We start from the raw sequence: 72,089 nt of genomic DNA on the forward strand, positions 1-72,089 counted from the left end.
TGCTTTCGGGGCCGAGCCCCCGATTCTGGAGGAGGGAGAGGCGCTTCCAAGGACCGAGGGAGGGGCGAGAGATCCGCTCGAGGCGTTGGAGCTTGTGAGTCTGCTCTCCTCGTCTCCCTTCTTGCCAGGTCCATTTTGCTGACCCGCGCTCATGATTCTTCTTCTTTTGCCAGATGAGAGGCTTGGTTGAGGCCGTGGGCACTCTTCCCGCCCTCAAGGCTCAGGTTGGGGCGCTTTCGGCGGCCTTGAATGCCGAGACCTCGAAGGCTACCCTTGCCTTGAGTGAGCAGGCTTTGGAGAGGGTGCGGCAGAAGGCCGTTGAGGCTGAGCTTTCTCGGGTGTCGGCGGAGCTTGCGGCCATGGAGGCGAGGGCTCGTCTTGCCGAGGAGGGCCAGGAGGATGCGATCGCGAAGACCCGTCGTGCCGAGGAGGACTTGGTGGTGGCCAGCCTCAACATGGAGCACGCCCGAGCGGAGGTCGCTTCTCTCAAGGCGGAGTCGGAGGATGCCGGGTTCGGACCAGTGTTCGCTCCTCGTGCACGCGCCCCTTCGGATAGCCGCCCGGAGGTGGTCTCGCTCCTGCTTGCCCAGGCTTCGGAGATTCGAGAGATGGTACTCTGCTTGAAGGGCTCCCCTCAGCCGGATCTTCCCCCGTGTCATACGATGGATGAGGCGAGTAGGGTGCTCACTTCACAGGTGGAGCTTCTTGAGCCCGCCGTGAAGAGGTGCCTTCTGAGTACGGGTGCTCAACTTGTTTCGTCGGCAGTTGCTACTGTCCTGGACGGCAGTGCCGGGACGAGTGGTCTTGAGGGTGAGATGACTCACGGGGCGAAGAAGTTTCTTGTGGACCAGGGAGCTCCTCTTCGCGCTCTGGCTCGACGCTTCGTGCGTTGCCTTGAGCCTGCTCTTCGGGAGAGCGATGGTGGGGCTTGAGTCTTGTTGCCCTTCGAGGCGACGAGGTACCCCAGCTGCTTACTTATGCGATGTTGCATATCCACTTATGACATAGCCTCATGACTTGCATGTTCTAGGCTTAGACATAGAGGTTGTAAGGCAGCTTTTTTGATGTGCTTTATGCTTTCCTATGTAGTCAACATTGTCGAGAATGTCAACTTAGCTCGGCATGTATTTTCTTATGTTTTTGCCATGTGGTCAACATTATCGGAAATGTTAACTTGGCTCAACATGTGTTCTTTGGAGTACTCTATTTCCTTCTTCGCGAACTACTTTATTTCCTTAGTTTATACAGCTCGCGATCGTTCGCTATGATCACACTTTTGCGTGATCAATTGCTGTCGCCTTTGGGATACGACTTGGCTTCGGCGCCTTAGGCCATGGTTACGAGCCATGAATCCTAGTACCCTGGTGGGGGTCGCTAACGATATGCCGGTAGTGATCCGGACACTTCGACCTGCTGTTCGGGGAAATTCATGCAGAATTCCTCCTCTTCGGACTTCAGGAAGCTATGCTTTCCCGTGATTATTATGAAGCCTTAACTCGGTTACTATCATGTAGGCCCGTGTGCGACGTCTCGCACGGGGGTAGCACGGTTCTCCGAGGTAAGTAAGCTCATGCATAATTCGCTTATTTACGATTCTCCTTAAATGCGTTTTAAGGAGCTTCCGGCCCTCGCGGGACTTGGTTCTACTTGGCGGATAGCTTCGAGGCACGCTAGGATCCACCAAGGAATGGGTCGCTGGTGGCGACTTATGTCCGGAGACATTTTTGGGTGATGCTTGAGCCAACGTAGGCCCTTCGGCGTCCCTCGGCGAGCAGCACTGGGGCAGCAACTCGGTTTTGGGGATCGTCCCTTCATGACATTACTGTTCGACGGGGTTCCCTTTACGACGGTGGGTCATACGAGTGTCTCGTGTCACTCTTTATGAAGGACCTGTTTTATTGATCCCCCGCTTGCTTGTTTTAAGGTATGGCCCGATGGGCACTTACAAGCGTTAAATAGACGTGGCCTCATTGGCGCTTATGATCCCTCGAAGTTTCGCAGGGAAGTGGCCGGTTGGGCGCTGATAGTCTTCCTTTGGGAGTGGCGAGGGTCATCCTTGAGATTCCTCCTTAGGCGTAGAAACGCCGGAGTTTGTCGCCGTTCCAGGCATGGTGATACGGGTGCGGGTGGCCCGATCTTTCGATGAGATTGATAGCTCTCAATTTGGGTAGGAGGTGACGTTGACGATCCGACTACGGCCTAGCAGGCAGCGCCTTAGCAATCGATACACCAACTCCAGAGAGTTATTGATCACGCGGGGGCACGATCAACCTGACCACGAAGGTCTTTGTTCCTGCAAGCAATCGAAGAACAAGCAAGAACAAGATAAATAGCGGATGCAATCTAAAATTGCGAATATACTATATCAAACCAATGTCTCAACGAGACGATAAGTTGGGGTTCCGAAAACGGTAAAACAGGTGGTCTAACCGACACACGCGATTACACGAAGTAGTAGCAATGGCTAACTTTTAACTAAACAAAACCCAAGGCGCCTTAGGGGGGCTCATGGGGTATATAAAGGAGGAGGGAGAGATATTTTCGTCCACCTTGAATAAGGAGTCCGAAATCCAACTCTATCTCTAACTTTCCTAACAAACTACAACTCTTTAGGAAACAGAAAAGCAGATCCGTCAGCTTGTTTTGTCCGCCACGGTCAGCACGAGTCGAATCTCTTGATGGGGCCAGATCCTTTGGAAAGGTCTTGTAATTACCTTTCCAACAAGTACTTGTTTGCTTGATTTGGACTCCGGATGCGGCCTGGGTGATTAAAACAAATTCGGGTCTCCTGACAGCTCGGACCCGAATCAGATTCAACTTTAATTCGTGATATCTTTCTCTAGCAAGCTCTGAATCATGTGCCGTTTGATTTGTTGGAAAGTAGACTTGATAGGCTTCACTTTGAATCTCCCTTTGCAGGCTATCACACTTCATCTTCACTTTGGACTTGTAAAGTTCAATAAGATGCCTACATAATAAGATTACACAAGATAGTAGCTCCGCCTCTTTGCAAGTAACATATTGAAAACATTTTGTAATTGAATTCACCTGATTATAATTGTTATTAGATACACCAACAATTAGGGTTCTAATGGTTGTATCCATGGTTAGCATGTCCATATCATCCTCCCTTTCTTGAAAGGAAACCGTCCTCGGCGTCGTTTGTGCTGAAAAGAGACTGACAAAATAGACAAAGTGTGTGCATGGTATATGTATATGTCATCAATTTTAACTCCACTCCCATGCTGCACATTCGATGTTTCACATAAATAAAACTCATAATAGTTCAAAAGATTAATAGTCATATTCCAACGGCAAGTATCACATTTTAATTTGTAATTCTCATCATTAAACCATCCTAATGGAGGTGAACAATAATTCAAAATTACCAAATGGCGAGTTACAATATGCGTCAATGTGCAATCATGCCACAAGTTATTTGTCATACAACTATCACCAATATTAGAGGTCATATCAAAATGATTGAGCATATGCCAAATATTGTTGTCTCTCAAATCAAGAAAGTTATCACAAGCAATGCAAATCTGATGCACCAAAAATTTATTGTTGACATCATGTTCTCCAATTAATTGAATAGCGTATCCATGGGCATTAGCAAAAGATTTTGAAATTGTTAACTCAGAAACTTTATCCATTGCATGTGACAAATATATAGGTGCATCAAGTTTAATAAAACACAAAGAATTATTAGGTGGATCGTTCTCAATCACTCCATGTGTAATTAACTCGACACAACCTAAACCAAATTTATCTACATCACATGCTTCTCCCAAAACATTAGCTATTTCCTCACAATATTCATTCTCATCAATATCAAAATTAATATGTGCACTCAAATCATTAGAAGAATTAATTTCAGCAGTAGGTGCACTCAAATCAGCATGTAAATCAACAATTTCACATGGTGCAGAAAATTCAACATGTATCTCATTTATTTCGTCACATGTCATATTTAGTTCAGGAACACAATCATCTTTATCTTTACCTTGTGGGCTCGACTCATTTGTAGTAGACCCTCGCTGTAATTTCCTCTCAACTTTACGAGCAAGATTAAGCAAACACAAAAGAGAGTCGTATTTTCCATATTCAATCATGTAAGAAATATCAAAGTTAAGCCCACAATAAAACCTATCCATTTTTCTTTGTTCGGTTTCATCTAAACCAGATCGCAAGGTTATAATTTGGAACTCATTGTAGTAATCATCAACAGTTTTATCATCTTGTGCCAAACGTCGTAATTTTGAACGCAACTTAAAAGCATAACTAAAAGGGACATATTTTTCTCTCATGATTTTCTTCATATCAACGCAAGTGTGGGGAATTTTCTTTTCTCTAACTATCTCATTCCACCAAGATAAAGCAGCAAAAGTAAATTTACTACTAGCAATTTGAACCTTGCGACTATCAAGTACATGGAAGCATGTGAATTGTGCAGTTAAAGCTAGCTCCCAATCTATATACATTTCAGCATCATTTTTCCCCTCAAAGAAAGGTACACACAATTTAATTGTATTAGAAGGATTGTTTTGTACCGTTGCCATGGCATTATCAACAAGAGACGTGGAGGATGGCCGTGGTGAAAAGCACTCATCGCGGTCGCGGGATAGCATCGGTCTAGTTGCCATGCTTCGTGTAAGTCCTGTCATGGTTAGTAAAAAACAAGAAACAAATCACAGTAATATGTTCCTATCAACTACTAGGATGTGGCTACAAGTCGCTCAACTCTCAAGCTAAAAATCAAGTTCTTACAAGTTCTTACCATGCAAAACAGGAAGGTGATGGCCAGCGGTGTGACCAAGCCGTCCGAATATTAAATGTATCGATGCCTCGGTAACAAACCAACCTAGGTGTAGAATCTGTGGAGCTTGGAGGCTTTTGTGAGTAGCAAGGAATAGCAAATAATCAAATCAGCAATGCAAAGTTGAAAATATGCTCAATAATGCTAGTCCTAGCTGCTGGAGTCGATAAGAACGAATTACAGAAATAATCTAAGCCTAGATACTGAAGAAGGTAGGATAGAAAGATCAAAAGATGGCACAACAAGTAAATCCCTGGGATTTTTTTTCTTTTTTTTTCTTTTTGTGGCCTTCTGTTTGGCTTCTTATTCTTTTCTTCTTCTTCTTTTTTCTTTTTTTTTAACCCCAGAAACTCACGCAAAAGAAGGACCGGAAAACTGTACGTCGGTCTGTCGAAGAACAGCAAAGGCTGCAGTAAGAAAAATTCAGAAAAATATGGAAAAATATGGGTTAGAAGCATATCGACACAAGCTTTGTAGCAAGGGCAAGATCACTCAAAACGGATGTCGGACAGTGGAGAAAACTAAGAAACACCGGGCTGCAGCGACGCCGCAAAACGGATGCAGAAACTTGGAAGCTCCGAAAGTCCACCTTACAAACCAAATTTGAGGGTCAAAGTGCAGGGAAAACCCTGGATCATTCCTGATGCGCCTCGTCGTGAGCTTTCCAAAAAGTCCAAGAACGTCCAAATCCGAGTTAGTACGCAAAAGATACGCCCGTTTTACTGAACACGGGTCAAACCCACCCGAAACTAAAATTCTACTCGGACTCGGGTCCGAAACTGACTCGAACTCTTTCTCTTTTTTTTTTCGTTTTCTTTTTCTTTCTTTCCTTTTTTTTTTCTTTCCTTTCTTTTTTTTTGACAACTTTCCGAACAACTTGATCTCTAAACAAAATTCGATCTATTATGAAAACTTTCCAAAAGCACTCTTGATTGGACTCGGACTCGAACTTGCGGCTGAAAACTATAACTTGCCGACTCAATGTAGAACTCGATGTAGGACACGGTGTAGGACTCGACGAGGGACTCGGTGTAGGACTCGATGAGGGACTCGGTGTAGGACTCAAAGAGGGACTCGGTGTAGGACTCGAAGAGAGACTCGGTGAAAGATATGGTGGCGGCGGGAGATTATGGCGGTGGTGTGGCAGGAACTTTGGCGGCGGAAGATTGATGAAGGAAACCTGCGTCACACGAAGAACAAGAAAACCAAAAGCAAGTTCGATCTAGTAGAAAAAATCTGAAAAACGATCCAATCTAATCCAGCAACTCGACACGATTAATGCAGCAAAGATTCAACAATGCAAATACTAAAGTGAAAATTGCAAGGCTCAGATTGGTTCTAGGACAAGATAACTAATTCTAATTTTTGTTTGGCTTTTTCTGGACGATAGGTAAAAACAGATCTAAACTAGGGATAAACTGGAAAAATCTCACTGAGCAACCTTAAGCTCTGATACCACGTGATACGGGTGTGGGTGGCCCGATCTTTCGATGAGATTGATAGCTCTCGATTTGGGTAGGAGGTGACGTTGACGATCCGACTACGGCCTAGCAGGCAGCGCCTTAGCAATCGATACACCAACTCCAGAGGGTTATTGATCACGCGGGGGCACAATCAACCTGACCACGAAGGTCTTTGTTCCTGCAAGCAATCGAAGAACAAGCAAGAACAAGATAAATAGCGGATGCAATCTAAAATTGCGAATATACTATATCAAACCAATGTCTCAACGAGACGATAAGTTGGGGTTCCGAAAGCGGTAAAACAGGTGGTCTAACCGACACACGCGATTACATGAAGTAGTAGCAATGGCTAACTTTTAACTAAACAAAACCCAAGGTTCCTTAGGGGGGCTCATGGGGTATATAAAGGAGGAGGGAGAGATATTTTCGTCCACCTTGAATAAGGAGTCCGAAATCCAACTCTATCTCTAACTTTCCTAACAAACTACAACTCTTTAGGAAACAGAAAAACAGATCTGTCAGCTTGTTTTGTCCGCCACGGTCAGCACGAGTCGAATCTCTTGATGGGGCCAGATCCGTTGGAAAGGTCTTGTAATTACCTTTCCAACAAGTACTTGTTTGCTTGATTTGGACTCCGGATGCGGCCTGGGTATTAAAACAAATTCGGGTCTCCTGACAGCTCGGACCCGAATCGGATTCAACTTTAATTCGTGATATCTTTCTCTAGCAAGCTCCGAATCATGTGCCACTTGATTTGTTGGAAAGTAGACTTGATAGGCTTCACTTTGAATCTCCCTTTGCAGGCTATCACACTTCATCTTCACTTTGGACTTGTAAAGTTCAATAAGATGCCTACATAATAAGATTACACAAGATAGTAGCTCCGCCTCTTTGCAAGTAACATATTGAAAACATTTTGTAATTGAATTCACCTGATTATAATTGTTATTAGATACACCAACAATTAGGGTTCTAATGGTTGTATCCATGGTTAGCATGTCCATATCACATGGACGAGGTTTTTCCCTTCCATGTTCTCAAGGTGGTATGCACCGTTGCCCAACACCGCGGCGATGCGGTATGGTCCTTCCCATTTAGGGTCGAGTTTGCGCTGGAGTTTTGGGTCAACGTTCTTTTTCAGCACGAGGTCTCCTTGGGAGAAAGCTCGATCCCGCACCCTCGTGTTGTAGAAGCGTGCGGCGCTCTGCTCGTAGACGGCGTGCCTCATGAGGGCTTTGTCACGAGCTTCTTCCACAAGATCGACGGCCGTCTTGTGATGCTCTTCATTTTCGATGAAGGCGAGTGGAGTAGCTTCTGGGATTCTTTCGCCCCAAGGTGAGCGGAACTCTACTTCAGCGGGAAGAACTGCTTCAGCGCCATACACAAAAGAGAATGGTGTTCGGCCCGTGGAACGGATTACGGAGGTGCGTAGGCCCCAAACCACGCTGGCGAGTTCGTCCCCCCATGCTCCTCTTGCCTTGCTGGCCGTGTGTTCTACCCTTCGGTGGAGTCCTTGGAGGATTAGTCCATTCGCTCTCTCGCATGCGCCGTTGCTCTTGGGGTAGGCCATGGATGCGAAGTGCAGCTTGATCTCGAGGCATTCGCAGAATTTAATGAATTCCGCGGAGTCAAACTGTTTGCCGTTGTCCACGCTTAGTTCTCGTGGGACGCCATATCGACATATGATGTTTTCCCAGAAAAAATTCTGGATGGCCTGTGACGTGATCTTGCCAAGTGGCGCAGCTTCTATCCATTTGGAGAAGTAATCAATCGTCACCACGAGGTACTTGCAGCCCCCGATGCATGCGGGGAAAGGCCCGAGAAGGTCCATTCCCCAGCGTGCAAATGGCCAAGTTATTGGAATATTCTTCAGAGTCGTCACCGGCGCGTGGATGGACTTAGCCATTTTCTGGCAAGCTTCGCATCTTCGCAATATCATGATTGCGTCTTGCACCATGGTGGGCCAATAAAATCCCTGTCGTAAAGCCTTCACCGCGGTGGCTCTTGGCGCAAGATGATGGCCGCACACTCCGGAGTAGATCTCCTGGATGAGCTCAGCCCCCTTGTCGAGGGTTATGCACTTGAGTAGTGCGGCTGCACCCTTCTTGTAAAGGATGCCATCGAGGAGGACGTACATTTTTGCTTTTGCAAGCAAAGTTTTGGTGCTCGAGCCTTCTGCCTCCTCGTCCACCTCTCTTTTCAGGGTGCGGATAATTGGCGTCATCCAAGAGGGTGGATTGTTGATGACCATGCTAGCCTTCAAAGTTTCGTCAGGGTCATCGGCTTCTTCTCCTATGGAAGGGACGCGGATCACCTCGAAGAATGCGCCGGGTGGCAAAGGTTCCTTGGAACCGGCCATTCGGGCCAATCTGTCGGCGAGGTGGTTTTCTCCTCGTGGGATGCGTCGCGCCTCCATGCCTAGGAAGTACCGTTCCATCTTGCGAACTTCTTCAATGTACTTCTTCATCCTTTCATCAAGGCATTGATATGACTTGTCCACTTGGTTTATCACCAGTTGGGAGTCACCTTGGATGAGGAGGCGTCGAACACCCATGGCCTTAGCCAACCGGAGTCCGAGTAGGAGCGCTTCGTACTCCGCCATGTTGTTGGTTGCATTGAAGTCGAGGTGGGCGGCGTACTCCAGGATCTTCCCTTCCGGGCTGATGAGTACGACTCCAGCCTCGACACCGTTGAGGCGCTTGGAGCCGTCAAACCTCACTATCCAGTGCGGTTCGGGGGGCTCGGCCTTGGGCGACGTTTCTTTGGGTGGGGCTTGCGGCGCATGCCACTCGGCCACGAAGTCGGCGAGGACCTAGGATTTTATAGCCGTTCTCGCGGTAAGCTCCAGCGAGAAGGGAGCCAGTTCCATTGCCCATTTGGCGATTCTCCCGGTGGCTTCCTTGTTGCCGAAGACTTCTTTGAGGGGGAATGTCGTCGGCACCATAATGGTGTGGCCCATGAAGTAATGACGGAGCTTTCGAGAGGCCATGAGGAGGGCATACGCAATCTTCTCGATCTGCGTGTATCGACTCTTTCCTCCTCCCAAAGCTTCGCTCACGTAATACACCGGGCGCTGCGACCCATCTTCTTCCTTCACGAGGGCAGCACTCACGGCGACTGGAGTCGCGGCGAGGTACAGGAGCAAATGCTCTCCCTGCTTCGGGCTTGTGAGGAGTGGAGGAGTCGACAAATAGGCGTTGAGTTCCTCAAACGCCCTTTGAGCTTCGTCGGTCCACTCAAAGTTGTTGAGGCCCTTTAGGACTTTGAAAAAGGGAAGACCCTTCTCGGCTGATCGGGTGACGAATCGTCCTAATGCCGCCATCCTCTCTGCTAGGCACTGTACATCTTTGACGGAGCGAGGGGGCTCCATCTCTAGGATGGCCCGGATTTTTTCCGGGTTGGCCTCGATTCCTCGTTGGGAGACGAGGAAACCCAAGAGCTTTCCTCCTCGGACTCCGAATGCGCATTTCTCGGGATTGAGCTTCACGCCGTATTTGCGGAGGTTGTTGAAGGTTTCCTGCAGGTCTTCGGGATGGGTACTCGCCGCTTGACTTTTGATGACGGCGTCATCAACATAGAGTTCAGCGTTTCTCCCCAATTGCTCTTTGAGGATAAGGCTGACGAGGCGTTGGAAAGTCGCACCGGCGTTCCTCAACCCAAAAGGCATTCTGCGATACCAGAAGGTGCCAATGGGAGTGATGAAGCTGGTCTTCTCTTCGTCTTCCTTCGCCATGTGGACTTGGTGATACCCTGAATAGGCGTCCAAGAAGCTTAACCTCTCGCATCCCGCCGTGAAGTCGACTAGCTGGTCGATTCGTGGGAGAGGGTAGTCGTCCTTGGGGCATGCCTTGTTCAGGTCGGTGAAGTCGACACACATTCGCCATTTGCCGTTGGCTTTTTTCACCAAGACCGGATTGGCCAACCACTCGGGGTGCCAAACTTCTCGGATGAGTCCAGCCTTTGAGAGCTTTGCAATTTCTTGCTTGATGACCTCGCTTCGCTCCGCGGAGAGTTTCTGGAGTTTCTGCTTCACGGGCGCCTTGTCGGGCCTTACGGCGAGTCGATGCTCCATGACATCACGCGAGACTCCTCCCATGTCGGAGAGGGACCAAGCGAAAAGGTCGGAGTTTTCCCGGAGCAGGTCGATGAGCTTCTTCTCAAGTTCGATCGAGAGGTCGGCTCCGATCTTCACGATGCGCGTGGCGTCGTTGTCGGAGACGCGTATCTCCTTAAGCTCTCCCTTAGGAAGAGGCTTAGGGATGTAGCATTCCGGGTGATCGGACTTGGACTCCCCTGCTCCCGAGAGCATGTGGACGCTTTTGGACGCTTCTCCCTTCTCGGCGCACTTAGTCTCGTGGCGATATAGTGTCTTCCTATCGGAGGATTGTTCACCACGGATCGTGATCACGCCTTTGGGCCCAGGATCTTCATGCATAGGAAGTTGTGGTGGACGGCAGCGCAGAGGCGGTTCAGGGTCGTCCTGCCGAGGATGGCGTTGAAGGAGGCCTCCATGTCCACCACATCGAAGCGTACGAGCTCGGTCCGATGATTAGTGGCATCCCCGAAGGTTGTGAGTAGCTCAATTTGGCCGAGCGGCTGGATGGACTTGCCGGGGACGAAGCCGGTTAGGGGGTAAAGTGACGGTTGCAAGGAACCGTTCTTGTATCCTCCTTGCGGCTCCATCAGCCTTTTCAGTGTGCTCAGGTACAAGATGTTGGCAGAGCTTTCGCCGTCCACGAGTATTTTCTTGAGCTCGCAATTTGAGACGATGGCCGTCACAAAGAGGGCGTCGTCGTGTGGGAAGCGTATCCCCTTAGCGTCTTCTTCGGTGAAGGAAATGGGTACACTCGCCCACTTGGGTGGTGGTGTTGAAGTGAAGGTTCCGACGACGTTGACTTCGCGCGCATACTCCTTGCGCTGTCTTTTTGATCCTTGGCCTGTGGCGGAGCCCCCGAGTATCACCCCGACATGGTGAGCGGGTTCTTGAAATGGGAGGTTCTCTTCCTTGGGCGCAGGGTCGGCAAGGATGACGTTGGCGGGCCTCGAGTGCCTTCTCGTCCTTGCGTCGGGCCTGCATTCATGCTTGGAACTCTTCGCGAGCTGCGATGAGGCTATTGCACTCTACGGTGTTGTGGTTTGCCGAGTTATGGATGAGGCATCTTCCGGCGCCTCCCTCGGCGGGGCGAGGAGGCTTCTTGGGCTGCCAAGTCTTTGGGGACGAGTTTTGCCCATGACTAACATCTTTCGAGCTTGGTTGCTGAGCACCTTCTTCCCCCGCCTCCTCTTCCTCTTGGAGGGTGGTGCGGACGCCTGGGGCTGATCCAACAAGGGAGTTCCTTCGGGCGCGCCGCACGGCGCGTCCTTCTTGGTGATGTCTCCATCTTCGCCCCGAGCGTATTCTTGCAAGACTCGGTAGAGCTCTTCGGTCGTCTTCGGAGGATTGCGACTTAGAGCGCGGTTTACTTCTCCCTGGAGAAGGCCTTGCATGCAAGCGTCGATCACGGTTGTCGACGGTGGGTTGGCGATTTGGCTTCGGACCTTCGCAAAGCGATGGAAGAAGCTTCGGAGGGACTCTCCCGGCCTTTGTTTCACGGCGTAAAGCTCGTGAGCTTGCACGGGTTCCTTGAAATTTCCCTGGAAGTTGGCAATGAAGACCTCCTGGAGGCGCTCCTACGAATGCACGGAATTCTTCCGCAGGTTATAAAACCAAGTTTGCGCCATCCCGGTGAGCGCGAGCGGAAAAAGGTTGCACATCTCGGTGGGGCCTCCACCTACCGCCCGTATGGTGGTGGAGTAGACGTCCAGGAATTGAAGAGGGTTGGATTCTCCGTCGTATGGCCGTATTGTCGGCGGCTTGAACCTTGGTGGGAACGCTGCGTCTTGGATTTCCCGCGCGAGCGGGTTACAAGATGGTCGGCCCTTCTGGTTACGCGATCCTTCTTCGTCGGGGTCGCTTTCGTCGCTAGAGGGGTCACTCGGAGAGGGATCTCGGCGTCTTCTTGGGGGTTGGAGCGTCGGCGAGGATTTCTTTCACCGCTGGCGAGGGCTCCGGACTCCGCCACCTACTCGTTTCCGTGTACGCTGGGATCCCGATCCCCACAGGGCGCACCTTGAGGCGGAGCTTGGTTGCCACCTTGTTCGGCCCCGGCGGGGGGAACAAGGGGCGCTTGTTGGGCACTCGCAAAGCGAGGTTGGTTCAGAGCGTGTGCGACTTGGAGAGCGCCATGCAGCGGAAGCCCCCAATACGGATGGTACCAAGGAGCTCCATTGGCGATTGTGGCGAGCGCTAATGGAGGTAGTCCTGGGATGGAGGGATCGTAAGCCGAGACTCCTTGGTTTTCCGACACGGATCCTCCTGAGGCCACATTGTTTCCTCTTGTAGGTTCCGACGGCAAGGTGACCACCGGTCGCAGGGGAGGTGGCGCGAAGCCCATTGAACGAGGCATACCAAGTTCTGTGTCTCTTGCGGGGGCGGTAACCACAGGTAGCTCGCCGATCCTTGCCACCACGTCGGTGAGGGTCGAAGGACCGCCCACGCCGGGAGCGGGGGTGAGGCCACGACCTCCGTCGTGGTGCCCATGCTTGCGGCGGCGTCCGGATTGGTGAGAATTTCTCCTTCCTCGGGAGCCCCCGAGGTGCTTGCTTTCTTTGTTTGTAACTGTCTAGATTTCGCAGCAAGTTGGACACCCGATGAAGTAGGCTTCGTCGGTGCCATCAAATCTTCAATTGTGGCGAGGGTTCCCCACGGTCAGCGCCACTGTTGTTGTTCTAGAAAACAACAGGAGTACGGGGTGCCAATGCACGATGGCACAAATGCGAGAATAGTATGTAGGGGGTGTACGCCGGCCTTATAGCGAAGGTTGCCGTACACTTGGGCAAGTTGACATGTCGATATTTTTTAAATAGGTTCGGTCGAGCCTGTGGGTACGACTTAGTCCTATGTTAGGAGAGGCTTCGAGGGGGTCGTTAGCCAAGCGCTTGGGCCGAACTCGTCTTCCCAAGTCGCCTATAGCGAGAGATCTCTAGGGGCCGCCTCGGACCTGGGCTGAACTCGTCTTCCCAGGTAGCGAGGTTGGGATACCCTCGAGACTCTAAGCCGATCCCTCTACTTCGAGTCGAGGTCGTACTAGACGGCCCGGAACCTCGAAACTAGGCTTCTCAAGTCGCGTCCCCGAGGTCGAGTCGAGACTAGGCTCGACCCCAGCACTCGAGAGCGGGCTCCTTGAGTTGCTCTAGCCCTCTCCCCTTTGATCTTATTCCAATGAAGAGTCAATGATACATGCCCCCATGGGGGGCTATTTATAGCCTAGGGGTCCATGACAAAAGACCATGGCTACCCTTGAGGGAGAGGGAAAGTGAGGGTAAGGTGGTAAATTTGCTCCTAGAGCTTTCTTGGCCCTTACTCTAGCTCCTTTGACCATGGCTTGGAGGGCTTGACCCTTTGACTCCTTTGACCGGCGCCTAGTTGGCATGGCTATGCCTTGTTGGCGATTTGACCGGTCTCCGGGGTTCGTTGACTTGGTCGTCGCCACGTAGGATCGCGGCCCGGCTCATGAAAGAATTTTATTATATTACAACAACAACCTTGAGTCCGGTCATCACTACACATGATATGGACATGCTAACCATGGATACGACCATTAGAACCCTAATTGTTGGTGTCTCTAATAATTATAATCAGGTGAATTCAATTACAAAATGTTTTCAATATGTTACTTGCAAAGAGGCGGAGCTACTATCTTGTGTAATCTTATTATGTAGGCATCTTATTGAACTTTACAAGTCCAAAGTGAAGATGAAGTGTTATAGCCTGCAAAGGGAGATTCAAAGTGAAGCCTATCAAGTCTACTTTCCAACAAATCAAACGGCACATGATTCGGAGCTTGCTAGAGAAAGATATCACGAATTAAAGTTGAATCTGATTCGGGTCCGAGCTGTCAGGAGACCCGAATTTGTTTTAATCACCCAGGCCGCATCCGGAGTCCAAATCAAGCAAACAAGTACTTGTTGGAAAGGTAATTACAAGATCTTTCCAACGGATCTGGCCCCATCAAGAGATTCGACTCGTGCTGACCGTGGCGGACAAAATAAGCTGACAGATCTGTTTTTCTGTTTCCTAAAGAGTTGTAGTTTGTTAGGAAAGTTAGAGATAGAGTTGGATTTCGGACTCCATACTCAAGGTGGACGAAAATATCTCTCCCTCCTCCTTTATATACCCCATGAGCTCCCCTAAGGAGCCTTGGGTTTTGTTTAGTTAAAAGTTAGCCATCGCTACTACTTCGTGTAATCGCGTGTGTCGGTTAGACCACCTGTTTTACCGCTTTCGGAACCCCAACTTATCGTCTCGTTGAGACATTGGTTTGATATAGTATATTCGCAATTTTAGATTGCATCCGCTATTTATCTTGTTCTTGCGTGTTCTTCGATTGCTTGCAGGAACAAAGACCTTCGTGGTCAGGTTGATCGTGCCCCCGCGTGATCAATAACCCTCTGGAGTTGGTGTATCGATTGCTAAGGCGCTGCCTCCTAGGCCGTAGTCGGATCGTCAACGTCACCTCCTACCCAAATCGAGAGTTATCAATCTCATCGAAAGATCGGGCCACCCGCACCCGTATCAACACAGAATCGCAACCGAACTCGGGGGCTACTCCCACCAGGAGCGCTGACCGCGCACCCGGTAGAATATTATTTACAAAAAAGGACTACATGACTATCTACTACGAGGTATGGTCTCCTCCACGGCTGCTTCCCACTGTCGAATCATCTGCAGTGCCGCCGCCTGCCCAGCCTACAGGAACGACTTTATACCATGGGTAAGAGTAGCTAGCACTGTAGCAACTCGCCAGAAATCCAACTCCGGGCAGTTGACTCGCACAAATGCGAGGGCAATCTGGGCACCCTTCACCAGTTGGAGTCGAACCAATTCCTTCATCTTCTCCTTGCCGTGAAGCTTCACCATCAGGCTGCCCAGTTTGGGAGGCACCTTCTCCCGTGGCCATAAGGCCCAATGAGTCGAAGCTAGCATGTCACGGCAGGAGGTGAAGTACCTTTTGACCTGTTTGATCTACTCGATCAACAGCATCAAGTCGTAGCTCCTTGACTGATACATCCAGAAGGGTGAGCATTCAGTCTGGCCTTTTCATCATCAGGGTCAAAGCGAACAGCTGCACAGAAGACGACAAGATTACTTTGCAAACCGACATGAAAGGCAAAGTCTTGCGATCCTATACCTTGGATTTGACCACTCAGGTTACGAAGCTCTCTAAAGACAAACTCCTCCTGGTTGGTTGCAGTTTTCAGGCTAGACTTGCTACTCTGAGAGTCACCCAACGTGTCACGCTTCAGCTTAGCGAGCCGAGCCTCAACCTCTTGCAACTGCTTTGGGGATAGAGTAGTCTCAGCCTGACCCTTTTCGCTAGGGTTGGCTGGAGCATCGTTGCGAGAGGCTGCCTCTGCAGCTGGAACAGAGTGACTTGATTGACCTTTTTCCCTCTGCGCGAAAAAAGACTCAAGTTCCTTAGCATTTGTCCTAAAAAACTCCTTCAGGAGTGGAAATGAAGATCTTGGATTTCTTTCCAAAAAAGGCTCAGCTAGAGTAGTTCTTTATAAAGCTAAAGATCAGAAGAAGAAGATTCACAAAGGAGAAAGAGAATCAAATATATCTAGTGAAAGATCGCCCACCTCTGGGCCACCGGATGAAGCTAGGTTTATCTCCTCGATTGATCTATGAGGTTGCCGCAACGAGACCTCAGCCAGCTCTTTGCCTTTTCCCATAAAGGGCCCTAGGCTGACCGTGTCGCCTGCTCTTGATCGAGTCGATTGAGAGGCTACTCGACGGAGAGTGTCTTCCTCAACGCCATGCACAAGAGCAAGCGTGAAGAATAATTCAGCGTCGGTCGTCGACCGATGCTGGCAGTACTCCTCTACCGGGTCTTGACTTGCAGCAAAGAAGTCGATGAGCCCATTCAGCGACTCTGGCATTGACCCATCAGGAGACATCCTCCTGATTACGCTGGTCAGAATCTTCGTCACCTGCCAGAGCTTGCCCTTGGCTTCGGCGTTGATAACTTTGACATTTTCTATAGCCTTGAAGCTCTGGCTTTTCTCATTGAATTGAACCTCAGCAGAGGCATCAAGGACTCCTGCAAAAAGATAGAGCAACGGTCAAACTTTCCACTAGAAGGTAAGGCCACTTGGGTGACAGACTCAAACGCCCACCAACAACAGATCGAGTAGCACTTTCGAGTCGCTCGATCCAAATCTTTTCCCGCTCTTTCTCCGCGGAGATACAGGAGTCTATACGTTGCTGGAGTCGACTCTTTTTGATGGCTGCTTCCTTCAGCTCTTGACGACACTGATCCAGCTCTGCTCGAAGTCGCTCCCGCTCTGCCTTCGTCTCCTCAAACTCTTCAATAAGAGTTGTCATGGAGCTGATGATCGGCTAAAAACAAATAGCAGTCTCGAGTTATTTCTTGAGCATCACTCCCACGGGAGGCAAAAATAACAGCAAAAGACAAATTTGCTCACGTGCTGACTCGGTGCAGGTGTCGTTGCTTGAGGAGTGGTCGACTCATTTGGTCGACTCCTTCTGCTCGTTTCGGAAGGATTTGCCGCTGAGGCTCCTTCGGCATGAGATGCCTTTTCCTTAGTTGGCTGGTCCGACCCTTTCGAGTCCTGACCAGTCGATCGAGTCTCGGGAGCCTTTTTGCCCTCGACTGAGCCACCAGTATGGCTGAGCAAGAATTTTTTAGAGGTTTAATAAAATCTCTACAATGCTGAAATAAGATCGCCAAAGTATTCACTTGGCACGGTCGAATCGAGCAAGATGGCCAAAACGACAAGCCACAACTGGCCTGTCGGACTTGGTTCTCTTGAACGCGGGTACAGACACCGACGGTTCGACATTCGGGTCCCTCGAGCCTATTGGTCGGGTCTGCACCGGCGGGTTATCATCCTCTCTGCCGCGCTTCTTTGCCGGTGGAGAAACGTTGCTCGTCTCATTGTCGGGGCCCTGAAATCAAAGCTATAATCAAAAATAATTCATGTCAAAAACGGCAAGGTTTGTCAGAAGCTTCAATGATCACCTTTTCCCATGCCTGTCGTGTCCATAGGGAGCCACTGGAGGGTCAATCTCGCATGGCTCTAACTCACCCAAGTCAGTGAGCCACCAAACTCGTCGCCACACTTCAGTCGAACGAAATTCCACGATACTAATCCGGGTCGGGTCACGAACCCCCTGATATGCCCACATGGGATGAGCACGAGCTTGCATAGGGTGGATTCTTCTCCGGATAAAAGCAGCAATGAGGTGAATTCCAGTCACCTTCAGCTGAGGAGTCTCCATGAGAGACAGGACTTCTTCCATGAGGAGTCTCCATGAGAGCCAACAGAGTCTCGGCCTCTTCGCCCTCTGTTCCTCCCAACTTATGACTCAAGGCCGTCATCTTCTTCACTGAAGCTGTCGCGGAGAATTCGGGGAGACTGAACCCACGCCATTCGGCCGGCACATCCATGACATAAAACCACCTCGATTTCCATCGAGAAGATGATTCCCTCGCTCGGAGGTTGAAGAATTTGGCATCCGCCTGAGTTTTGATATCCACACAACCAATCGCGTCCTTGCCCTATCGCTGGATCATGAACATTCTCTTCCAGAGACCCAGGCGTGGATTTATTCCAAGAAAGCATTCACACAGCGTCACAAAGCACGCGATGTGGAGGTAGGAGTTTGAGAAAGATTATGAAGTTGGAGCCTGTAGGCCAAAAGCAAGCTACGAAGGAAATGATGGACTGGGAATGATAAACCGCGAGTGATGAAGTCGTAATGCACAACTCGCTCTCCATGCATGGGGCGAGGGATTATCTCCTCGCTGGGAAAACACACATGCCCCGGCCGCAGGGACAGCAACCTTTCCTGATATGGACATGCTAACCATGGATACAACCATTAGAACCCTAATTGTTGGTGTATCTAATAACAATTATAATCAGGTGAATTCAATTACAAAATGTTTTCAATATGTTACTTGCAAAGAGGCGGAGCTACTATCTTGTGTAATCTTATTATGTAGGCATCTTATTGAACTTTACAAGTCTAAAGTGAAGATGAAGTGTGATAGCCTGCAAAGGGAGATTCAAAGTGAAGCCTATCAAGTCTACTTTCCAACAAATCAAACGGCACATGATTCGGAGCTTGCTAGAGAAAGATATCACGAATTAAAGTTGAATCCGATTCGGGTCCAAGCTGTCAGGAGACCCGAATTTGTTTTAATCACCCAGGCCGCATCCGGAGTCCAAATCAAGCAAACAAGTACTTGTTGGAAAGGTAATTACAAGACCTTTCCAACGGATCTGGCCCCATCAAGAGATTGGACTCGTGCTGACCGTGACGGACAAAACAAGCTGACGGATCTGTTTTTCTGTTTCCTAAAGAGTTGTAGTTTGTTAGGAAAGTTAGAGATAGAGTTGGATTTCGGCCTCCTTACTCAAGGTGGACGAAAATATCTCTCCCTCCTCCTATTTATACCCCATGAGCCCCCCTATGGAGCCTTGGGTTTTGTTTAGTTAAAAGTTAGCCATCGCTACTACTTCGTGTAATCGCGTGTGTCGGTTAGACCACCTGTTTTACCGCTTTCGGAACCCCAACTTATCGAGACATTGGTTTGATATAGTATATTCGCAATTTTAGATTGCATCCGCTATTTATCTTGTTCTTGCCTGTTCTTTGATTGCTTGCAGGAACAAAGACCTTCGTGGTCAGGTTGATCGTGCCCCCGCGTGATCAATAACCCTCTGGAGTTGGTGTATCGATTGCTAAGGCGCTGCCTCCTAGGCCGTAGTCGGATCGTCAACGTCACCTCCTACACAAATCGAGAGTTATCAATCTCATCGAAAGATCGGGCCACCCGCACCCGCATCACGTGGTATTAGGGCTTAAGGTTGCTCGGTGAGATTTTTCCAGTTTATCCCTAGTTTAGATCTGTTTTTACCTATCGTCCAAAAAAAAAGCCAAACAAAAATTAGAATTAGTTACCTTGTCGTAGAACCAATCTGAGCCTTGCAATTTTCACTTTAGTATTTGCATTGTTGAATCTTTGCTGCATTAATCGTGTCGAGTTGCTGGATTAGATTGGATCGTTTTTCAGATTTTTTCTACTAGATCGAACTTGCTTTTGGTTTTCTTGTTCTTCGTGTGACGCAGGTTTCCTTCATCAATCTTCCGCCGCCAAACTTCCTGCCACACCACCGCCATAATCTCCCGCCGCCACCATATCTTCCACCGAGTCCCTCTTTGAGTCCTACACCGAGTCCCTCTTGGAGTCCTACACCGAGTCCCTCATCGAGTCCTACACCGAGTCCCTCTTCGAGTCCTACACCGAGTCCCTCGTCGAGTCCTACATCGAGTCGGCAAGTTATAGTTTTCAGCCGCGAATCCGAGTCCGAGTCCAATAAGGAGTGCTTTTGGAAAGTGTTTCATCATATATCGAATTTTGTTTAGAGATCAAGTTGTTTGGAAATTTGAAAAAAAAAAAAGGAAAGAAAAAAAAAAGGAAAGAAAGAAAAAAAAAACGAAAAAAAAAAGAGTTCGAGTCAGTTTCGGACCCGAGTCCGAGTAGAATTTTAGTTTCGGGTGGGTTTGAGCCGTGTTCAGTAAAACGGGCGTATCTTTTGCGTACCAACTCGGATTTGGACGTTCTTGGACTTTTTGGAAAGCTCAGGACGAGGCGCATCAGGAAATATCCAGGGCATTGCCCTGCACTTTGACCCCCAAATTCGGTTTGTAAGGTGGACTTTCTGAGCTTCCAAGTTTTTGCATCCGTTTTCCGACGTCGCTGTAGCCCGGTGTTTCTCAGTTTTCTCCACCGTCCGATATCCGTTTTGAGTGATCTTGCCCTTGCTGGAAAGCTTGTGTCGATACCCTTCTAACCCATATTTTCTCATATTTTTCTGAATTTTTCTTACTGCAGCCTTTGCTGTTCTTCGACAGACCGACATACAGTTTTCCGGTCCTTCTTTTGCGCGAGTTTCTGGGGTTAAAAAAAAGAAAAAAAAAAGAAGAAGAAAAGAATAAGAAGCCAAACAGAAGGCCACAAAAAGAAAAAAAAAGAAAAAAATCCCAGGGATTTACTTGTTGTGCCATCTTTTGTTTTTTCTATCCTACCTTCTTCAGTATCTAGGCTTAGATTATTTCTGTAATTCGTTCTTATCGACTCCAGCAGCTAGGACTAGCATTATTGAGCATATTTTCAACTTTGCATTGCTGATTTGATTATTTGCTATTCCTTGCTACTCACAAAAGCCTCCAAGCTCCACAGATTCTACACCTAGGTTGGTTTGTTACCGAGGCATCGATACATTTAATATTCGGAGGGCTTGGTCACGCCGCTGGCCATCACCTTCCTGTTTTGCATGGTAAGAACTTGTAAGAACTTGATTTTTAGCTTGAGAGTTGAGCGACTTGTAACCACATCCTAGTAGTTGATAGGAACATATTACTGTGATTTGTTTCTTGTTTTCTACTAACCATGACAGGACTTACACGAAGCATGGCAACTAGACCGATGCTATCCCGCGACCGCGATGAGTGCTTTTCACCACGGCCATCCTCCACGTCTCTTGTTGATAATGCCATGGCAACGGTACAAAACAATCCTTCTAATACAATTAAATTGTGTGTACCTTTCTTTGAGGGGAAAAATGATGCTGAAACGTATATAGATTGGGAGCTAGCTTTAACTGCACAATTCACATGCTTCCATGTACTTGATAGTCGCAAGGTTCAAATTGCTAGTAGTAAATTTACTTTTGCTGCTTTATCTTGGTGGAATGAGATAGTTAGAGAAAAGAAAATTCCCCACACTTGGGTTGATATGAAGAAAATCATGAGAGAAAAATATGTCGCTTTTAGTTATGCTTTTAACTTGCGTTCAAAATTACGACATTTGGCACAAGATGATAAAACTGTTGATGATTACTACAATGAGTTCCAAATTATAACCTTGCGATCTGGTTTAGATGAAACCGAACAAAGAAAAATGGATAGGTTTTATTGTGGGCTTAACTTTGATATTTCTTACATGATTGAATATGGAAAATACGACTCTCTTTTGTGTTTGCTTAATCTTGCTCGTAAAGTTGAGAGGAAATTACAGCGAGGGTCTACTACAAATGAGTCGAGCCCACAAGGTAAAGATAAAGATGATTGTGTTCCTGAACTAAATATGACATGTGACGAAATAAATGAGATACATGTTGAATTTTCTGCACCATGTGAAATTGTTGATTTACATGCTGATTTGAGTGCACCTACTGCTGAAATTAATTCTTCTAATGATTTGAGTGCACATATTAATTTTGATATTGATGAGAATGAATATTGTGAGGAAATAGCTAATGTTTTGGGAGAAGCATGTGATGTAGATAAATTTGGTTTAGGTTGTGTCGAGTTAATTACACATGGAGTGATTGAGAACGATCCACCTAATAATTCTTTGTGTTTTATTAAACTTGATGCACCTATATATTTGTCACATGCAATGGATAAAGTTTCTGAGTTAACAATTTCAAAATCTTTTGCTAATGCCCATGGATACACTATTCAATTAATTGGAGAACATGATGTCAACAATAAATTTTGGGTGCATCAGATTTGCATTGCTTGTGATAACTTTCTTGATTTGAGAGACAACAATATTTGGCATATGCTCAATCATTTTGATATGACCTCTAATATTGGTGATAGTTGTATGACAAATAACTTGTGGCATGATTGCACATTGACACATATTGTAACTCGCCATTTGGTAATTTTGAATTATTGTTCACCTCCATTAGGATGGTTTAATGATGAGAATTACAAATTAAAATGTGATACTTGCCGTTGGAATATGACTATTAATCTTTTGAACTATTATGAGTTTTATTTATGTGAAACATCGAATGTGCAGCATGGGAGTGGAGTTAAAATTGATGACATATACATATACCATGCACACACTTTGTCTATTTTGTCAGTCTCTTTTCAGCACAAACGACGCCGAGGACGGCTTTCCTTTCAAGAAAGGGAGGATGATATGGACATGCTAACCATGGATACAACCATTAGAACCCTAATTGTTGGTGTATCTAATAACAATTATAATCAGGTGAATTCAATTACAAAATGTTTTCAATATGTTACTTGCAAAGAGGCGGAGCTACTATCTTGTGTAATCTTATTATGTAGGCATCTTATTGAACTTTACAAGTCTAAAGTGAAGATGAAGTGTGATAGCTTGCAAAGGGAGATTCAAAGTGAAGCCTATCAAGTCTACTTTCCAACAAATCAAACGGCACATGATTCGGAGCTTGCTAGAGAAAGATATCACGAATTAAAGTTGAATCCGATTCGGGTCCGAGCTGTCAGGAGACCCGAATTTGTTTTAATCACCCAGGCCGCATCCGGAGTCCAAATCAAGCAAACAAGTACTTGTTGGAAAGGTAATTACAAGACCTTTCCAACGGATCTGGCCCCATCAAGAGATTGGACTCGTGCTGACCGTGACGGACAAAACAAGCTGACGGATCTGTTTTTCTGTTTCCTAAAGAGTTGTAGTTTGTTAGGAAAGTTAGAGATAGAGTTGGATTTCGGCCTCCTTACTCAAGGTGGACGAAAATATCTCTCCCTCCTCCTATTTATACCCCATGAGCCCCCCTATGGAGCCTTGGGTTTTGTTTAGTTAAAAGTTAGCCATCGCTACTACTTCGTGTAATCGCGTGTGTCGGTTAGACCACCTGTTTTACCGCTTTCGGAACCCCAACTTATCGTCTCGTTGAGACATTGGTTTGATATAGTATATTCGCAATTTTAGATTGCATCCGCTATTTATCTTGTTCTTGCTTGTTCTTCGATTGCTTGCAGGAACAAAGACCTTCGTGGTCAGGTTGATCGTGCCCCCGCGTGATCAATAACCCTCTGGAGTTGGTGTATCGATTGCTAAGGCGCTGCCTCCTAGGCCGTAGTCGGATCGTCAACGTCACCTCCTACACAAATCGAGAGTTATCAATCTCATCGAAAGATCGGGCCACCCGCACCCGTATCATTTCCTCTTGCATGCCGGCCACCCTCTCACGATCCATAGAGGACAGCGGCCAAGCTTCAGCGCTCTTCTTGCTTTTCCCCATCTCACTGGGTCGAAAGACGTTCTTGTCAGGGAACACAAAGTGTTTTGGCTATGGAAGCTAAAAGTCTTGGGCGCCTGAGCTCGGGGTGCGAGGAGGAAGAAGGGTTAAAACTAATTTACCCCACCTCCGCTTTTATCCTTACCTTGGCAAAAAATCCGGGACTCACGATCTCGTTCGTGGCCACGTGTTCCGCGTCAACCGGAATACGAAACGGCAAGGGTGAAAATAACTGCTTACTTCATGGGCGCAAGAACCAATGAGATCATCATCGTGTCTTGTTTACTGCGCGAAGTGTGATTTTTTTCCACTGACGCACGCCTATAGTGTGCCTAGATGTCAGGCTAGACTGTACATCCAGTCACATCGGCTGACCAAAACGGCTCTTCACCTCTAGCAGGTACGTCGTCAATGACGAAGTCTGACTCAAATATCAAGACTCGAAATTATCTTTCATATAGGATGATGGAGTTTATCTTGAATGTTGAAACTCGTCTTGAGTCTCGACTGTGAATACTAAGACTCTCATTTGAGTCGCAAACTAACCAGCTGTTGCTTTATACTAAAGACTTCATACAATCAGCTATTGTTTATTCTTTACTTACAACAGTAAAAACAGGGTAATGACCCTGACACAAAACAGTCGATTTCATATAGTCAACTCAATTGAGTCGCACCAGCTGCGTCACCTCAGTTGTTTATGCTCATTCGCATAACAGTAAGCCTCTTGAATTTCGTCCAAAGAGCCTGGAGCCGCACCAGCTGCGCTGCTCTAGTAAACCCCATGCCCATTGCATGAAGATAGGCCTCATGGATCATGCCATCGAGCCTGAAATCGTACCAGCTGCGTATTTCAGTAAATCCATGCTCATTGCATGAAGATAAGACCCGAAAGTTCTCTTACGGGCCTGGAGTGGTACCAGCTACGTTATTTCCAGTCGAATCCATACTCATTGTATGAAGGTAAGTCCTAAAATTTAGGCCTGGATATGCATCGACTGCATCCCTCTAGTAATAATTATCACTTCAGGGTCACTCCCTACAACCATGTTCATTACATGAAGATAAGACCCGTAGGCTTCCTATAGGGCATGGAAACGTACCAGCTGCGTATTTCCAGTACAAGCGATCTTGACGAACGAGTCGAGTACATAAAAACTGGAATTTGACTCTATAAGCCCCCGCAGGCCAAGTAAAAATTCGCTAGTCGCTAGGTTCGAGCCCGGGGACTCGAATGCTGATGAAAGCTTGTGTTGTATTCGCTCTAGAGCGATTAACTGGACTTGACTTGTCGAGTATCTGGGCGCATTAAGCATATATCCCTATGACTCTTACTCACTGCATTGATCCACTATCAAACCATATTGTGAAACTGTCACTTAACAGTCAAGCACTAAAGCATCGGCTCAGACACTCTCTGAGTCAAAAATACTTCTCATTTGAAGTACAAATCGATGAAACTCCAAGTCTGCAGCATTATGCAACTGGCTCAACAGCAGAATAAACTCATTCTTTACGGGAAAAGTCCCTAGTCGAGTCTTCGACTCAACCAGGCACTTGGGGGCTACTGACGTGGTTATGACTAACCACGTACTCGACTCGAGTATACCCAGTACAGCCCAGCTGGGGGCCCACACAAGGTAAGGAAGATTAATTAGAGTATATTCCCTCATTGTAACCGACTTGGACTCTACCTTAGACCTGGGTTCCTGCATATATAAAGGACCAGGAGGGGGAGCCAAGGAGACACCCCCAACTTAGATTCAAGTCGCCTAGACGCACTCATCCACTCTGTGCATCTGGACTCTATGACACCCAATTATAATCGACTCAGCAATACAGATCCGACAAGCAGGACGTAGGGGTATTACCTCATCGAGGGCCCTGAACCTGGGTAAATCGTGTCCCCTATGTCCTTGTTAGTCAACGAGTTCGCCAACACACACTCGAAATCTTTCCTTGATACAAGTCCATCAATATGGACATTGTCGAAGTCACATCTTCGTTAATTGGACCTTTTGACATCAAGCTTGGTGTGTTTCTTTTATGGTTCAATTATTGCTGAAGTGGAGAATTGTGATGTGCAGCTCTTTATTTAACTATTTGAGATCCATTTTGGCTTGTTAATCATGTAAAACAATGCTGATACATGTGGTAGGCTGAAGTAGGAGTTGTTTGCACATGTTAAAAAGCTGGGGGGCCTGAATGCAAAGCTTTCTATTAGGCCTCTCCCCTGGTCGAAAATATACAGAGAGTTGAGTCTTCTGTGTTCTTGAGAGCTCTAGGGTTAAGGTGAGAGGAGAGGCATTTGATCTACCAAAATCTACCTAAATTTGTGACAGATTGTTGTGGAATTGGAGCCTCCCCATCCTTGTTGGCTTTCACCTTGTACTCTTCATCTCCATAGTGAAGTCCGTGCTCGCCGCCGCCCGTGGTTTTTCCCCCCAAGGGGTTTCCACGTAAATATCTGTGTCTCCCCTTGATTTGGTGATTCCCTTGCTATATGTGGTGCTGTTCATCATCTATAATTGCTATTGGCATCTATTGCTCAAGTTTGGTGCTATTTGGTTGAGTTGACACTTGAGGCAAGACATACTTGTGTTCTTTGATATATGGATGATTCTATGGGGGTAATGATGTTCTATTAAGCTATCCTTGCAGCTGTTAATCTTGTGTGCATGTTTGAGAACTCGGTGCTTGCAGATTTGATATACCGGTTCAGGTTTGTTTTATGCACACAAGGTGTTTGTTGAAATGCTTGTGAGGAGCAGCTTGCTGTTTTGAAGGTCTTCCGCTGCCCCTGTATGCTCACAATAAAAATTACCCAAACTTCACCCGTTGCATTCCTAGAAAACGAGGCCACATGAAAATTTTATGAAAGATCTGTGGAAATTAGTTAAGAAAATATTCTGCATCCACCTCAAGATATACACTTGAAAACAAATAGTTAGATAGATAGAACTCACAGACTCTAATTGTCATCTATGCAAAAGTACCACATCACTTCCTCTATGAAGACCAATCAGATTGGGTAGGTCTTGGAAGTTGTACCTTTCTTTTGGCCTCCACGTCCGTGGGTGGCGACGGCTGCCACGGTGCACCTAGTGTTCAAACTGGGTTGTTCGTTCCTGGGCAGATCAACTCCTTTCCCGAGCCACGCCAGCAAAAAGGCAGCCGGCGGGAGGGGCAGGCGCAACCGTCTCTCAGCTTCACCATCGCCTCAATGAATCACCCCATCTGCTCTGCTTATAGCCACGGATTCGATGTCCTCTTTTTCCGGCAACAAGGCGGCGGGTCACAGGGAGGAGGCGGTTGCTGCTCCAGGCGCTGCGGCAAGAGAAGGGGTATCACGAGGAGGTTAGGGAGTAGGGCAACGTACGGGGAGGTGGGGAAGAGAGATGGTTCGCTAGGACAACGGGGAGGCAGCGAGAAGATGGCTCGCGCGACCAGCGGCGACGCGGCGGGCATTGGGGAAGGCAGGAGAGGGGCTGTGACGAGGGGGAATGTGAGAAGGCAGCCAGGCAGAGGAGGCGGCGCGTGGGAGGCGTTTTCTTTTTTTTGTTTGCTTCACCTGCGTGGACTGGGAGATGGACATCTCGTCCGATCGGCCCAGTTTGCCTAGGCAGCCCGATTAACGTGCGACCTTCGATTATTTTTCAAGAGCAGCTGCTCATAGGATGAAAGCCCATGGAAGGATGGCCGGATTTCGCCCAGGTGCCTGATCGGACGGCCGAGAAGACTGATGGCATGAGAGAACTCCTAGGTTTTTTTTTAGGGCAGGAGAGACCTCCCAAGTGCCCAGTTTTACTATCCTAAATAAGTAAAAATGTTAAAATCGATTTATTTTGTGGGCTATTTGAGACTGATGGCATGAGAGACCTCCCAAGTGGCCGTTAGTTGGGCCTAACTTACAAATGTACGGGCTAACATCTTGCTTCCGGGCTTTTGGAAAAAGCAGAAGGGATCAATGGGTTCAGCCCCTTCCACTCAACCCCCTCAAAAAAAAAAAAGCCCCTCCGTCAAAAAAAGAAGGGTTCACCCCCTTGTTTATAACCCTAGCGCCTACCCTCCCCCATCCATCTTCCTGCTCGCCACCGCCGCCGCCCTCAAAATTGGCCTAAGTGCCGCCGGAAGGCGGAAGGAGAGGATGAATCGCGTGCGGTCGGAAGATCTTGCAGTCGATAGTAATATCTTCAGATCCTCTTTTCTTTTCTCAAGATAATTGATTAATTACTTCTTTTTCCTGTTTTGCTAAATATTACTGTCTGCAAAATTTAGGAGCGATCGATCGGTACGGAATTCATGAGGTTAGAGGGCCTCTGCTAGTCGGTGGGGTTGATTTGCTCAACACACGAACTGGCCTCTTCTGTGATAACGGGTTGCGCCACATCCTCACCGATGAGCAGCGCTTTCGAGCTTATTTGGAATTCCGCGAGCAGGCGTTCCAAATCGCCGTGACTGAACTGATGTCTGGAGCGGAATCAACTGTAGATATCTTATGTCTGTTTACGTCGGTTTAACTTTCTTTTCATTAGTAATAAGAAGCAATGATTTTGTTCTTCTTTTCTGCCTCCAATTATTGCAGGTTGATATGTTTCTATCAATTGCCGCGGATAGAGAGCAATTCGGTAGCCATCTTGTTGAGTACATGTTGCCCTGCACGAGGCATGATGGGATTTCCTCCATCTTCCTGCAATCCGCCATTGACCGTGATGGACCTAATGGATCTGAGGTTGGCAACATCTCAATAATGCATTACTTGCCTAAGGATCGAATCAGACAAATTTGTGTTGTGACACAATTAAGTGTTTAGCCTACTCTTCTTTTGGCAAATTGATTTATTCTCTTTAAAAGTATGACAGCATGTCATTAATGTCAACCCAGAACATAGTTTAGTGACATGGAATGAGTGCTGGGCATTCGGTTATAACGGAACATTAGGTTCGGTTATTTTGGTGTTTTCCAATTTTAGTTTTCCCAAAATGATAATCGATTTATAACCTTTTAAATTCTGTTAACCTACGGTCTAGTTGACCGAAATTTTGGTTTTGGTTCTCGGTTAGACCGAAAGAGACTGAAGTTACACAGAAATCAAAGAAGAAAATCACATCAACAAAATCACCACATCAATGGCGCTGGAGTAGGAAGAACCCTTCCTGTCATGCTGGATTGGTGACCAAAGAGGAGATTGAAAGGTTGATCTGTCCTCCACTAGCCGTCGCGAGCTCGATTCGTATTCTCCGCGCCGACCTGAACTCGCTTGATCTGCTTTCAATTTGCTGCTACTATCAGTTACGTGGGTGGGCGAGCGGCGGCTTGTTCTGTGGCTGGATCAAGTAGCGGATGTATCGATGGGAATGGGGATTCAAGAAAACAGAACTGGACTAGGGTTGCAGTATGTCCACAGAGAAGTCAAGTTGCAACAATTGGCCCTTAGGAGTTAGGGTACTACTGGACCGTCATAGGGAAGGGACTGCGCCCTAGTGGGATAAAAGAGAAGACAACGTGAACTTTGGTTTTTCGGTCTGTTCGGTTAACCCAGCTTCAAAACCGTGAACACGGAAGTACATTCAGGTTCTTACTTCTGACAACCGCACAGGCAACCGATGACCGAGATTTTGGTTTAATCGGTTTCGGCTTCGGTTTTTCAGACTTTTCGCCCAGCCCTACATGGTACTGACCGAGGATAGTTTTCTGTTGATCCAACGGCTTTGAAATTAGATTTTCCAGTCAGCTTATGGATCGTCAATTCCATAAAAAAATTATTGCAGGCAAAAACCATAGCCAAAAGAAGAAAAAGTGTACTTTGTTTCTTACATTAGCAATGGCCTATGCGTGATAGTGAAATCATATCTTGCATACTTCATTTTTCCATGAATCATCTAATCATTGGATGATATCCGTTATTGCTGTTGCCGTGCATCTCTGCCAGTTTTACAATGTTTACCTAAGTGAGAGAGTTTGGTGATATTTCCAAGTAATGCTTATTTTGATCACTTATTACCTACATAGTCATATGAAGTTCAGATCTTATTCCATTTGTGTACCATCGAAATGTTTTGTTTATTGTAGTCATCATATGTGCAAAGTAATATAACTATTGCTGAACCTAGAAGCCTCGCCATAGTTTCTAATATGTCGACATATCGTTGCCATAATGACACTACGACGTTGTGGTGTCCCTCCAGGCCATCGTGTTTAGCCTCGTGATAGAATCAGTTCTGTGGCATCTCTAAGTTGCCGTCTCTTCGAATTGAGGTCCGCCACTTTAAAAATGTGACGCCAAAGCACAGCAGAGCGACGCAAGGCACAGGTGGGAGGAAAAGGCAAGGCACGCGCAGGAAGGAAAAAGCAGCAGGTGCGGAAGGGAAACGCGGGGATGCTGGCCCCCCACTACCAGATATCCCCCTCTCTCTGTTCTGGAAAGGCATAGGATGATACTTTACAGTGAGGAAGAGTTCACGGGCTGTGCTTTCCAGCATCCTATTTCTTTCATTTACTTTTGTATTCTCTTTTACATTTTGTGTGAGGCTGTAATTTTCTGTGGCTATTTTTTATGTATGTGCACAGGGTTATACACTCACTAAGTTGTGTGTTGTGACTTAATTTGGTAGTGGATGTGTACTGTGATTTAATATGCCATCATACTAAGTTGGTATTGTGATTTAATTTGCCTGCCATACTAAGTTAATTTGTGTCTATGAAGTTGTCTCGCCACGTGCCACAAGCGTTATAATATTGTGAAGGGGGTCGGTCGTCACAGCTCGCCATAACGTTTCAAAAACCATGATCCTCCTCTTTCCTCTCACGGTTTGACTACCCAATAATTTTTCATATTTCAGGCTGAAAAGTTGCTTCGCCGACGATTGTATGCTCTTCAGAGATATTTTGCACTCCGAAGACTTCTTGTGAAGCTTGACTTTATTCAGGTACATGCGATTGACACCATTTATGCTCCACTATTCTAGACTTGTGCAAATACTCAGTTTCGTACCTACGGCAGTTGAGTAGTGATCCTGAAGATGTTATAAAAAGGCTTAAATCTTCAATTAGATGCCCAGAGCTGCAAGAAGACGAGCTAAGCTATTCTTTAAAGGTTTCTGTTGTCATATGTTTTATGCAACAAATGCACAACTATGTCATGTAATATAGCCTTTACCTTTCATTTCAGAGTCATATGAACTTTCTGAAGAAATATGTGGAGAAGAAAATGGACCCTGCATACAGCATATCTGAGGTTAGAGTTGCCAACCTTTGTTGGCGGTGATATTGGATTTGTTATGTTAGGATTTATAGCTTGATGCAATGTGAAAGCAGAAATGTTGCTCTTCTTCTTTCTTGCGGTTTGAACTATATATATCTTTTTATGATGCAAAAAAGTTAAGAAAAACCAAGACACTTGAACAAGATTACATAAGGTTCTGCAATCCATTGACACTAAATAATTTGACTGTTCTCTAGATATGATTATTCTCCTGAAAAACGAACATGTGCAGGAGGTTAAATGAAATTTTATCAGTATGTTAGAAAGGAATAACACATCCATTCATAAAAGGAACTCATGATAATGGAATCTCATATCTGAACAGTGGAGTTTTAGCTTCTTGAATCTGCAACTCTACAATAAATAGTGGTTGGATAAAAAAGCATCATCATGGGGACAAGCACATGTTTTGTGGAGACGGCGTTGATAAGTGTACTCCGAAAATAACTATTAGAAGCTTCTTTGCCCATTGCAATCTTCCTTTTTACTACGAGAGTGCCTATGTGTTGCAAAGAATGGTAGACCTAATTTGACGCTAGGGCATGTGTTGCTACAGATCTTTATAAGGCATATTGTCACTAGTTATTTTCAGCATGGTTTTTAAGGCGGTAAGGAAAGGCGAGGCGCCCTGACCCCTTTTGAACTTTTAAGCGCTTAAAGCGTAAGGCAAGGCGACGCCTTAGACTTATTATAGCAGCAAAATAGAATAGCCATCATCGAACTAGGGAACAGGCAATCAATCGTACGGACAACCACTAATCAAGCATTAGACTAATCAAGTACAGCAAGTAATCAACTAACATCATGTACTACTGTCTGTAACACTATAATAAAGCCATCCGCTAACAGCCAAACAAAGTAGCAAAGGACTATAAATAACAGAGGAGATAGGAGTACGGGAGTAACAGGACAAATGGACAGAGACAGAGTCAAGAGAGAGGAGTGGAAGAAGAACATGGTAGGGCGGGAAGTATAAGGGAGGGATGACGGGGGAAGAAGAGAGGGGAGAAAGCTGGCAGATACACATCTGCGCCAAAGCAGAAGCCCTGCCCGGAGGAGAAAGTTGGCACCCTTCTTCACCTTTGCCAGAGGAGAAAACTTGCGCTGTGGATCTCAGTCCCGTCGCTGGTCGCAACTAGAGAGAGAGGAGCTCTCCTCGATTAATTTATGGACTTGGAACTTGTACTTGCGACCACTCTTTTGTAACATCCCAATTTTTCAAAACTCTTCATATGCATTGCATATCATGAGCATCATGTCACTTTACATTTAATTACTTTGAAAAACCTTGAAATTTGCCTAGAAAACCCTTTTGCAAAAATGCTTTTATTTGATTCTGGGATTTGAGTATTTGCATTTTAACCCATGAGGGTATTGGTTTAAAAAGGGATTTAATGCATATATAAAGCTATCCCATAAGTTGGCTTTTGAAAGTATTTTCAAAGATAATTTATTTCGATAGCCTAAGGGCCCTAGAAGCCATTTTATAGGCACATGTATTTTTAAATATTTTATTTTGAGGAAATTCTTGTTCCAAAAGTTAGATCATGTGAAAATATGATTTTACAAATTTTGTTGCATTTTATTTGGAGTGATTTGGAGCTTCGAATCAATTTTGAGGTTCAAGAACAGAAAATAGATAAAAGAAAAGGAAAAACCGAAGAAAACCGGTCAAACCGGACCGAACCGGCCCGAACCGCCCGGTCCCTCTCACTGACCGGTGGACCCCGCGCGTCATCTTCTCCAACTGCTGCCTCCGGAGTCCACGCAGAGCACGCCTCGCGAACTGCCCACGATTCCTTCCCGATTTCTTCGCGCACGAGCCTCCCAACTCCAAATCCCTGCGCGTCACCCCGAAGCACTCGCGTTTCTCCTCCAATTCCCCCAAACCGCTCGCCCAATTTCGCTTCGGTTAGAGGTTAATTTCTCGCCGAAGTTTGACGCGGACATCGCCGTTCTTCGTGTTTCGTCGTCGTTCCGGTGAGCCTCCGCCCGCGCCGAACCCCTTCCCTATCTCCTCTCTCCCGCGCGCACACAGTGACGCGTTCGGTTTCAAATTTGGACGCCGTTCCGCGCCGCCGGCCGTCGCGCCGGCCGTCTTCCCCAGCGCCGGCCGCCGCTCGCGCGCCGTCCGGAGCCGCCGCCTGCGCCGCCCCGCGCCGCTCCGCCGACGCAGCCCGCGCCCCCGCCCTGCGCCGCCCGGTGCGCCGCCGCTCCGCCTTCGGCCGAGCCGCCCCGTGCATGTGCGCGCCAACTAGCGCCCGAACCGCCCCGCCGCTCCGCCCCGCGCCGTCCGGCGAGCTCGCGCCGCCCAGGGGAAACCCTAGGTCCCGGCCAATCCCGGCATGCCACGTGGCGAAGCTTTTTCTTTTTCTTTTTATTTTATTTTCAGCCGAATTAATATTGCACATTTTGCAGAAAAGACCCTACAATTTCAAAGCCTCATATCTTTCAAACCGTTTGTCCAAAAATTGTGTTCTGCACCTTTCTGGAATCGTCACAACTTGTAGAATATTTTGGCACGGTCTAATTTCAATTTTGAACAACTTAGTCAGAAGCATTTTACAGATTGGCTGAATAGGGTTTAAACTTCAAATGAATTGTTTCAAAATAGTTTTGGGCATGTTAGCTTGCAGTAAAATTATTTAAGCTTGTTCTCTGTCCATTAGGACCAGAAGAGAAATTATTTTGTGAATAATAATGGCATACAAGTTTAAATCTTGCTCTATGTTGCAAAAACCACACAATCTTTTAAGTTAAACCCTATCCTTATTTCATGCATATTAATTACCTCTTTGTTAATGTGTAATATGCCCAAACCATTTGAAAAACTTTTCAAAGCAGAAACAAAACTTGTTACATTAAAAGTAACCAAGTGTGCATTAACATAGCATATGCATCATGGCATGATTTTTGCATTGAATGTTGTGTTTGTTGTGTGCATGTTTCTTTTATTTTAGATTGTGTGGAGTGTTTTCCTTGTTGTTGCGAAGAGTGCGAGAACTATCACAACCTTGGACAAGGCAAGTTCACTTTGATCATATCCCATTATTATTGTTGTTTTAAAATACTTATGCATTAGTGTTGTTGGTAAAGATGCATTGATAGGACTATTACTCGTACCGTTATGCTAGTTATAAATCCTAGGTAGTATAGTTTACCCTCGCCATTACCTTGCTACCAAATTGCCATCGATTGTAGTTGAATGCTAAGCTGTGGTAGTATCGTGGGGAAAATAACTACATTATGATATTGTTATGCCGTTGGCTATATGAAATGTTTTTGTTAGATGTAAGGCAAAACAACTAATTCAATGAACCATCCTGAGTGGGTTGTTTTGAGGATTTTGAGGATTAGCGGCGTCAGGTCTATTTCTATGGGTCCCTCTGAGTCGAGTTCCTATGGATTCAGGAATGGATCGTCCATGGACGTCTCTCTCGTGGATTCGGGGAGCACCTACGTTGCAAATGTGGAATGCCACATGGGGTAACCGAGACTGGACTAGTTTCCTATTTAGAAGCTTCCAGTACAACCACAATGCTATATGGGCTCTGGCGAGACAAGAGTAAGTTGTATGATCCTAGACCCGAGGAATTGTACTGAGGTAGAATGTGTAGGGAGATTCTCTCGTGGTTTAGGGAATTACCTCTGAAAATCTCGTAATCGATGCCGTTGCTACTACCCTGAGGACAGCAAAGGATTAACACGTCGGTTTCTTGTGGGGAATGTGTACAAACTCTCGAGAGCGTCAAAACTAAGTACTTAGTCGTGTCCCCGGTAACGTACAATTTGAGCAACTAGATGTGGAGCTGTAAGGAAAGTCTCACTCATTCCAATTTCTTAAATAAAATGAATGGTTTGAACAGGGTAGGGGCTCTAGGTTAATAGGAAGATGGGTGTGTCTACCCCATGTCCAATAGTTATCATTATTATAACATTTCTTTGTAGTATGGTAAATTATGTTCTGCTTCCACGCAAATAGCCTTGAACCTCACTTTGCCACATTATGCATATACTTGGTAGGCTCTGATATAACTCCTAGTGAATCTTGCCAATACATTCAATGTATTGACCCTAGTGGCTGCATTGTTTAATGATGCAGGAAGCTCCGACGACGAGTAAGATGTACGTTCTGCATGTTTGGGTTACGGGCTTACATTCCAACACGCTCTCACCGTGATGTTGATGTGCCCTTGTATCTTTCGCTTTCCGCTGCTAAACAGTTGTTTTATTTCCAACTAACTTGTGAGGTTATGTGAGTTGTAAGTAGCTTTTAAATTCTGGATGATACGTTGTAATATTGAGACCTTTGTTCTATGATATTACATCTTGAAACTGTGTGTGTTAGTGAGTCGATCCAGGGACTAGCACAAAAGCACGGAGATTGAACCCGTATACGGGGGCGGTCGCTTCATCTTTCCCCATACTTCTACCAATTTTCCCTCCCGTCTCCTATTTCCCCTCCCAGATTTCCCACCCGCATCCTATTTCCCTTCCCAGATTTCCTGCACAGGAGGCTCCTGCCCTTGCATATCGTGTCCAAATTGGACATGGCAATGACCTATGGCGCCTAATTGACGCCCTGGACGATTAAAAGGGCTAAGGTGGATGCCTAACGTGGCCCTCTAAGGCGAGACAGATGCTTCGCGCGCGAGTGCGCTCTGACGCTTAGGCGACGCTTTTAAAACCAGGATTTTCAGTACCTTGGTTGGTAGGCCTCTAAGGATTGCCGCTTGGGAAAACGGCTCCAAGGAGCAAAGGGTTGGCCGGCCTGGACGCAAGGAATGAGAGGGAGAGAATGTTGGAGACTAGGATTAGATCTTTACTACCCCCTCCGTCCCATAATTCTTGTCGCTGTTTTAGTACAAATTTGATTGTACTAAAACAGCGACAAGAATTATGGGACGGAGGGAGTAGTTTATTCTCATGGCCCTATAATTCATATGGTGTACAAGGTGCCCCTTTTATAGGGAAGATTCGGACTTGATTTCTAAGAATAAAATCTTGACTCATAACAATCTAAGGTTTATCTTCATAACTAAATTGATATCTTTACTAACTAGATAGATATTCATACTCGCTAAATAATATAGTATGCTTATTTCCATAATAAAGTGACCAAGCCACTGTTCATGTTGGTGCTGTTCACGTTCATAGTAGTTCTTGCATGTGACGGACTCCTGGCTTGGCACTGCCATGGTCCATAGGCCCTTCACCCAACACACATGACACATACCATGTCCGCAAAGAAGAAAACATAACTTCTTCTAGGAATGTGAGTGTTGCCACTGATCATAAATAGGCATGACATGACTGCAGAAGCAAGCTGCTATATGGAATCCCAAAACGACAGTGTACTACGCACACCTCATGAGCTCTCCATCCGCATCCGCTGCTAGTATGAAATTCAGTTGACATCGCTGTCCTCTTCATGATTTTTTCATCTTCAATAGAGAGCATAACTGCAGAAAGACAATGAGTTGTCCTATTGCTCTTTCTCCAATTCTCACTTTCTCCATTGTCACTTGCGCCCTTTCTCCAATTCTAGTGACCACTAGGGGTTGGTGCATTTAGCGCTCACCTTTTATAACAGTGAATGGAAAATGTGAAACTTAAATATTCTCCAGGTCTACTCTCCTCCCACAGGGCCGTGCCATGCTTGACTGATAGCACATCCTACACCCATAAGACATCACTGAGTGCTGAGAACTGAATACTGAACCTATCCCTGAACTCAATTTACCATTCATAAGTGATCTGCGGTGTTTATTCCAAAACATAGTACTCCCTCCGTCCCAAGATAAGTGACGAACCTATACAAATCCACACCACTTATTTTGGGACGGAGGGAGTATCATATGTAGAAATAACTCACATATTTCATTTATTATGTTGCATTACATGGCATTTGTAGTCTTCCTAGTTTGCACATTCCTCTTCACTTCTGCAGTATGAAAATGTAGCTTTGAAGAAGATCAATTCAGAGCTGAGTTCAGAATTACAGAAGCATTTGGATCTCTGTGATTGGGTAAGTTCTATGACGTTGCAGCCCCCTTCAACCCAGTTCTGCTGCAACTTGTGCTCATTCTCATTGTCTCCATAATTTTTAGAGGCTTATGCAGCAATACTATGACCGTATGAAATTAAGGAGGCTTGCAAGAGAGTGTGCTATTCAAGCACAAATGACTGGAACTATTATTATTGGAGAGGTAGGATATTTTTGTTATGGGCATGTTCCATTTTACAATTAGGGAATCATAGAAGCATAGAATTGTATGCCATCATAAAATAAAATTAGACAGATTAGTGTAAATGCCCTTCTTGTTTCCTTGGTAGATTTATGATAGTGACATTCAGATTAACTTGTCACACATTTTATATGCTTTGTTATTTTACACGTTCTTTTGACTCTTTTTGGATGTTCACAGGAACCTTATATCTTACAGTTCTCTCTATCTTTGTCTTCATCGTGGTCTATACCGTGAAGTTGTTAAATTAAATGGAAATGCATCTGCATGCCTGAAAAATCCTACTTGATATATATGTATATTTATTTCTTTTCTAATGCAGGCTCTGCCTATAAGAAAGCATGGGAAGGAAAATATTCTATCTGCAAATCTGGAAGAGAAGTTACCTTTATTTAAAGAAGCAGTGAAACAGTCACTTAATGGTTACATCAGTAGAATACAACAGAAGTTCAGGAGTGGAGCCGGTAGGCCGTTGCCATTGCTATTTCTCGGTACATTTGCAACGATTGCAACATGGGGCATCAAAACGGAGCGTTAGAGCTGGCTCCTGCCTGTTTAACGGTATGGACTTGTTGTAGTATTTTCTTTTGGTTTTGATAGGCGACTAATCTGTTTAGTAAAGGTGAACTACTTTATGTTGTTAGCATTATGAAATAAAAAGCCTTTGCCTGATTTATTTTCTTGGACAGAACGGGCGGATACAAACCGTTAGTTTGAATAATCATCTATTTATTTATACAAAATATTTATGAAACACTATGGTGGTCCGATTGTGTTGTAGGTACTACTCTCTCGAAAATGCTTGTCATGTCCTGAGCGACTGGCCTCTCTTTATCCGGCGTCGAGGTCTAGCTTTTTTGGTGCCCACGCGTTTGTTCTGGTCCATTACTGCGATGTGAGCGATAAATTTTGGTGGCGCGCTAGCCGCACGCCTGTTAGATTTTTCCAAGTCACCTTCGTCTCCTACCTGTCTACCCCCGTCTCCTGCAAGGGAAAAATTTACAATCCTCGTCTGCCCACACCCACACAGAATAAATTCCCCCCACCCAGCCCATGGACCTTCACGGATGGCTGCAACATCCTCGGTGGTCGGCCGCACCGCTGGTGGGAGATGGCACCCCTTTGCGGCACGGCCACCTTTTGCCGTCGTTTGCTTGCAACATCGCTGTCGTGAGGCAATGCCTTGTAGCAACGGCGCCTGTAGGTTGTAGCACCAAGCATCCTCCTTGGCAGCACCACCGCACACCAATCACAGAATCACCTCACGGCACCGCCGTATCCCCCTCGCAGCACCGCCGCCTCCAGCTTGAAGCATCGACAACCTCTGTTTGCAACAGCTCCGCACAACGGTCGCAGCATCGCCTCGCGGCACCGACGCATCCTCCTCGCCGCACCACCGCCTGGCCTCGCTGCAGTACCATCTCTCGATTGCAGCACCGATGACCTCGGTTTGAAGCAGCACTGGCGGCATGGCTTGCAACAGCGCCGGCTAGCAAGCGACACCAATCACGTGATCTGCTAGGGAAGCGCCGGCTCGTATTTGTTCAGCACCGGCGGCGTGGCTTGCAGCAGCGCCCATGGCGGCGGATTTGGTGGGATCGGGAGGTTGGCGTGCGTCTGCATGAGTGGGGGATTGGGACGAATGGTTGGGAGGATAAAGAAGAAAGATAATGTGGGTGGGACCCACGGGAGCGAAGCACTGGCTCGTTTTTGTTCAGACACGAAAAGGACACGCGTCGTGCAGAGAAAACGGCCAACGCGAGCGTGAGATCCGTCGGGGGATAAAAATCGTTTCCCTAAATTTTGGCCCATCGGGAGATGTGTCCTCAGGATTCAGGAACATGGTCCGAAACAAATTATCTTGGGCCACTGCATGGGAATGGGCAGATAATTTGCTTTTGGCCAGCCCCAGACAGGAGTTAGGCGAAACTCCCGTTTCGTCGGGATTTCTTATTAAACCTTGAAGACGCTGATATCCTAATTAAATCTTGGTCTCCGATTCAAACATGGTCCACTTTTCGCCCATGTCTCACTGCGGGCAGTACAAGACAATTGCTGTGCTGGCCCATTAGACATGGCAAGAAGACCACTTCTCGTTATAGTTATATAGTTCCTCAAAAAAAAATGTTATAGTTATAGCTCATCCCCCACAATTTAACCAAAATTAGCCCACGTGTCAATACTTGTCCCTCTTTTCGTATTGAAGTTGTGAAATCTTTTCCTGGTCGTAAACACAGGACAAATCAATCCCATCATGATCTCTTATTATCCCGCCCATGGTTAGGCTTCTACTACTTCCATGCTCAAATCTGCCATGTCTACAATTTGATTACTACTTCCTTCGATTCATAAAAAGCGTCGCACATTTTGTATTGAGTTAGTAAACAAATTGGCGACACTTTTTATGACCGGAGGAAGTACATATTTTTACAAATTCAAATATTAATTTGTTGACCAACGTCTCATGGAGTTAATTTGCACATAGTACTGGATCGTTTATGCCTCATTTGTTCACCAACGTCTCGTGGAGTTAATTTGTTGACCAACGTCTTTCATCCGTTTCTAATGAATTCAGCCGGACCGCCGCAAACCCCTCTAACACTGAGTGGTCCCCGCTTCAGCACCCGAGCATGCGGTGCATCGACGCCGAGCGCCACGCATCAAGATGGATAGCCACCGGACCCACCTTGTTGTATTTCTCCCCGGCCCTTACTGTATTGCTCGCGTATTCCTCATCGCAAGGGTTCGCTGGCCCAGGCACGTGGTGGTGGTGCTGGCCCAAGTTGGACCCTGACCTCGTTTTTGGTCGTGGCATGGAATCTCGGTACAAGCATTCAGGTCCGGCTGCTGTAACATTGGAACAACTTGGACCCAACTTTACCGTTGCACACGTTTTGTAATCCAACATGTAACGGCGTAACGCTCGTTTCATGTCCATGTTAGGCGGATATCCTGACCAAATCCAACTGAAAATGACACATCTTTGACCAAAATCTTGATTTTTTTTTTAACCGGAGTCCAAAGGACTTCATCTATTAATTACGAGGAACATGACCGCACTAAAGACCACCCTGGCTGCCCTGGCCATCCACACTCACTCAATGCACGGAGACGAAGAGAGCCGTCGAGGTTGCAAGTAAAAGTCATCGTCATCACACAAACACTCCTCCCGAGCTGGCGACTCCAACTTCCCCCACCAACGCCCAAGAAATGACTTCTCCACTACAGGCACGCAAGCTCGTGTCGGCCCAGGCCAAACAGGCAACCATCCTCGCAAGCGAACAAAGCCACTGATTCTGATGGTGAGCTTCGGAGAGGCAATATGCAAGGCCAGCACCGAACAAGAACCTCAGAGATCGGACCACCTCACAAAGAGTCATCGTCATCACGCATCACTCTTTTGAGCTGGCGACTCCGACTCCCCAACAACGAAGCAAACCCAACCTGGAAGGCCAGCGGACACGTCGGAAGGACCGACTACCAGAACCATTGCCGCAGCCTAACTTTTGCTCAACACCGTCGTCACTACCACAAAATTCGCCAACGGAACACTCGCAACGCCGGCTGGGCACCTGCCAACTATGAAGCCGTGCATGGCCAGCCCCGGGAAAGCACGAAGGGAAACACAATCTTCAAGACGACACCCTCAAGAGGGGAAGCGACGCAAAAACGACGCCATCGTCCGACCCTGCACCGCAAGGCCTAGGCCTTGACCCGAAGATGAGACCCGAGAGCTGGGAAGGACGAAGTGCTCCATGACAACCCCCAAGAGGAGAGCGACATCCACGAACGCCGCGCCATCGGCTTTCGCCCAGAGCAAACCTTCTCCTACGCGCACCCCCGCGCTGCCGGATAGAGGCGGGGAAGACCCGCAACGCCGTCGGCCTGCAAACCCACTGCCCCAAGCCCCTCCAACATGGCAACGGCGCCACCACCACGCAAGAGCCACCAACCTCACCGCTAGTGAGCCGACGGGACAGATCGGCCAACGCAATCTGGCGCCCCGGGACCCCGGCCAACGCAGCAGGCCGCCGCCACGCGCCATGACGACCAGGGAGCAGGACGAGGGGACCGCCACCCCACCCCAACATGCCGGACATAGCCGACGCCGCCGCACCAAGGAGGAAGCAGGAGCTTCGCTCGGCACTGCGCCGCTGCAGAGGACCGCCCGAAGGACGTGGAGGACATGCCATCACGCTGGCCGCAGCCACCGGGGCCGAGCCTCCCCCTCAGCGTTGCGAGCAAGAAGAGCCCTGCCGCCACCGCGTCCGCACGGACTTAGCCCGGCGAATTCATCCTACGGCGGCGAGCAAGGGGTAGGGAGGGAGGGAGGGTAGCGGCGGCGGCGGGCCTAGGGTTCCCCCGATCCGCCCTTAGACGACGCGGGGGTCGGGGAAAATCTTGAATTTTATGAACGTACTTTCTTAGAATTTTTTTTTTTGGAAGGGTATTTTCTTAGAATCAAGATCACCTAAACCCAGTTTAAACGCTCACTGACTGAGTAAAAAGCACGCGCACGAAGGACGGCGAATCTCTTTTCTGCCTGCGCACCATCTCGTCCTACGCAGTGCGCACGCGTGCGCGTCGTCGGATGGGATCGGGCGGCTGGCCTCTCCCCGACCACATCTTCCTTGGTGAACCTTATCCACGGTCTCTCCTAGTCTCCTCCACCCATTCTCTCTAGCTCTCTCCCTACCCCGCCCCCTTCGGCCCTTCCTCTCCTCCCCCGACGCACGCAGCTAGTCTCCTTCCTCCTCTCTCCTCCTCAGCCCCCCACAAAGATCTGGAGCGTCGATGCGCCACTGCCTCTTCACGGAGATGGGCGGCTTCTTCCTCCTCCTGCTTGATGCCTACGTTCTTCTCAACTTCCAAGTCCATGGCGGCCTGTCCCTGAACCATACCTGTGACGTTGTAGACCTCGAGGCGCTCCGGTGGGCGGCGCCTTCGTGGAATGAGGCGGACGGTTCACCACAGGTCTGATCTCGTCCGACTCGCCGACTGTCCTCGTCCCCACCTCCATCCCCCGCGCTGAACTCTGCTGGCCTCCGCCTCTCTCCTCCTGTGCCCCGATCTCCTCCCATGCCAACAGCAGCCACCACTTCCCTCCGCGCATCAACGCTGGCCGAAACGGGCAGGATCCTCCTTCCTCGGGGAGATCCGCCGTTCCCGCGTCCTCCTCACACTTTGTCCCCATCTCTCTCCCCGACTTTATTCCCTACCCCCGTCGCTCTCTCATTCCGCTCGCTTTCCACCGCCGCCGCCGCCGCTCGCCCGTGCCCATGGCCGCTGCGGGGACGGCATTTCGTCCCGTCCTAAGTCACTCCGCTCCAAGTGCCCAGCTTCCTCCTGTGCTGCTCCAAACCCTCATCGACGGGGTCGTCGAGCTCGTCGAATGCCTCCGGCTGGCAGACATCGGAGGGGACCGTGCTTCCTTGGTAACGGGCTTGCTTGTTTTGGTCCAGCATGAGTTGATTATTGTTCTTGTGTGGTCATGTGCAGGATGTTGTACCGTGTTATTTATGTGATAATGGAATTTTTCTCCAATACCCAAAGGCTTCTTATTGCTTTTTCATCCCTGATTGCTTCTCAGTTTTATGCTTATTCCCTTCTACCATGAGATAGAGAGGGGCCATCAAGGTAGATATTACTTTTCCCCTTACTTTTCGTGTTCTTAGTGACAAAAAGATTTGGTATAAGAATAGGTTTTTATATGAAGGAATCATTTTATTTTACAGATGTAAATTCTATGTTCAAAATTACTTTATGATTTTGCTGGATGTAGTTTTGATTTATAACAGTTACTTTTAGGATTTAAGTAGATGTAATTTTAATCTTAAAGTTACTTTTCTGTTTTCTTTAGATGTGATTATAATCTTAAGAGTTACATTCTACTTTGATTGAAGCGACCGCCCCCGTACACGGGTTCGATCTCTGTGCTTTAGTGCTAGTCCTTGGATCGACTCACTAGCACACACAGTTTCAAGATGTAATATCATAGAACAAAGGTCTCAATATTACAACGAATCATCCAGAATTTAAAGGTACTTACAACTTGCATAACCTCACGGGTTAGCTGGAAATGAAACAACTGTTTAGCAGCGGAAAAACGGAAGATACAAGAGCACATCAACACCACGGTGAGAGCGTGGTGGAATGTAAGCCCGTAACCCAAACAAGCAGAACGTACATCTTACTCGTTGTCAGAGCTTCCTGCATCATTAAACGATGCAGCCACTAGGGTCAATACATTGAATGTATTGGCAAGATTCACTAGAAGTTATAATAGAACCTACCAAGTATATGCAGTATTTGGCAAGGTGGAGTTCAGGCTGTTTGCGTGGAAGTAGAACATAAATTACCCTACTACAAAGAAATGTTACAGTAATGTTAACTAATGGACACAGGGTAGACACACCCATGCTCCTATTAACCTAGAGTACATTGAAGTGGATTCTTCAAGTACTCCTACCCTGTTCAAACCATTCATTTTATTTAAGAAATTGGAATGAGTGAGACTTTCCTTACAGCTCCACATCTAGTTGCTCAAATTGTCCATTGCCGGGGACACGGCTAAGTACTTAGTTTTGACGCTCTCGAGAGTTTGTACACATTCCCCACAAGAAACCGACGTGTTAATCCCTTGCTGTCCTCAGGGTAGAGTAGCAACGGCATCGATTACAAGATTTTCAGAAGTAATTCCCTAAACCACGAGAGAATCACGCTCCCCCTACACGGCTACCTCAGTACAATTCTTCGGGTTTAGGTTCATACAACTTACTCTTGTCTCGCCAGAGCCCATATAGCATTGTGGTTGTACTAGAAGCTTCTAAATAGGAAACTAGTCCAGTCTCCGTTACCCCAGGTGGCATTCCACATTTGCAACGTAGGCGCTCCCCGAATCCATGGGAGAGACGTCCATGGACGATCCATTCCTGAATCCACAGGAACTCGACTCAAAGGGACCCATAGAAATGGACCTGATGCCGCTAATCCTCAAAATCTTCAAAGCAGCCCACCCAGGACGGTTCATTGAATTAATTGTTTTGCCTTACATCTAACAAAAACATTTCATATAGTCAAAGGCATAACAATATCATAATGTAGTTATTTCCCCCACGATACTACCATAGCTTAGCATTCAACTACAATCGATGGCTATTTGGTAGCAAGGTAATGGCGAGGGTAAACTATACTACCTGGGATTTATAGCTAGCATAGAGGTACGAGTAATAGTCCTATCAATGCATCTCTACCAACAACACTAATGCATAAGTATTTTAAAACAACAATAATAATGGGATATGATCAAAGTGAACTTGCTTTGTCCAAGGTTGTGATAGTTCTCGCACTCTTCGCAACAACAAGGAATTACAGTCCACACAATCTAAAATAAAAGAAACATACACACCATAAACACAACACTCAATACAAAAGCCATGCCATGATGCATATGCCATGATGATGCACACAAAGGTTACTTCTAAAATACAAGTTTTGTTTCTGTTTTGAAAAGTTTTTCAAATGATTTGGACAGATTATACAACATCAAGTGGTAATTAATATGCATGACATGGATAGGGTTTAAAACAAAAGATTGTGCGGCTTTTGCAACATAGAGCAATATTTAAACTTGTATGCCATGATTATACACAAAATAATTTCTTCTCTGGTCCTAATGGACAGAGAACAAGTTTAAATAATTTTATTGCAAGCTAACATGCTCAAAACTATTTTGAAACAATTCATTTGAAATTTAAACCATAAACCACCATTCTGTAAATAGCTACTGTCTAAATTATTCAAAACCGAAATTAAACAGTGCCAAAATATTGTACACGTTGTGACGATTCCAGAAAGGTGCGGATCACTATTTTTGAACAAACGGTTTAAAAGATATAAGGATTTGAAGTTTCAGGAGCTTTTCTGCAAAAGTGCATTATCTAATTCGGCCGAATTAAAAAAAACATAAAATGCTCTGCCACGTGGCATGGCGGGATTGGCCCGGGGCTAGGGTTCCAGCCGACGGGGCGTGCGCGCCGGACGGCGGAGGCGGGCGGCGCAGGGCGGCGCGGCAGGCGGGCGCGGAGGCGGTGCGGGGCGGCGCGGCAGGCGGCCGGAGCGGCGCAGGCATCGGCGGGCGGGCGGCGGCGCGGGGCAGCGCGGGCGCGGGCAGGCGGGAGGAGGTGGCGGCGCGAGCGACGGGCCGGCGCGCGGCGGCAGCGTGCGGGCGCGGGCGCGGGCAGTGATGCGGGTCGGGGTGGCCCGATCTTTCGATGAGATTGATAACTCTCGATTTGGGTAGAAGGTGGCGTTGACGATCCGACTACGGCCTAGGAGGCAGCGTCTTAGCAATCGATACACCAACTCCAGACGGTTATATTGATCACGCGGGGGCACGATCAACCTGACCACGAAGGTCTTTGTTCCTGCAAGCAATCGAAAAACAAGCAAGAACAAGATAAATAGCTGATGCAATCTAAAATTGCGAATATACTATATCAAACCAATGTCTCAACGAGACGATAAGTTGGAGTCTTGACGATGGTAAAACAGGTGGTCTAACCGACACACGCGATTACACGAAAGTTGCAAAGATGGCTAAACTTTATTTAATCAAAACCCAAGGCTCCTTAGGGGGGGCTCATGGGGTATATAAAGGAGGAGGGAGAGATATTTTCGTCCAGCTTGAGTAAGGAGGCCGAAATCCAACTCTATCTCTAACTTTCCTAACAAACTACAACTCTTTAGGAAACAGAAAAACAGATCCGTCAGCTTGTTTTGTCCGTCACGGTCAGCACGAGTCGAATCTCTTGATGGGGCCAGATCCGTTGGAAATGTCTTGTAATTTTCTTTCCAACAAGTACTGTTTTGCTTGATTTGGACTCCGGATGCGGCCTGGGTGATTAAAACAAATTCGGGTCTCCTGACAGCTCGGACCCAAATCGGATTCAACTTTAATTCGTGATATCTTTCTCTAGCAAGCTCCGAATCATGTGCCGTTTGATTTGTTGGAAAGTACACTTGAAATCCTTCCCTCTCAGCTGTATGAATGCTTGATTCTTGTTGGCCCTCCCGTTCGCCTCCATCATATCTCATCTTGACCTTGGACTTGAAAAGCTCGACAAGATGCCTACGTAATAAAACGAGACAAGATAGTAGTAGCTCCGCCTCTTCATAAATATGACAATCAAAACAATTACTACTTGAATTCACCTGATTATAAATCTTGTCAAATATTATAGAATTGAGGGTACCAAAGGTCATATCCATGGTTAGCATGTCCATATCAGGCAGGCGGCGCAGGCGGCCGGAGGCGGAGAAGAAGACGGGCGGAGCGCGGGCGAGCTCCAAAAGCAAATTGGACGGCGTCACTGCGTGCGCAACGAGGAGAGGAAGAGGCTTAGGAGGTCGGTGCGGGCGGAGACTCACCGGAACGGCGGCGAGACGAGGAAAACGGCGGCGGCGGGGTGCAACTCCAGTGAGCAATTAAATTGCAATCGAGGCAAAATCGGGCGAGCAGTTGGGGGGGAGTGGTAGAGAAAAACGAGGGCTTGGGGTGACGCGCAAGGATTTGGAGGAAACGGCCCGAGCGCGGAGAAATCGGAGGTGGAGTCGTGGGCAGTTCGCGGGCGTGCGTGGCCGGATTTCTCGGACGGAGGTTGAAGATGACGCGCGGGTCCCACCGGTCAGTGAGAGCGGGCGGCTCGGGCGGGGCGGAGCCGGTCGGTCCGGTTCGGCGGTTCGGTCCGGTTCGGCCGGTTTTTCCGGTTTTTCCTTTTCTTTTATCTATTTTCTGATTTTGAACCTCAGAATTGATTCGAAGCTCCAAATCACTCCAAATCAAATGCAACAAAATTTGTAAAATCATATTTTCATATGATCTAACTTTTGGAACAAGAATTTCCTCAAAATAAAATATTTAAAAATACATTTGCCTATAAAATGGCTTTTAGGGCCCTTAGGCTATCGAAACAAATAATTTTTTCAAAATACTTTCAAAAGCCAATTTATGGGATAGCTCTATATATGCATTAAATCCTTTTTTACCACAACACCCTCATGGGTTAAAATGCAAATACCCAAAAGCAAGAACAAGGTCCAAAATCAAATAAAGGCATCTTTGCAAAAGGGTTTTCTGGGCAAATTTTAGGGTTTTGAAAGTGATCAAAATGCAAGGGTGACATGATGCTCATGATATGCAATGCATATGAAGAGTTTTGAAAAATTGGGATGTTACATTGATTAGATGTAATTGTAATGTTCGTAGTTATCTTTCAGTCTTTTTTATGCTTCTGGCTTCCTTACTTAGTTGACACTGACTTATGTAAATAATTGGGGGCCCATATATAGCTTGAGGGGGATATGGGGAGTGTAGATAGCTTTACTGTAAATCAATTACAAATGAGGTAGCGGCATGGAGAAAAGTAGATGGGAAAAGATGGGGTGGGTTTTGTGGTTTTGCTTTGGAGAAAAAAAGGGAAAAGATGACACTACTGATTCTTTTACTGCATTAATGCCATCCTTTCCCTGATCTTAATCTTAATCTTTTGTTCAGAACTACCTTTATTTTTCTTACATTTAGGTTTCTATTGCTTTACCAGATCTTGTATCTTGATTCCCTAGACACCGCAGCTCTGCAAGTACAAACAAACAGAACTCATAGCTAGCTAGCATGGTGTAGAACTGTGGACAGACAAGATGGTCTCCGGATGGCAGTTGGCGTGGACACAAACTGTGTTTTTGTGTTCTTAGGCTTCATCTATGGGCAAAAACAAGCTGAAACTACATGTACATCCCCTTTTCTTTGTGCCTGCAGTTTTATCTGAACTTTTTAGTGATACCTACATGTAAGTCGTACAAGCACCTTGTGGGTTTTTTATTTCTGTTGTGGATTTTTGTGTGCATGCAGTCGTGAATTTCCAATGATCATATCATACATTCTTGGATCAAAAGTTACAACATCAAACCATGGGGAATTCTTAGAGCGCACTTTTTATAGGAAAAGCTGAGGTAGCTAGACAGCAGGTACCTTGAGTATCTTCTTTTTTTCGTCACCAGTTTGAGATGCTTGGATCTGATCTTTTTCTGGTCAGATGCTATCTCCAGTTCGATGTAATTTCTACTCCGTAAGTGTTTTTTCCTGGAGGTAGATCTTTCTGCATTCTGTGTTTTCATGGCGGAGTCTGGAGGTAGAAGAAAGAGTTGACAGGTTTGTAGGAGGTGTGGGGTTCCAGACTGCTGTGCACCCGATGTAAAAGGAGAGTACAAACCTGTGGTTTTCTGGTATTTCCTGGCGCCATCAATGTGGGACCACGAGATTTCTTCCCTGTCTCCATCAACGCGGGGTCCACCGGGACCGGGAGCAATTTTCTGGACAGACTAGGGCGCGCACCGTGTAGCCACGTGCTTTGGGATAGGGGGGTGTTACCTTTTTGGGAGTTACGAGCACTTGGTCGGGACTCAATTCATATGCCAGATCTAGGGCGCGCACCATGTAGCCACGTGCTTTCGGATAGTGGGGTGTTACCTTTTTGGGAGTTACGAGCACCTGGTCGGGACTCACTTCATGTGCCAGATCGTGCGCGCGCATCGGGTAACGGCCCCCTAAATAAAAGTATTATTTATCTCCATGTTCATTATTATTGTTTATTTCTTTATGCTAGAACTGCTATGATTCTTGAATATGAGATTCGAAGGAAAACTCATAAGCGCGTGTAAAGAGATAAACACCAAATTGTTCCTAGTCCGGCCTCTAGGATTAACTCATGTGTCGTATGATGATCATGTTTTCCTGATCATGGCATAGTCATAGTAACAAAGATCCCTACGACAGTGAGAGCACATTGTTAGAAGAACAAGGGTGCTGAACAGATCCAATTTCATGATATACTACGAGATCTTTTCGTCACTTGTTAGTATTATCATAAGATTGTTATTGTATACTCACGTCCTTAGACCATGAGAATATCAAGTCCATTCATACTGGAAGATTTACTTTGATGGTTATCAAACGTTACCCGTAACTGGGTGGTTATAACGGTAATCTTTCAGGTATTTCAGAAATGTATGTCTAGCAACTCAATAGTTCAAGATTGGGATTTGCTCCTCCTGACGATGGAGAGATATGCTTCGGGCCCTCTCGGTATTATGGTGTCCATTATCGTCTGGTCAGACACGTTGTGATTCGATCACAGGGGTATCAAAATAAGGAAACGAGAAAAGAGAACAAACCGGTAACGAGGATGATTTGGTATTGTGATCAAGTCGTTGCTTCACAAGGATATCACAAGGATAGCAAAAGGAATTGTTTACGGGAACAAAAGGTTCGCTCGAAATATTCGTGTATGTGTGGGAATTAATATGGATGTCCAGATCCCGCTATTAATTATTGACCGAAAGGAGTTCCGGGTCATGTCTACACATTACCAAACCTGCGGGGTCACACGCTCAAGGATCATCATTTTGTTGAGTACTAGAACTGTTGGAAACAAGAGAGAATTACACCGGAAAAGTTTCCGAAAGATTGAAAATGGTTCAGCGAATAAAAACGAAAAAGTTTTGGATAGGCTCCATGGGCTGCGTGCCTGGATAGTCCAGGATAGAGGCAGCCGCATGGAATGGGGAGGATGAACCACCGTTCTTGGTGGCTGGTTTAAAGGGTATTAACCCCCTATCCTTGATGCACATAAAACCCCTACTTGATGGACTTGGTAACTCCTCGTTGATGTGCATGGGACTAAAAACTGGTAACGCTCTCTTTGATGTGCCTATTTAAGTGGAGGGAAGAGGCAGCCAAAAACACACACACGGGTGGGTGCAAGGCTGCCCTCTCTCTCGTAACCATTCTCATTGTTCCATAATTAGTCTCCGGTAGTTTTTCGTTCTGGACGGCGAAGCACTGCTGAATTGGTGATTCCGTACGCGTGGATACCGGCAGAGGGATCGTGCTTTCGATCCTCAGACGGGAGGGATAATTCTCGCGGTTGGGAGGTACAATCCTAGCTGCGGGAATCAGCATCAACGGTCTTCACCAACATCTTCTCTCCGCTGCGATCGTTGGTAGATTCGATAAAACCTACCTGCACCTTCATAGTGATTTTGGGCTTTGTTCATAGGACGAAATTTTATTTTCTACTACGTTCCCCAATAGTGGTATCAGAGCTATATGAGTAGGTGCTGGTACGATGTAGAGCATGTGCGGAAACCTTAGAAGCCACAATAAAATATGCAAAACCCTATTAGAGGCGTCTAACTTGTTTTTGCAGAATATACATGTGATATGCTATAGTCTTCGTCATGTCAATAAGATTCTATGAGATGCTATATGTTGTAAATTAATTTTTGCATGAATTTCATGTGATGAGTTAATCCTTTTTATGCACCCTGTTTGATGCGCGGTAGTCGTGTTTTATAGGGTGATCCCTCACATAAAAATATCAAGTTGTTAGTGTTCTCCCAAGTGTAGCACCGTCTGTAATACGTGTCATTTCGAGGTGCGCCATGTCACATGAGTACGATAGACTTGTCGCGTATGAGGCGGGTGCAAACCGTTCCTGCATCAAGTACATTTGGTTGTCTTGACGTTCAGGCAAGATGGTCTTTAGCTCGGAACACTCCCATCGAAAGATGAACAAGAGTCACATGAGTTGTGATTGGCAAGTTGGCCTACCCGTCTAAATTTTTGTCATCAGTGATGTCACATCAATGACTTCAAATTGAGACGTGGATCTTGAATTACTTTGGGTCAATTATGAGGGATATTGGTTTTTAGTGGGAGCACAGATAAAATGAAAATTGTTTAATTGGTAGTGCTGTTAATTATGAACGTTGTCTAAGTGAGTTTTGTTAATTTTACGTTGTAGACAAGATGGCACGTAATACACCGTTTAACTTGGGCCCGATGCTTGAGAATGAAAAATTAACTGCGAATGGAAGCAACTATGCGGACTGGGTCCGTACCCTGAAACTTGTTCTCAGGGGTGCTAAGAAAAAATACGTTCTAGATGTGGCTCTTCCAGCAACTCCGGGACATGATGCCTCGGATGATGAAAAGGATGTCTATGCCACTAAGGTAGATTACAGCACCGTAGCCCAATGCCTTATGCTCACTTGCATGGATCCTGAACTTCAAAAACGTTTTGAGAATTACAACGCTTTCGATATGCTCAGATCGTTGAAAGCTATGTATGAGACACAAGCTAGAGCTGAACGTTATGAGATAACAAAGGCCTCATGGGAATGCAAGATGGCAGAAGGAAGTTCAGTGAATGAGCACGTAATCAAGATGGTTGGTTACGCGCACAGACTTGCATCTTTGGGTTTTCCTATCCCTAAGTCGCTTGGCACTGATGTTTTACTTGCTTCACTCCCCCCGTCTTATGACGGCTTTATCATGAATTACAACATGAATGGGATGGACAAGAACACAAGCGAATTGTTCGCTATGCTGAAAACTGCGGAGGCTGAATGCAGAAGGACACCAATCATGTGATGATGGTGAATAAGACCACCAGTTTCAAGAAGGGCAAAGCCAAAAAGGGTAAGGGTGTCGGTAAGACCGACAACCAAGGAAAACCCAAGAGCGGCGCCACTCCAGACACTGTGTGTTTCTTCTGCAAGGGCAAAGGTCACTGGAAGAGAAATTGCAAAAAGTATTTGGTGGAGAAGAAGTCTGGATCGTCGAGCGAAGGTATAATTGTTATACATGTTATAGACATATTTCTTACTGGTCCTCAATCTAAATCATGGGTATTTGATACCGGATCGGTTGCTCATATTTGCAACTTGATGTAGGGACTTTAGAAGGTGAGAAAACTTGCAAGGAATGAGGTGCAGATGCGCGTCGGGAACGGTGTCCAAATCGCCGCTCTAGCCATTTGTGTCATGCCCTTACGTCTACCTTCAGGATTCACTTTAGAACTAAATAATTGTTATTTTATTCCAGCATTATGTAAGAACATTATCTCAGGATCGTGTTTGTTACTTGATGGATATACTTTTAATTCAAAGAACAATGGTTGTTCCAGCTATTTTAAGAATATGTTTTATGGATTTGCACCCATTGTGAATGGGTTATTCATTTTGGATTTTGAATGTGGCAACGATGTCTATAATGTTGATGCTAAACATCTTAAGAAAATTGAGACAAATACCACTTTTATGTGGCACTGCCGTCTTGGACATATTGGAAAGAAACGAATGCAAAAACTTCATAATGATGGAATTTTACAGTCTTTTGATTTCGAATCATTTGATACATGTGAAGCTGGTCTAATGGGTAAAATGACCAAGACATCGTTCACAGGACATGTTGAACGGGCGAGTGATTTGTTGGAAATAGTACATTCTGATGTATGTGGTCTGATGAGTGTACCGGTGCGTGGTGGATACCTTTATTTCGAGCCACCCCTTTCAAGTGAATAGTCTCACATAGGGCGCCTTTCGCTGTAAATGGATCCGTGCTATACATGTGCGTGAGAAAATATCTGAGAAGCATTTTTTGACCTAGATGAAAAAGGGCAAATTGATGGTGGGCCGTTACTTGTCCTTAGTCAACGTGAGTTTGATTATTGTGATGGGGCCCTCCTCGTGGAAGTTTTTGACAGAAATTGCACCCTCCGGAACGAAATGGCAAAAAATGGTCTGGCAAAAAGCCTGTACAGCGACACGTGGCCTTTCCTCCAATGTCATTAGAGGAAAGGTCTTTCCGCCAATGGCATTGGTGGAAGGGCGCATGAAAGAGCTTTTCAGTACACTGCGCGAACTACTGCAGTACGCCTAGCTCGACCAGTTAGCCCGTCCACTTCCTCCTCTGGCCACTGCACCGCCTCGAGCTGCTCCTCCTGTGCACGCGCGCCCCTCGCTGCCATGTCCTGCCGCCGCCGCCTCGCCGTGGAGCCGTGGCCTCCTTAAGAACCGCGACGAAACGACCATGTCATGAGATACGCATCGTCCACCTCTACGTCCGGACGCTAGGAATTACCGCGGTAACGAGTACAGCCGCGTGCGTCCTATACGAATAGGGTGCCCGCGTGGTGTTCGACGAAATGAGGCAGGCGAGCTCCACCCTATGGAACGCGAGGGTACGCTTGCCAATGGACACGAGAAGAAGGCCGGGGCAGCTCCACCCTAGTGTGTGAGTATGTACAGGTTGGTCGGGTCTTCTGGATAGGATGACTCACCGCATGGAGGAGAGTAGGTAGCTTCGTGGGGTTAGTTGCCACCTCTGGCTGCTATATATACGTGAAGCAACCAAGGGAGAAGAACAGGAGCATCTAGTTGCTCCAACAGCCTGGGCCTCTGTCGTTCACAACATCTACAAGCCTGATATGGTCTGTACTGTATCTCCCTCTTCCTCTGTCTTGCCCACGCACGCAACCTGTTTGATGCAATGCCTGCCAGCCTGCTCACTAGCATGTTTCTGATCCTGCAGACCATTCCGGTGGTCCATGGAGGCGGCGGCGGCAATGGAAAGGAGAGCTGAGTGAGTTTGAAGCCGGGCAAGGGCCAGAATTCGTGCTTGATAGAGCATAAGTTGGTTAATTTATTGCTTGGGCCGGGAGTCGAGGTGGTCGCAGGCTCGCAGCCAGCCGCAGCACAGAGCATCGCGGCGTTGAAGCCGAGCACGTACACCGGCAGGGCGGTAATGTTGTACTTCCTCCGTCTCACATTAAGTGACTCAAATTTATCCAAATATGGATGTATCTATTTCTAAAAAGTTTCTAGATACATGTAATAGAAAGTCACTTAATATGGGATGGAGAAAGTAGTTGGGTAGTCGTGTAGGAAAATCATGAGTTTATTAGTCAAGTTGTAATCAGGTTAGGTGTACAACTTGACTAATCAACTAGGTGTTTGCCGTGTAAGCTTGTTTGCCACCGTGTACGAGTAGTAGTCCAGCCAGGTGTTTGCCGTGTATACGAGCGTGCATGAGTTTAGGTAGGATTAGTTCAGGGATTCCTAATCCGCGTAGATCTAGTCCTAGCTATTGGGCATGTATACATGCTCGGGCAAGCAGCCTAACTTCAGACCAAGCTTTGTACCGTGGTAAGAGATGGTCCGATCTTCTCAGAGAGCAACGAGGATAACCTGTATGATTCTACAAATCTTCCGGCTGTTCACCCGTCGTCGCATGACGAACTTGCAACCCAATGGAAATTCGCAACACCACACACATGCGCAGTAGTCCTCCAATCACAAGCGGTTTCGCAATCTTCCAATTCCCAGCGGAACAACAGATTATGCTCGAAATTTCAGTAGATAACAAACACCCTATCGAAACAAATATGGTGTATAGGATTCCAGATGAATGCTTCTCGCAATCAACAAGAGTCTCGAAAATAGTTAAAACATGGTCTAACTCTAACCCTAGGCGTACCCCTTGTATATATAGGCGGGGGGCAGCCAAACACACAAACGGAGTTAGATTCAAACTAGGTTCGACTCAAACTCATACAACAAATCCGAATAGGACTAGTAAACAAGGACTCGCAGGTCCGGGCGCCCCTTAGAATGTCGAGCTCGTCGTAGGCTTTCCTTGTGCGCCTCATACTCATACTCAACTTGTGGGCAGAATGAGCCTCATACTCATACTCAACTTATGGTGGACAGATCATTCTTGTCGTTGTCTGCCCCTTGCACACAAGTTGCTCTTCTAGCGTTATGTATCCTCCATCTTCATTTGTGGTGCGCCTGCCTCTCTCTCCTCCCTCGCGCATATCTTGATGTTGGATAACAGCACGTGATGATCCTCGCACGCGGCCTCCTCTCCTCCACGCTCCACGGTTGCCTCAGCCTCAAACCTGATTACACAAAGATACAAAGACTTAGGCGGTATAAAATTCTCATCAATATAAACATTAGGTGCAGCTAGGAGTGAGTTCACCTTTTGTTTTAATAACTTGGCACGTGCTCGTGTAATTGGTCCAATGCGTAGATCATTGGATTTATCTTGAACAGCAAGATCGTCATTAGGCAAAGATGACAAAGGACTAGGGATGCCCTCATCATCCTCCCCCTCTTCAAAAGGCATTGTCCTCGACGCTCCAAGGTCTTCTCCATCATATGGCGTGAAATCAGCAATGTTGAACAAATTACTCACGCCAAACTTATTGGTTGGAAGATCTATCTTGTAAGCATTATCATTGATCTTGGCAAGCATCTTGTATGGTCCATCTTCTCGTGGCAGAAACTTTGACTTACGTTGTTCAGGAAATCTATCCTTGCGAAAAGATAGGGTCATTTTCTTAGGTTATGTTGTTTCTGCCCATGGGGTTGAGATTGATGAATCTAAAATTGAAGCAATTAAAAACTGGCCTACTCCTGTCAATATTAGTCAAGTTAGAAGTTTTCATGGTCTTGCTGGTTTTTATAGACGTTTTGTGAAAGATTTCTGCACCATTGCTGCTCCATTGAATGAACTAACTAAAAAGGGTGTTGATTTTGTTTGGGGACCAGCCCAAGATAATGCTTTTGATGAATTAAAGAATCGTTTAACTGCTGCACCTTTGCTTGTTTTACCTAATTTCGCTAAACATTTGAGATTGAGTGTGATGCTAGTGGAATAGGTATTGGTGGTGTTTTGATGCAAAAGGGTCGTCCGATTGCATATTTTAGTGAAAAAATGAATGGTGCACAATTGAACTTTCCTGTTTATGACAAAGAGTTATATGATCTTGTTCATGTTCTTGAGGTTTGGCAACATTATTTATGGCCTAAAGAGTTCATTATGTGGACAGGTTTGTCAAAAGGTGTATTACTTGTCATAAGGCTAAGTCCAAGCTGAAGCCTCACGGTTTGTATACCCCTCTTCCTGCCCCTAGTGTTCCATGGGAAGATATTAGCATGGATTTTGTGTTGGGATTGCCTAGGACCAGGAGAGGACATGATTTTATATTTGTGGTAGTGGATCATTTTTCTAAGATGGCGCATTTTAATTCCTGCCACAAGAGCGACGATGCGTCGCATATTGCTAATCTGTTTTTCAGGAACATCATGAAATTCCATGGAGTACCAAGGACGATTGTTTCTGATCGTGACGTGAAGTTCATGAGCTACTTTTGGAAGATGCTTTGGGGGAAGCTAGGAACGAAGTTGCTGTTCAGCACTACTTGTCATCCCCAAACTGTTGGCCAAACGGAGGTGGTGAATCGCACACTTTCGACGTTGCATGGGAGGAGTGTTTGCCTCATGTGGAATTTGCATAATATTCTGAATTTTTTTATGAGATGAATTCAAGACAAAAGAAGACTCCATGCAAAAATTCAAGATTTTCTGTCTAATATCTAATATTATTATCATTTTTTGAAAATGGCCTAACAAACAAAATACATTTAAAAGGTATAACACATAGCAATTTCACTACAAACTTGTGTAATCACGTATGTTAGCCTTCAGTGAGTCAAATATAAGCTTCTCTCGGTGTTTTTACACACAATTTTGGTAGCTAGCAATGATTTATCAATTACTAGCCGAAAATTTAATTAATTCAACTAATGTATGGAATATAGTAAATAAGGTCGAGAAAATATGAAATTCAGTGTGCACACCGATCATGTACTCACAAGACTATATAAAAAATATTGAGATAGAAAACTATATGAGAATTGGATGAACTAGGACAATTATAGGTGCTCCTCATTTCGTCGAACACGTCGTGAGCACCCTGGACATCAAGTACATCGGCATCAAAGTCGGCCTCCTCCTCAACGACGGCCACTCTGAGCTTGCAGCAGGCGGCATCCGTGTCCTCCAGCGACGGCAGCGACGTCACGTACACCATCACGCGACGGCAGAGAAGACACATACACCATCATGTGCTGCATCTCGGCCCCAGCCACACCGCCCATGACGCCTTCCTAGGCGCCCGCCTCGCGTGAACCAATACCGGAGGAGGAGCGGCGGCGGGGGCTCACGAGATGGAGCGGCGGCGGCACGCCAACACCAGCACCGCCGTGCCGCGGTCGGCATCGGCGCCCTTCACCCACCCGGCCACGCTCGACACCGTGGCCATGGACCTGGAGCTCAAGACCTGCATCTGTGCTGACCTGGAGACCTTCCTAAAGGGCCGTGCCTGTGCCTACTACCATCGGCTGGGCCGCTTGTGGCGCTGGAGCTTCCTGCTCTACAGCCCGCCCATCACGGGCAAGTCCACATTTGCTGTGACGATGGCGTGGTTCTTGGGGTAGACGTGTACGACATTGACCTTTCTCATGGCGACTGCGACGACGACCTCCGTGCACTTCTCCTGGACACTGCTCCACGGTCGCTCATCCTCGTATAGGGTGCTGGGCTTGATGGATGGGCTCTCGTCGTGCTGCGTGGAAGAGCACATGATGGTGTTCTCCATGAGCGGTGGCAAGGAGGGTGTGGACCCGGCCGTGCTCTGCCCCGGGAGGTTGGACGTGCACATCCACTTCACCATGTGCAACTTCGAAGGGTTCAAGGCTCTGGCCAGCAACTACCTAGGCCTCTAGGACCACAAGCTGTACCCGCAGGTTGAGGAGGGCTTCCACGCTGCCAGTGGCGCGCACCTCAGCCCGCCGAGCTCGGCGAGATCATGCTTGCCAACCGTGCCTGCTCGAACCGCGCGCTCTGTATGGTCATCAACGCTAAGCTCAATATTCTATACAGTATACACCATAAACCGACATAACATATATGATACACCTGAAGTCGCTGAAGGTTGAAAGTGCACAAATGGACATTAATTTCACAGCCGTGGCCAGCAGGGCAGAGCTTGAGGTTTTAATCGATTCTTCCGAGCGAACGTATATACTTAGATTCGAGTATATATATCCAAGGCATTTGTCGCGCCACACCCGCGGATGCTCGCCGTTGATGTCAGCTGATTAGAGCCTAAGCTTGTGGTCAAGCTCGCCGCAACCAGACGTGGCAACTTTGACGGAGCATTTCATCGAACAGCCCGTGCGTGTCCTGTGCGCCGCCGCGGCCAACCACCTGCCCGCACCACAAGACCTTTCCAGATAGCTCCGCATCGTCACGCTAAACATACTAGCGGGAGGATTCAACCTGAGGTACAAGGATTCCCGGCCGATCAGTGTCATGCTGTCGAATAGAAGCTCGTCGGTGGCGGCCGGAGCACGCGCACGTGGATAGAACACCACAGAGCACCAAATCGAACAAGGAAAAGTGCAGGAGAAAGAGAAGGTCACTTAGAATACAACGGTGTCAGCTATCAGCGTCTAGGAGTCGCGGTTTCCCAAGAATTTGACGACGAAGCACCGGTGACCGAAGTTGATGAACAAGACCAAGAGCTCGATGTGGTCGATCGTTCTCCAATTAATTGCGCCTGGACGACGAGGTGGACGAGGCGTAGCTTCCGGCGAAGCGGGGGCCACAGTGCGTTCAGAGAGCAGAGAGAGAGGAAAGGAGAGGGCGGCGCGGGAACGCTGTGGTTGAAGCGCGAGCCAGCAGGGCACGCGGGTCCAGGCAGTCCGCGGCGCGTGGGCGAGCGCCTGCGCCAGGACGCGGCAAGGGGCGCGTGCGGGGACGACCACGTGTGCGGCAGCGTGGGAGGAGCAGCGCCAGGTGAGCCAACGGCCGAAGGAGGAAGAAGACGGCGGGCCCCATGTTTCTAAATTAAACATTACGGCCTGATTACGAAGTTTAAAGGTTGCCCGCCACCTGTTAGTGATGCACTTACACCCTCTGAAATTTAAAACAACTTTTAGGTCCATAAAGTTGCCGGAGACAGTTGGCCATGGAAAATATGTGGTACACAAACCGCTGCATACGAACCAAGATTCCTCAGGCGACTAACCTTTCAAGGTGTGGCCCCTTTACTTCATGACTTTTACCGATGACTTAAGTAGATATGGTTACATCTAATTGATGAAGCAAAAGTCTGAAACATTTGAAAAGTTCAAAGAATTTCAACATGAAGTGAAGAATCATCGTGAGAGAAAGATTAAATTTCTGCGATCAGATCGTGGAGGAGAATATCTAAGTCACAAGTTTAGTAAACATCTTAGTGGACCTAGTACTCCACAGAGAAGAGGGTAAGGTCTATGATGTCCTTAACTGAACTGCCTTTATCTTTTTGGGGTTACGCACTAGAAACAGTAGCTTTTACACTTAATAGAGCGCCGTCAAAGTCTGTTGAGACAACACAGTATGAGATATGGCATGGGAAGAAACCCAACCCATCGTTTCTTAAAATTTGGGGTTGTGATGCTTATGTAAAACGTTTACAGCTGAACAAACTAGACCCTAAATCAGACAAATGCTACTTTGTTGGTTATCCCAAAAACACAGTTGGGTATTGAAAGATCGGTATGGTCGGCTAGAGGGGGGGGGGGGGGGTGAATAGGCGACTAATAAATTTTACTTTTTTCTTTCTTTTCTTGAAAGATACAAACACTTAATCCTAGGGTTTACTAGATTCTCTAAGGGTGGCCGAAGCAATAAGATAACAAGAATGTAAAGGGTAAGAATTGATACCACATGAGAGACAAAGATTTTTACCGGAATTCCACCGATTGGGGTAGGTGTACGTTTCTGTTTGGAGGAGTGCTCCACCACAAAGGTGGAGGCGTCACAAAGGCTCACTCTATTCTCTTCTCACGGCACCACAAAGGTGATGTGAGCTCCACTAGAGGCTTCCTTGGGGGCGAAGTCCAAACCCTTACAAACTTGACCGGGGCTAGCTGCACAACTCAATTGGAGGCTCCCAATCCAAATCCCGAGCTCCTCACACCAAGGGAGAGCTCAAGGCAACCGCTTCTGTCTAGGGCTCCCAAATTCCCAAGAGAAACAAAATCCACAAACGAAACAAGGAGAATCAACTTTGCCTTGGTGAAACCCTAGATCAAGATCTTCTCCTCCAATCCTTAAAGAATCAAGAGTTGGGAGTGGCTAGGGAAGGAGATCTTGGAGATTTAAGCTTTTTGTGTTCTTGGGGTGAGAGGTGGTGTTCTTGGCTGCTTGCTTGGTCAGCTGGCTCGTTGGGGACGAAGGGGTATATAAATGGGGTCCCCAAAGATCAAGCCGTTAGGCACAGATCGGAGATCGGGATAGACCGGAACTTCTAGGGAACAGCCGGACCTTCCGAGTGATCACCGGAAGTTCCGCATATTCCCTCCAGAGCTAATAGAGAGCACCCGGAGGTTCGGGTAGAAGTTCACCCGGAACTTCCGCCACCTGGGAACCTAGAATGCCAGAACTGGGAATTTGAACTTGGTTTCTCCTCTCACCTTTTTGGGTGGGCTTTTTGGTGGGTCCAAATTTGTGTAGATGTGTACGTGAAATTGATTAACCTGTTACCTTCCCTTGTGGATTTCCTATTAATAGTACAGATGTCCTACGACTCAAATCAACCAAAAAAGTCGCTAAACACCACTACGTTTATTTCCTTCTCGAGGGTACACGAATCGTCTTGTGCCAAGTTCTTCATAAAATCTGAAATGCTTAGCACACGATTAGATAACAAAACACGTTTTCATCACCACCAAAACCACTTAGGAGAGAAATGCCCTTTCAATTTCCCATTTTTGGTGATTGATAACAACACAAAGATTTGCATAAAGAATAATCAATTAAGCTAGATGCAAGGAATCTAAAATATAGACGGCCCCCCCAGGTCTATGCACCAAATAAATTTGCTTGAAATGCAAAGTGCATATACACTAGGATCAACACTCCCCCTAGATTTTATAAACCAATAACTCAATTGCAAAGGATTAAAGATATAACAATAAGCTCTTTAAAGAATATGTAGATTCATTCATTCAATGATTAGAGCATTACCTCAAATTGGCATACCAAATGTTAATGAACCTACAAGGATTTATCCATAACAAAACAAAGCAATGCTTCCATGAAGCATAAGATTAGATAAATCCCAACTAGTTAATTTACTTTTTGCAATGTGACCTTGTGAGGAGCAATTCTATGAGGGAACAAATGAACAGATCTCCACACAAGATTAGTAAGACAAGATATATAAGAGATAAGCATTAAAACCATAGCTAGAACAAGTAGTCCAACACACATAGCTAGCTATTACATCACAAATAGTTATCAAGTCTTACACAAACCACAAATATAAAGTAGCTCACACATATAGTTCAACAAAATAGATAAGTAGCACAAGCATATTAAAACTTCATGGATAAAAACGAGCTTGTGACTAAACCATGCAAATCCCCAAGGCCTAACACTAACACTCTCCCTCACAACTACACTCTCCCCCTTTGCCATCAAGACACCAAAAAGGGAAGAATCGTCCCAAGAGAGAAACAAGCAAATCATTCGGAGGCCTCGTCTTCATCATCGTCCTCATCATCAATAGAGGAGGTATCCTCATCACTACCCTCAGCAGTGGGCACTTCATGATCTTCATCTTTAGCTTCTTCATTGCCACGCACCGGAGAAGGGATATGATAACCACTCCTTTCCCAATCTCCATGGGTGCTCCTCCAACCCTCAAAGTTCTCAACATCAGACACAGGAGAGCTAGGCAAGTTCATGGATTGGAAGAGAGGCTCTTGACGACGAAGTATGTGATGATTGTCCTTGTCAATCTTGTATATCTTCCTCTCATTAGATTGTTGTCACATCCCTAAAATTTCAAACTTTTGCATCCATAAGCGTCATGCCACAATTGCATATTTGAATTCAAATTTGAATCTCAAAAGGTTTTGAAAAGCTTTTATTTCAATTTAAACCCTAGGGTTTACACCCATTTGAGCTTTGGATCTTCAAACCAATAGGGTTTATTGCATAAATAAGCAATCCCATAATTTTTGGATAATTATTTGGAGTTGAAAAACTATTTTATTTAAATAGTTATATAGCCCTAAAGGCATTTATAGGGCAAATGTATTTTTAGATATTTTATTTTGAGGCAAAATTACTCCCAAAAGTTGAATCATGATAAAACATGATTTCACAAATTTTCTGGAATTTATTTGGGCCAATTTGGAGTTCAAAATCAAAAGATATCAAAGAAATGAGAAAAAGGAAAAAAGAAAAGGCTAAAAGGGAAAAACAAAAGGGAAGAAACCGGACCGGCCCGGCCAAAAGGGCCGAACCGGCCCCGTTCCGACTGCGCCCGAACCAAGCAAGCTGGCCCCGCGCGCGCCCGACCGCGCCGAGCCACCAACAGGTGGGGCCCACCTGTCGGGGTCGTCTTCTCCGCGGGGAAAGCCCCGGATCTCCGCCGCGACGTGCGTGCGCCTTCCTTCTTCGCCGCTGCGCGCTCACCGCCGTGATTTCCTCGTCCCGTGCCGCCCGCGCCTCGCTGACCGTGTCCCTATAAAGGCCACGGCCTCCTCTTCTTTTTCCCCCCAAACCCCCACGCGCACACGCCCCCAGGCTGCCGGAATTTGCCGCTGGAGAACTCCACTGCCACCGCCGTTTTCGCGTCACGCCGACCTCGCCGATGAGTCTCTTCGCCCGAGCCTTGAAATTTCTAAACCGCGTCGCCCTCGCGCCCGTTTTGACGCGCGCGGATTTGTTCTTTGTAACATCCCAATTTTCAAAACTCTTCATATGCATTGCACATCATAAGCATCATGTCACCTTTGCATTTGATCACTTTCAAAACCCTAAAATTTGCCCAGAAAACCCTTTTGCGAAAATGCCTTTATTTTGATTTTGGGCTTGATCTTGCTTTGAGTATTTACATTTTAACCCATGAGGTTATTGGTTTAACAAGGGATTTAATGCATATATAAAGCTATCCCATAAATTGACGTTTGAAAGTGTTTTGAAAAATAATTTGTTTCGATAGCCTAAGTGCCCTAAAAGCCATTTTATAGGCAAATGGTTTTTTAAAATATTTTCTTTTGAGGAAATTATTGTTACAAAAGTTAGATCATATGAAAATAAGATTTTACAAATTTTGTTGCATTTTATTTGGAGTGATTTGGAGCTTCGAATCAATTTTGAGGTTCAAAAACAGAAAATAGATAAAAGAAAAGGAAAAACCGAAACCGGACCGAACCGGCCGAACCGGACCAGGCCGACCGGCTCCGCCGCGCCCGGACCGCCCGCAGCCACTGACAGTGGGCCCCACGCCTTCTCCTACCTCCAACTGCCTCCGGATTCCATGCCACCCACGACTCCGAGTTGCCCACGATTCCGTCCCGATTTCTTCGCGCACGAGCCTCCAACTCCAAATCCCTGCGCGTCACCCCGAAGCACTCGCGTTTCTCCTCCAATTCCCCCAAACCGCTCGTCCAATTTCGAGTGTAGTTGAATGCTAGGTTATGGTAGAAATAACTTTCTACCAAATTTCGGAGATGAGCCACCTTTCACACACGTCCATTACCCGACAATTGACGACGACATCCCGTTTGGGAGACAGCTTGCTACTTTGTGCACGACACTGCACCTGGCAGCACCTTGTTTCCGAGGACGTGCTGAGCCGGTGGGATCCCAAGGAGGTGCACGCCGCTGGGAGATCGACACGGAGATCAGAGGACAGACTGTTGTTCCATTGACGCCCGACATCACCTACTCCGTGCGCTACCCTGACTTCATGTTGGGACTCCAATTCGCCATGCAACATGCGATAGCTCGTGTGTGCGAGGCCTACCACGATGAACTGCCTCCGGACTCTGTCTTCCGTAGCTTCAGAAGGCGAGTTGTTGGCGGGAATGCCGTGGGACCGGAGATCCTAGGCGAGGATCCGCACATGGAGGATGTTCAGTTTCAAGCTCTGGAACAGAACATGGTGGACATGGGGAAGAGTCTCTACAACGAGATGACCCGAGCGGACATAGCTGAAGACCAGGTGGGGATACTCCAAGGTCAACTGGCGCTGAAGACAAATGAGGTGCACCGCAGGGGAGATGTTATCCTGAACATGCATGCGATCATGGAGTAGATTATGTACGAGAAGGATCTCCTGCAACTTCAGTATGATCAGCTCCAAGCCCAGATCGACAACGCCAACCCTGCACCTGCACCAGCACAAGCACCACCACCCCCTTAGGACCAGGAGATGGAGCCACAGGAGGAGGAACCTCAGGAGGCGCAGGAGATGGACACACCTGCCACCCGCACCCGTTCCAGGGCGAAGAACTCTGGGAAAACCAACTTCCTTTCACTCCCTTAGTTTCAGCTTATAGCCGCCAGACTATTTGTTATACTATATTCGTTATCGTGTTAGTCATTGACCATGCCGTCGTTGTGGTATGGCAATGTAGATTCGTGTGTTTACTTGCAACTCTTTACTTGTGTTTTAGGCTATTATGTCTTGAGAACTATTTGTTTTGGATGTTAAAATCCTAGGGAATGTTTTTGCTTGCTTTATAGTTGACTTGTTCATGATTGAATTGTCATGCTTGTGTTATAATTGTGTTTGAACTGTTGTTTTGCCTGTGTTGTGGGGCTTAGTTTTCCCTTAGACCCTGTCTATCTATTTCTCATCTATGCTCTCCTAAAAAGATGCCTCCAAGACGTGTCCCCAACAACAATAGCCATATCACCAACAACGGTGACAACCATGAGAGAGAGAACGACGATGCAGTGACCATGCAGACTCTGTTGGCAGCTCAGACTCAATTTTTTTTCCAAATGGTAACCTAGTAGATAACCAACAACCAGAACATCAATCAGAATAACCAGTACCACCACCAGCACCAGCATCCAAGGATCAACAACAACAAGGGCAGTGGCCTTAACAATGGAGACAACCCAGAACAAAACCGCACCACTGGCAGGGATATGAGCCAAGTGCAATGCTTTAAGTGTCACAAGATGGGGCACTACTCCAATGATTGTCCGGAGAAGTTCAATGAGGCTGGAGCAAAGCCTAACCCATTGCAGAAGGGCAATGTGAACCACGTCAACGTGGAAGAAATAACGGAGGAGCAAGGTATCGTAATCGGCACCTTCCGTCTAAATTCTTTTGAAGCACTCGTACTGTTTGATACCGGTGCGTCACATTCTTTCATGTCAAGGAGTTTTGTGCATGAGAATGGATTAACCACTAGTACCTTAGTGAACCCTATGAAGGTAAAGTCACCTGGGGGAGAGATGGTAACGGCTTGTGAATGCCGAATGCTAACACTAGAAATTGGAAAACACAACTTCCCCACAGACCTGATAGTGTTAGGATCAAGAGGCTTGGATGTGATTCTAGGAATGGATTGGTTAGCCAAGTATAAGGACTTATAGATTGTGTCAAGAGGACTATTACACTCACAACCCCGGAAAAGAAGCGAATCCGCTTCAAGCCAACCTATGAGCTTAAATTACCGAAGGTAAATTCTCTTAAGGGGGTTAGCCTAGAGGATGTACCGATAGTGAAAGAATATCTGGATGTGTTTCCAGAGGAATTACCAGGCATGCCACCGGACCGAGATGTGGAATTCCTTATTGAGTTATTGCCCGGAAGTGGACCTATAGCCAAGAGACCATATAAGATGGCTGTAGATGAATTGAAGGAGCTGAAGAAGCAACTTGCAGAACAATTGGCCAAAGGATTTATTCGCCCTAGCTCATCACCATGGGGAGCACCTGTTCTATTTGTGGAAAAGAAAGACAAGAGCCAAAGGATGTGCATAGACTATCATTCACTAAACGAGGTGACGATAAAAACAAGTACCCACTACGCATAATCAACGATCTATTCGATCAATTGAAAGGAGCCTGTGTTTTCTCAAAGATCGATCTTCGATCAGGTTATTTTCAGTTAAAGATCTGAGAAGCGAATACACCCAAGACAGCATTTACCACTAGGTATGGCCTGTATGAGTACACAGTGATGCCTTTTGGATTAACCAATGCCTCGGCATACTTCATGAATATGATGAACAAGGTATTCATGGAATATTTGGATAAGTTTGTCGTAGTATTCATCGACGACATTTTGATCTACTCGAAGAGCAAAGAAGAACATGAAGAACATTTGCGTCTGATCATGGAAAAGCTTAGAGAACACAAGCTTTACGCAAAATTCAGCAAGTGTGAATTTTGGTTGTCCGAAGTTGGTTTCTTGGGATTACATTGTGTCAGGAAATGGAATTGCCGTCGACCCCGCTAAAGTAACAGTGGTGACTGAATGGGAAGTCCCTAAGAACGTCGGAGATGTCCGCAGCTTTTTAGGACTTGCTGGATATTACAGGAGGTTCATAGAGAATTTCTTCATGATTGCCAAACCTATGACTGAGTTTTTGAAGAAAGAGAAGAAGTTTAAATGGACTGATAAGTGTGAAGAAAGTTTTCAAGATTTGAAGAAGAGGCTAGTATCAGCACCCATCCTTGTTTTGTCCGACCTACTGGAAGATTTTCAAGTGTACTGTGACGCTTCGCGTTTAAGATTGGGCTGTGTTTTGATGCAAGGAGGAAGAGTCGTAGCATACGCCTCAAGACAACTTAAGAATCATGAGAGAAATTACTCCACTCATGATTTGGAACTAGCATCGGTAGTGCACGCACTCAAGACTTGGAGGCACTATCTCATGGGAAAGCAATGTGAGTTATTCACCGATCACAAGAGCTTGAAGTATATATTCACGCAGAAGGAATTGAACTTGAGACAAAGAAGATGGTTAGAGTTAATCAAGGATTATAATCTCAATCTTCAATACCACCCAGGCAAGGCTAATGTAGTAGCTGACGTTTTGAGCCGCAAGGGCTATGTTAATGGACTTACAACTGGAGAGTTACCTGCTGAATTGTGTGAGCAATTCAAGGATCTCAAATTGGAGATAGTTCCGGAAGGTTACATAGCCAACATGGAGGTACAACCCACTCTACTGGACAGAATTAGAGAAGCTCAGAAAGAAGACTCAGAAATTAGGACGATAAAGGATAACCAACAGGAATCTCGAGGACGAGATTCATCTTAAGGGGGTTAGGTCTGTAACATCCCAATTTTCAAAACTCTTCATATGCATTGCATATCATAAGCATCATGTGACCTTTGCATTTGATCACTTTCAAAATCCTAAAATTTTCCCAGAAAACCCTTTTGCGAAAATGCTTTATTTTGATTTTGGGCTTGATCTTGCTTTGAGTATTTACATTTTAACCCATGAGGTTATTGGTTTAAAAAGGGATTTAATGCATATATAAAGCTATCCCATAAATTGACTTTTGAAAGTGTTTTGAAAAATAATTTGTTTCGATAGCCTAAGGGCCCTAAAAGCCATTTTATAGGCAAATGTTTTTTTAAATATTTTATTTTGAAAAAATTCTTGTTCCAAAAGTTAGATCATATGAAAATATGATTTTACAAATTTTGTTGCATTTTATTTGGAGTGATTTGGAGCTTCGAATCAATTTTGAGGTTCAAAAACAGAAAATAGATAAAAGAAAAGGAAAAACCGAAACCGGACCGAACCGGCCGAACCGGACCAGGCCGACCGGCTCCGCCGCGCCCGGACCGCCCGCAGCCACTGACAGTGGGCCCCACGCCTTCTCCTACCTCCAACTGCCTCCGGATTCCATGCCACGCACGACTCCGAGTCGCCCACGATCCCGTTCCGATTTCTTCGCGCATGAGCCTCCAATTCCAAATCCGTGCACGTCACCCCGAAGCACTCGCGTTTCTCCTCCAATTCCCCCAAACCGCTCATCCAATTTTGCCCCGGTTTCAATTTAGTTGCTCGCCGGAGTTTCTCTCGGCCGCCACCGATTTTCGCGTTTTGCCGCCGTTCCGGTGAGTCTCCGCCCGCGCCGACCTCCTAATCCTCTTCCTCTCTTCGTTGCGCACGTAGTGACGCGAACCGTCCTCGTTTTGGAGCCACCCCGCACCGCCGTACGCCTTCTTCCCTGCCCCGCGCCGCCCCTGGCCGCCCGCCGTCTCCGCACCGCCCCCCCGCGCTGCCCGCTCCGCCGCGCGCCGCCACCCAGCCGGCGCCGCCTGCCCGCACAGCCGCCGGCGAGCTCGCCTCGCCAGCCGGAAACCCTAGAACCGGGCCAGTCAGATTTTTCCACGTGGCAAAGCTTTATTTTTTTTTATTTCGGCCGAATTAGATAATGCAATTTTGCGGAAAGGCCCCTACAACTTCAAAGCATCACATGTTTCAAACCGTTTGTCCAAAAATTGCGATCCGCACCTTTCTGGAATCGTCACAACTTGTAGAATATTTTGGCAATCTTTAACTTCAGTTTTGAACAACTTAGACAGAAGCTATTGACAGAATGGTTGAATATGGTTTAAATTTCAAATGAATTGTTTCAAAATAGTTTTGAGCATGTTATCTTGCTGTAAAATTATTTAAACTTGTTCTCTGTCCATTAGGACCAGAAAAGAAATTATTTTGTGAATAATCATGGCATACAAGTTTAAATATTGCTCTATGTTGCAAAAACCACGCAATCTTTTAATTTAAACCCAATCCATGTTTCATGCATATTAATTAGCACTTTGTTGTTGTATAATCCGTCCAAATCATTTGAAAAACTTTTCAAAACAGAAACGAAACCTTTTACTTTTGAAGTAACCTTTGTGTGCGTCATCATAGCATATGCATCATGGCATGATTTTGTATTGAATGTTGTGTTTATTGTGTGTGTTCCTTTTATTTTAGATTGTGTGGAGTGTAATCCTTGTTGTTGCGAAGACTGCGAGAACTACCACAACCTTGGACAAGGCAAGTTCACTTTGATCATTCTCCTAAATATTTTATTATGCACTAGATGCTTTATTAGATGCATCAGGAATATTACTCGTACTTCTATGCTAGCTATAAATCCCAGGTAGTCTAATTTACCCTCGCCATTACCTTGCTACCAAAATTGCCATCGAGTGTAGTTGAATGCTAGGTTATGGTAGTATCGTGGGAGAAATAACTACATTATGATATTGTTATGCCTTTGGATATGAAATGTTTTGTTAGATGTAAGGCAAAATAATTAATTCAATGAACCGTCCTGGGTGGGCTGCTTTGAAGATTTTGAGGATTAGCGGCGTCAGGTCCATTTCTATGGGTCCCTCTGAGTCGAGTTCCTGTGGATTCAGGAATGGATCGTCCATGGACGTCTCTCCCGTGGATTCGGGGAGCGCCTACGTTGCAAATGTGGAATGCCACCTGGGGTAACCGAGACTGGACTAGTTTACTATTTAGAAGCTTCCAGTACAACCACAATGCTATATGGGCTCTGGCGAGACAAGAGTAAGTTGTATGAACCTAGACCCGAGGAATTGTACTGAGGTAGCCGTGTAGGGGGAGCGTGATTCTCTCGTGGTTTAGGGAATTACCTCTGAAAATCTCGTAATCGATGCCGTTGCTACTCTACCCTGAGGACAGCAAGGGATTAACACGTCGGTTTCTTGTGGGGAATGTGTACAAACTCTCGAGAGCGTCAAAACTAAGTAAGGAAAGTCTCACTCATTCTAACTTCTTAAATAAAATGGATGGTTGAACAGGGTAGGGGCACTTGATGAATCCACATCAATGTGCTCTAGGATAATAGGAGCATGGGTGTGTCTACCCCGTGTCCAATAGTGATAAAATTTCTATTTGATTAAAAGATAGGATTCAATAACTAGGCGTTTATGCAAATAGCTTGAACCCCACTTTACCACATTATGCATATATTTGGTAGGCTCTGGTATAACTGATGAGGACATCCCAACTAATGATACAACCACAGCCCCTACAGCACATACACCTCAAGTACCGGAGATACATGGACCAATTACTAGAGCTCGTGCACGACAACTAAATTATCAGGTACTTTCGTTCCTCGGTACTTCATTTAATATTAATGAGAACATGCTGCTGCCTAAGATGGGTTCTTTTATGTGTTTTAGGAATGAAGGACCTAGCTTGCACCTCAAGGATCAGCGTTGGACAGCAAACCATGGAGGTGGCAGCAAGGTGGCGGGAGCTAGCTCAAGTGATGATTTCAGAACATTGAAACCGCCATAACGAGAGATGAGAAGAAGGCCGCATCCTCTTCATCAATGGGATTTCGGCCAAGTGGAGGATTCTCCCTCCAATGGGTATCTATGGGCCAAAGATGAGGGTTATAACCTTGCTTTATTGGGCCTAAGGCCATGTAATAGGGTCCAGCCAATTTTTAGATGTTTTCGTTGTGTTTTAGGAGGATTCCTAGGCCGTTTCGGAGTCCCTCAAGGACCTGTCCGAAAACCACCTAGTTCCCCTCCTATTTATACCCCATGAGCCCCCCCATGGAGCCTTGGGTTTTGATTAGATAAAGTTTAGCCTTTGCTACTTTCGTGTAATCGCGTGTGTCGGTTAGACCACCTGTTTTACCGTCATCAAGACTCCAACTATATTGAGTATTCAGATTCGTGAACCTTCATATCTCCTATTCGCAATTTCAGATTGCTTTTCATCTTGTTCTTGCTTGTTCTTCGATTGCTTGCAGGAACAAAGACCTTCGTGGTCAGGTTGATCGTGCCCCCGCGGGATCAATAACCTTCTGGAGTTGGTGTATCGATCGCTAAGGCGCTGCCTCCTAGGTTGTAGTCGGATCGTCAACGTCACCTCCTACCAAATCGATAATTAGGTATCTCATCGAAAGATCGGGACACCCTCGAGGCTATCACGTGGTATCAGAGCTTAAGGTTGCTCGGTGAGATTTTTCCAGTTTATCCGTAGTTTAGATCTGTTTTTACCTATCGTCCAGAAAAAGCCAAACAAAAATTAGAATTAGTTACCTTGTCCTAGAACCAATCTGAGCCTTGCAATTTTCACATTAGTATTTGCATTGTTGAATCTTTGCTGCATTAATCGTGTCGAGTTGCTGGATTAGATTGGATCGTTTTTCAGATTTTTTCTACTAGATCGAACTTGCTTTTGGTTTTCTTGTTCTTCGTGTGACGCAGGTTTCCTTCATCAATCTTCCGCCGCCAAACTTCCTGCCACACCACCGCCATAATCTTCCGCCGCCACCATATCTTCCACCGAGTCCCTCTTTGAGTCCTACACCGAGTCCTTCTTCCAGTCCTACACCGAGTCCCTCTTCCAGTCCTACACCGAGTCCCTCTTTGAGTCCTACACCGAGTCCAACATCGAGTCGGCAAGTTATAGTTTTCAGCCGCGAGTTCGAGTCCGAGTCCAATCAAGAGTGCTTTTGGAAAGTGTTTCATAATAGATCGATTTTTGTTTAGAGATCAAGTTGTTCAGAAAGTTGTGAAAAAAAAAAAAGAAGGGAAAGAAAAAAAAAAGGAAGAAAGAAAGAAAAAAAAAAACGGAAAAAAAAAAGAGAGAAAGAGTTCGAGTCAGTTTCGGACCCGAGTCCGAGTAGAATTTTAGTTTCGGGTGGGTTTGACCCGTGTTCAGTAAAACGGACGTATCTTTTGCATACCAACTCGGATTTGGACGTTCTTGGACTTTTTGGAAAGCTCACGACGAGGTGCATCAGGAAATATCCAGGGCAACGCCCTGCACTTTGACCCTCAAATTCGGCCTCTAAGGTGGACTTTTCGAGCTCCAAAGTTTCTGCACCCGTTTTACGGCACCGGGGCAGCGCAGTATATCTCAGTTTTCTCCACCGTCCGACCTCCGTTTCGAGTGATCTTGCACTTGTTGGAAAGCTTGTTTTGATACGCTTCTAACCCATATTTTCTCATATTTTTCTGAGTTTTCCTTACTACAGCCTTTGCTATTCTCCTACAGACCGACGTGCAGCTTTCCGGTCTTAACTTCTTTTGCGTGAGTTTCTGGGGATAAAAAAAAAAAATAGAAAAGAATAAGAAGCCAAACAGAAGGCCACAAAAAGAAAAAAAAAAAGAGAGAAAAAATATTCCCCAGAGATTTACTTGTTTTACCTTTCATTTGATCTTTCCTTTCTACCTTTTTCAGTATCTAGGCTTAGTTAATTTCTGTAATTCGTTCTTGTCGACTCCAGCAACTAGGACTAGCATTTTTGAGCATATTTTCAACTTTGCATTGCTGATTTGATTATTCGCTTTTCCTTGCTACTCACATAAGCCTCCAAGCTCCACAGATTCTACACCTAGGTTGGTTTGCCTCGAGGCATCGATACACTAATCTTCGGAGGGCTTGTTCTCGCTGCTGGCCATCACCTTCCTGTTTGCGGGGTAAGAACGAGTAAGAACTTGATTAAAAGTTGAGTGGAGTGATCTTTGGAACCCCACATCCTAGTAGTGCATAGGGATTTTTCCTTGTGATTTGTTTCTTGTTTTCTCCTAACGATGGCAGGTTCTGACGATGATTTACAAG

At 46.3% G+C, this 72,089-nt stretch overlaps 1 protein-coding gene and 1 pseudogene across 4 annotated transcripts; both read left to right on the forward strand.

Annotated features, from left to right (window-relative positions):
• Nucleotides 1–27,464: 27,464 nt before the first annotated feature.
• On the forward strand, nt 27,465–37,626 carry LOC100845746. Of its 4 annotated transcripts, XM_010241466.3 has the most exons (9): nt 27,465–27,626; nt 27,721–27,929; nt 28,028–28,174; nt 30,285–30,371; nt 30,446–30,538; nt 30,614–30,679; nt 36,657–36,734; nt 36,817–36,915; nt 37,277–37,626. In XM_010241466.3, exons 1-9 carry the CDS (start codon nt 27,590–27,592, stop codon nt 37,490–37,492), a joined length of 1,032 nt encoding a protein of 343 aa, XP_010239768.1. In that variant the 5' UTR covers nt 27,465–27,589; the 3' UTR covers nt 37,493–37,626. The 4 variants fall into 4 exon arrangements, with proteins under 4 accessions (XP_010239768.1, XP_024311540.1, XP_014751615.1 ...); XM_024455772.1 differs by lacking the exon at nt 36,817–36,915; XM_014896129.2 differs by lacking the exon at nt 30,446–30,538.
• A 17,950-nt stretch (nt 37,627–55,576) lies between these two features.
• LOC112269368 lies at nt 55,577–57,607 on the forward strand (annotated as a pseudogene).
• The last annotated feature ends 14,482 nt before the right edge of the window (nt 57,608–72,089 follow it).

Source organism: Brachypodium distachyon, chromosome 5 (assembly GCF_000005505.3).
Source record: "Brachypodium distachyon strain Bd21 chromosome 5, Brachypodium_distachyon_v3.0, whole genome shotgun sequence".
NCBI lineage: Eukaryota > Viridiplantae > Streptophyta > Magnoliopsida > Poales > Poaceae > Brachypodium > Brachypodium distachyon.

Bases quoted from the DNA above. Each gene is read 5' to 3' on its own strand.
- LOC100845746 (XM_010241466.3), top strand. From the start codon at position 27,590: ATGAATCGCGTGCGGTCGGAAGATCTTGCAGTCGATA. The intron at 30,680-36,656 runs GTTAGAGTTGCC...TCACTTCTGCAG, and splicing joins CTGCATACAGCATATCTGAG to TATGAAAATGTAGCTTTGAA. The intron at 36,735-36,816 runs GTAAGTTCTATG...CATAATTTTTAG, and splicing joins ATTTGGATCTCTGTGATTGG to AGGCTTATGCAGCAATACTA.